A 60,948-nucleotide genomic window follows, 5' to 3' on the forward strand; every position below is an offset into this window, starting at 1 on the left:
AACCTGCCTTCTGTATCCCCTCCTCCTGACATTCAGAGATGCACTAGTACCATGGGCAATAGCTGACTAGTGGGCACCATGACAGGAAATCATGGCTACATATTTCACAGTAACAGCAACCAAACCATATGTACTTATTGAAAGAGAGAAAAGTGAGAGAAAAGTGAAACTCAGGGAAAACTGATGCCTTTGCCGAAGTTAAGAAACTTGGTCATGATGAGTTCTAGAACTGACCAGAGAAAATGGAGACCACACAGAGCAAAGCAGATGGCTCCTGGTCCTTAGATCTGTAGCTGGTGTTACTGTTTACTGTTTACTGGTGCAGACAAGCACGAGAAACTGCCAAAAGAGCACCCCAGATGCAGGTATCTCTGAGCTAGGTCTTGAGAACAGCCAGCTAGATACTCCTGCCGAAGAGCCTTAGAAGCTGGGCAGACACACACACACACACACACACACACAGAGAGAGAGAGAGAGAGAGAGAGAGAGCAAGGCTTGACAGTGAACTGCAGTGTCTGTGACAGCTCTTCCCCTTGTTTGGTATCATGATTGACAGGGGATCTGGAAGGTGCCTCTGGGAACTTGACAAGATGTCTTGTACGGATTAGCGAAATAAATGTCACAATACGTTGAAAGATCCCTCAGATTTTGAAGCCCGGAGATCGCAGTTATGTCTGAGGCCTTGTATTTCTGTGAGTCACTCATCTTGAAGGGTAGATGGCAAAAGTCCCTCCCGCCCCAGGATCTTGGAAAAAGCATCAAACCCAATATAAATTACAACAAGAACTCAACCTTCCTAGAAGAGAATTTCCAGGAAAGAAAACCACTTTTTATTCTTGACTGGTTTCATTTATGAAAGATCCCTGCTGGTATCACTTCATCCCTGATATTCCACAGAGATAACTGGCTTTCCAGCTCCCCGCTGCCCCAGAACTGGGGTATGTGTACATGTGAGTGAGTGTGCATATGTGTGTGTGTGTGTGTGTAGGGTTTTTGCACACATGGATGTCACAGCCAGTGTGTGGAGGTCAAAGAGTACAGGTAGGAGTAGGCTTTCTCTTTCCGTTGTGTGAGTCCTGGGAATTGAGTTCAGGTCGTCGGTCTTGGCTGCAGATGCTTTTACCCAAGGAGAAATCTTGTCAGTCTCCTATTTTTCTTGTAAGAGAGATAATCTTGATATGTGGCCCAAGCTGGCTTTAAATTTCTCAGTTCTCATGTCTCAGATTCTGAAGGAGCTGGGATCACAAATTGTTTCACAATACATTTGTCTGTCTTAAACAAAGAATGTGTGGGAATTAGAGCCAAATAACTGTTCCAGTTGTGGCTGCTGGGGCCTGCAATGCAGTAGTCTTGCAAGAATTGAGGAGAGAGAGAAAATTTAATCATGTCTCAATTGTACAGAAACCCCATATTTCTAAGGGAACACAAAAATAGGTTGAGCATAAATCAATACGTAAGCTTGCGTTAATAACTGGGGGTAAAAAGAGCTAAGGTGTAAGGGATTTACTGAAAGGAGACGTTTGTATGTCCTTGGTGATCAAGCGAGTATTTTAAAATGAGAGATGAGGTTAAGATGAGTGCGGTAGAGTGCTGGTGATTGACAGAGCCTACGGATGCAGTTCTGGGAAGCTATGGAAACAGCTTGTCCAGTGTTGGAGGCTGTGGAGGCTGCACAAACTGTCTTGTGGAGCTGTGGAGGCTGTTGGTAGCTTTGGGGAGTTAGGGAAGCTGCTTGTAGGATGCTGGGAGTTCCCAAGGTCGCTGATACTACTGAGTGTGTCCAGCCTGCCCTGGGCATGTTCTCCTCATGTGAGGAAACACTAAAAGTTCAATCCACCTGGTATAGTCCCAGGCAAGGTAAAGAGACCAAGAGCCATATATTGTACAGAAACCCTGCAAATCACGTGTAACTTATATTTCATCTCTAGTGTACAATCCTCAGATGGTTTTGGGAAGAAGAATGATGCATATGGGTTGAATTTTAAAATAACCTGGTTGTTTTCAAGAAATCAGCGGACAGTGTCGAGTGCTCAGGTAAATAACGCTTCATCAGTCACAAGGGAGACTTTGGAGTGAGAAGAATTAAATTTGCAAAAAAAAAAAATTAGACTATAGCTACCTGGATGACATAATCAGATGTCATGAATGGATGTCAAAATAATGTAAAGTCAAGGGTTTTATGGAAACTTTGTCCAGGAGACCGACAAAGGAGATGCAGCTGCTCTTAGAAAAGGCTTTGTTTCATCTTGGTGGTGCTGACGAAGAAGGGCCAGAGGAGGAGCGTTGGTTTAGTTTGAGACTCCAATTAGCAATCGGGTGGACAGACGGACAAGGTAAGTCACTACATGTCAATTCTATATTGCTGGCAACAGACTGGCTGCATCTTATAATATATACCCAAGATGGCTTTAGATGTTAAACAGCCGTGGGGCGAAAGAAGAGCAGGAAGAAACCTAAGGAGGCTGCCTCCCGTTCTGAGACTTGCTCCCTGACTTGCTCCCTGTTGCTCTCTGGGATTTACCTCGAGGTTTCGGAACTAGGGCGGTTTCTCGATCCGGACACTCTCCTGCAATCAATTTAACATCCCCACCATGCCTAGTCATTTTGCATGGCGAGTGCTGGCATTGTGACTATGTCAGAGTCGATAATTAAGCTTAAATATTAAATAAAGTAAGTTGTTGCACTAGGAAAGTGCCGAGAGCCTACTGTGTATAGTTTATTGCTACGAATACTTGATTCATAATTTGGGCTAGTATAGAAGTGTAATGAATTAATGCTTAATGTGATAAAGCGTGTCATAAGATTCAAGTATAAATGCAAATGGGGTCAATTCTTAATTTTCAACAATATTTGCTTTTAATTTTCTTCTTTTTAGAAAATAGGATTTTAAAAAGCCAGTGATAATAATAATAATTTTCAACATACCTGAGTTAATTAACTAGAATGCTTTTTAAAAATTATTCATAACACCAGTTTAATACAAATGATTGAAATAAACAATAAGCATTATTTTTATATTTTAATTTTAAAACAATTGCATAAAAATGCTTTCTGAGACATTATTTTGTATAGCTCTTTGAACCTCTGATTCTCTTGCTTCTGACTCTGAAGTACTGGGATTGCAGACTGTGTCACCACAGCCTGAACACTAATTCTACTTCAAATATCAAGTTATTTCTCTGTCAGAGCCAGGGCTTTGCCTACATTCTTTCTGTTGTATTAAATAGTTTAACATGAACTACAGACCACATTGCATATAAAAATTGGGTTAAATAACACTTTGAGGCATCTCAAAAACTCAGTAAGAACACACCAACTGTGAGAATTAAAACAGAGCCAGGCCTGGTGGCTCGTGTTTTTAATTCCAGTACTCTGGAGGCAGAGGCAGGTGGTTCTCTGTGAATTCAAGGCCTGGCTGTTCTACAGAGTGAGTTCCAGGACAGCAAATGCTACACAAAGTAACCTGTTTTGAGAAAACAAACATACAAGCCAAAAAAAATGATGAAAACAAAAAGTCTGTCAGGAAACTTTGTGTTTTCTTCACTAATCTGAAAGCGTAATGTGGACACACTCATCCTTCCTAGCTTTATTTTAATCATCTCTCAATACAGGCATATCAGAGCCACAAAGTGATAAGCTCTCAGGCCACTTTCCTTATAGAAATGCAAGCATTTGGTTTTCAAATTCACTGAAGTACCCAGACTACAGTACTCCAGGTTTGAGCAAGAAAAAAAAAAAAAAAGAAAAAAACTCCTTTGTAATCCTCTGGCAGTCTGTGATGACCCTGTGATGGCTGTTTGGTGGAACAATAGTGTACAAAGACAATGACTGGACTGTGTTCATCAACATGCAAGGACTGAAAAGATTCGTGACCTGCAATAAGCCCAGGACAAAGTATGTAACAAATTTGGGGGGAAAACCCAAATTTTTATTTAAAAAGGTATTTTCTTTCTCCAGTAAACCTATAGCTTAAGTTAAACTGAGAAGATTAAACCTGGTACTTTCTTTGGAGGAAGACCCTTTCCTTTTGTCTAATTTGATTTCCCCCACAGTGAGGTAGCAGTTTAGATTTAAAAAGACTAAACAACTCTGGGTAATAACACTCAATCCACTTAATTTCCTAGGATTTCTGGCTAGAGAACAATGTTGTTTCATAAACGCGCAGCCAGAGTTCACAGGATAACCTGAATCCGTGCTGCAGCTAAGCAGCAGAGTGGAAAAGCCAGGGCTCAGGCTCACCAAAGCCATGCTTGGATTTGGCTTCATCATGAATTTTGTGAGTATGAGCTTTTTTGTCCCAGTCTACTTATTGTTGGAGAGGAATGACTATATCAGCCAAGATTCTTTCAGAATGATCTAATAGCCATGCAACATAAAGCACATTAAGGACATTCAGAATTTAGTCTTGCACATAACTGAAAGCATCAGGGTTCTAATCCCTCTGGCTCAGGAGCTCACATTCTTGGGCTCTTCCACTCTCCATTCCTCAGTTCTCTCCTACCTGTAGAGATGGCCTTATTCAGTTCTGTTACTGCTTTCACTTTTCTGTGTGTACTTTGTTGTCACCAGGCCTTTCTCCACCCACTCCCCCCACTTTTTCATTTTTTCCTTTTAATTTTTTTTATTTACTACAATTTATTCACTTTGTATCCCATCTGTAGCCCCCTTCCTCATCCCTTCCCAATCCAGCCCTCCCTCCCTCTTCTCCCATGCCACTCCCCTAGAAAACTGATAAGGGAGGTCCTGCTCCCCTTCCCTCTGACCCTAGCCTATCAGGTCTCATCAGGACTGTCTGCATTGTCTTCCTCTGTGGTCTGGTAAGGCTGCCCCTTCCTCAGGGGGAGGTGATCAAAGAGCCAGCCTCTGAGGTCATGACAGAGACAGGTTCCCTGTTTCCCTTACTAGGGAACCCACTTGGAGACTGAGGTACCATGGGCTACATCTGTGCAGGGGTTCTAGGTTATCTCCATGCATGGTCCTTGATTGGAGTATCAGTCTCAGAAAAGACCCCTGGACTCACATTTTTTAGTTCTGTTGCTCTCCTTGTGGAGCTCCTGTTCCCTCCAGGTCTTTCTATCTCCCCCTTCTTTCATAAGATTCCCTGCATTTGCCCAAAGTTTGGCTATGAGTCTAGTTGAACAGCAACAAATCAAGTAATCTCATTAAAAAATAGCGTACAGAGTTAAACAGAGAATTCTCAATAGAGGAATATCAAATGGCAGAGAAACACTTTAAGAAATGTTCAACGTCCATAGTCATCAGAGAAATGCAAATCAAAACAACCCTGAGATTTCATCTTACACCCATCAGAATGGCTAAGATCAAAAACTCCAGCGAACACATGCTGGAGAGGTTGTTGTAAAAGGGGAACCCTCCTCCTTCGCTGGTTGGAATGTAAACTTGTACAACCACTTTGGAAATCAATCTGGTGCTTTCTCAGACAATTGGGAATAGTGCTACCACAAGATCCAGCTATACCACTCCTAGGCATGTATCCAAAAGATGCTCAAGTATACAACAAGGACATTTGCTCAACCATGTTTGTAGCATCTTTATTTGTAATAGCCAGAACCTGGAAACAACTCAGATGTCCCTTAATTGAGAAATGGATAGAAAAATTGTCGTACATTTACACAATGGAATACTACTCAGCAATTAAAAAGGAAATCATGAAATTTGCAGGCAAATGGTGGGACCTAGAAAAGATCATACTGAGTGAGGTATCCCAGAAACAGAAAGACAGACATGGTATATACTCACTTATAAGTGGATATTAGACACATAATGTAGGATAAACATACTAAAATCTGTACACCTAAAGAAGCTAAGCAAGAAGTAAGATGTTCAATCCTCATTCAGAAAAGCAAATGGGATGGACATCGGAAGAGGGAGAAAACAGGGAACAGGACAGGAGCCTACCACAGAGGGACTCTGAAAGACTCCACCAGCAGGGTATCAAAGCAGATGCTGAGACTCTAGCCCCCCCCCTTTTTTGATGATTTATTTATTTTATGTTATGTGCATTGGTATTCTGCCTGCATGTACGTCTGTGCAAGTGTGTCAGATCCCCTGGAATTGGAATTATAGATAGCTGTAATAGATGGATGCTGGGAATTGAACCTGGGTCCTTTGGAAGTGCAGCCAGTGCTCTTAAATGCTGAGCCATCTTCCAGCACTGGCTTTTCTCTTTTAATCCTGGAACCTCTTAGCACAGAAAGTTTCCTTCCCTAACACTTACATTAATAGTGTGGTTTCATTGGTTGAACTTTGTTATATGCTTATATTAACAGTTAGCATTCATTAGTGTATTACTAATCACTACTTTACAGAACTTGTTCTAGACCATATGTTACAATAGTAAATTAAAATGAAAGAACTGATGTCCCTTGTTTATAAAGTCTTCATTCTCATGGGACAGTCAGATATAGCCTTACATGTAATTAAAGGTACTATTTTTTATTATTTTCATATTATACAGATAAATGAAACAGGGGTGTGGAGTGGAGTATGCTGAGGAGCTATTTTATATGCTGTGCACAAGGCTTTGCTGATATACAATGTCTGTGATTCTCTTGGGAGAAAAGCAGCAGGTTTAGGATGCTTGTTTCTCAGGGTGGAGAACAGCTGATGTGGGATGATCTGGGAAGTTAAAAGGCCTAAGGATGGGAAGGTAAATACCGACAGATCTATTTTAACCCAGTTGGAAATCTGCAGGATTGTGATTAGCAGAGTGATGAAAGAATCATCTAAGTTAAATCTACAAACATTGCTCCTGTTGTTGCAAAGATTAAAGGTGGAGGATGGTAAGAGGAGAAAAGCTAAGATCAGTTGGGAAGTGGCTCTGGTCAGGAGTGTAATGATTCCACAGAACTGCCAAGGAGAAATGGTCAGATTCATAAGAAATTCTGAAGACGGAGTCAACAGTATCTGCTGATGGGTTAAAACTGTAAGATTATAATCACAGTGAAATAAAGTTGTAAAACTGTATGCTCATTCATAAAGGACACTGTTCCTCTGTATTGTACGGTTGCATTAATAAAGACTTCTGTAGTTCGCTAGGAAGAAGAGGTAGACTAATGCTCCTGCCTCAGGGTTGGGGGTGGGTGGTGGAGATACCATTCCAACCACAATCACAGAAGTGAAGTGGGTTAACCTCAGACAAACCACAGTGCTGCTATTGAAAAGAGAAGTAGCTACTAGACACATAAAATTGTGGAAGTTGTCTAGTAAAAACTTTCTGAAGGTTCCCTTCAGCTCTATAGAAGAACTGTTTTTCCCCTTTGAAATCAGTGAAACTACATAGGCTGGAATGGTGGTGCACACTGTAATCCCAAAATTTGGGGGATGGAGACAAGAAGATCAAGACCACTTTCAGGTACACAGCTAATTCAACCAAACCTGGATTATATGAGACCTTGTCTTAAAAATAAACCAAATAAATCCTGTCTATGTTATTCACTCAATATTTTACCCTCAGGCCTAGGAAGTCTATAAATGGGGTTCTCTGCAGGCCTAAGAATGAGCCTGATTCCCAGTCAAATGCTATTTTGGATTTCTGCCCCTAGTCACAGGGTTGGGGAAAGTATTAACAAGGGTGAAGGGAGAGTTGTGGGAAGGGGTAAGACTCTTCAGTTGTATTTTCCTTCCTTGAACTTTGTCTCAGTGACCAAATCTCTCTCATACTCTCTCTAGCCATCCACTCAGCTGGCGCGTGTGGTATTCCCTGCTTCTTTGTGTGCTCGGCAGCTTGTTCTGGCTGGAATTTCCTTCATGTATCAATTTCTGCATCTCCAAGTTTCTTTTCCTTTTCTTTTTAAAGCTTAGTTTTATTTTATTTAGATTGGTGTGATGCCTGCCTGTATGTCTATATTAGGGTGCCAGTTTTCCCAGAAATGGAGTTGCAGACAGTTGTTAGCCACTGTGAGGGTAATGGGAATTGAACCCCGGGTCCTCTGGAAGAGCGGCCAGTGCTCTTAACTGCTGAGCCATATCTCCAGCACCTCCACGTTTCTTAAGATATGAGTCTGGCACCAGAAACTCTTTAGATCTTTCTCTCAATAGTCCATATACAGCAGTTTCCTTGTGGGATTCACATGTGTTTGTCAAGGATCCAGCTTTTTAGACCTGTCTCCTCCTTTACAGCATGTTGAATGTCAGCATACATCAATGTTCACACATTTGTTTTGTTTGTTTGTTTAGTCTTTAAAAAATTAAAGGCTCAATTTTTAATTAGTCTTTGAGAATGTCACACAGTAGTATTTTGGTTACATCTTTTCCCCATAATTCCTTCCAGGCCTATCCCTACCTCCACCCCCACCAATTCCTACTTTATGTCTTCTTAAATTCTTTTTCTTTTAAACAACATCCAACTTTTGTTTTTCCTTTTAATTGCATCCAGTTTTGTTCTGCCTGTTTACTTCTGGGTATGGGGCCAACCACTAACCACAGTTGACCAGTTTCCTTAAAGGAAACTTTTTTTCCTTCAAAAATCATCCACTGCCCATAGCTTGTTAGTCAGGGGCAGGGGCCTGGGACCCCCCCTCCCATTCCATGCTGGAATTTTCACCAGCTTGATCATGTGCAGATCTCATGCAAGCAAACTATTCTAGGTATGCTTTCTATTGCTATGATGAAGCATCATCACCAAAAGCAACTTGGAGAGGATAAGCTTTATTTCTACAATATCCCTGAAGGAAGTCAGGACAGGAACTCAAACGGGGCAGGAATCTGGAGGCAGGAGCTGATGCAGAGTCCATGGAGGGGTGCTGCTTACTGGCTTGCTCCTCATGGATTACTCAGCCAGCTTTCTTATAGAACCTAGGCCCACCAGCCCATGGATGGCACCACAATAAGCTGGGGTCCTCACCATCAATCACTAATTAAGAAAATGCCCTACAAGCTTCCAATGTTATGGAGGCATTTTCTCAACTGAGACTCCTTTCTCTCAGGTGACTCTAGCTTATATCGCTTTGACATAAAGCTAGCTAACATACAACCAAAGAAGCCATCAGTCTATGAATACAGTCAACAGTCCTGCCATGACCAGAAAAAAAACTGTTTTGCTTCAGTCCTCCCTTAACTCTGCTCTTACAATTTTTCTTCCCACTGTTCTGTGATGGTCCCTGAGCCTTGAAGGAAATGGGTGTAATATAAATGTTCTGTTCATGGCTGATCATTCTACTGACACTTTTTCTTATTCTCTGCACTTTGATAAGCTGGGAGTTTCTGCATCATCTATCATCTGCTGCACAAAGAACCTTCTTTGATCAGGTCTGAGGGCTGCACTAATTCAGTTAAGAGATAGAAATTTAGAGGGCACTTTGATACTATGTACATTTAGAAGAATAATAATAGTAGATTCACCCTGGGATGATGATGAAATGATGATGATGATGATGATGATGATGATGATGATGATGATGATGATAACAGAATAATAATAGTCGCTTTCAAATCACTAGGATCTCGGCCAGATTTCCAGTACCAGGCAAATGTGGAGAGGATGTTAAATCTAATCATAAAGCATTTGTACTAATGCCATTTGTACTAATATTGTACCAATATCTCACCATCTGGATGAACACCTCTTGATACTATGAAAACTAGCCAGTAGCAAGTACAAACCTAATTTCTCCAACATAAGAAAGCACAATTTAGGAAAAAAGTAGAAATCAATAACACAGAGAAGTACTCAGTAAACTAAGATTTAGTTTCTTTAAGAGCAAAGTACTGAGTTTCCACATAGCTTTTTCATACCCCCTTTCTTGATTCGCTCCTATCCCCATCCATACCTAAACCTTTCAAACACCCAATTTCCCCTGTCTGCTTTCATATCATCTGTGTTATACAATCCCTTCTCCCTTAAGTTCCACTTCTGTGTATTCTACAGAACCTCCAAGTTAAACACATAAATCTATTAATTCAAACAAAATATACACACATGAAAAAGAATACGCGACATTTGTCTTTTTATGCCTCAGTTATCTCACTCAGTTTCATCTTTCCAGTGTCATCAATAGACGACTTACAAACTTTATGCATTTTATATATGGATAAAATTATATTGTGTGTCTGTGCTACATTTTCATTATCCATTCATCAGCTAATGGACATCTAGGGTGATTTCATGTCCTAACTGTTGTGAATATAGCAGTGACAAACATATATCTCTATAGTGGGATATAGAATGCTTTCAGTATGTACCCAGGAGCAATAGCACTGGATCATATGATAGCTCTATTTATAGCTTTCTAAAGAACTCCCAGACTTATTTCCATAGTGGCTGCACAAGTTTACACACCCACCAACGGTGGATAGATGCTCCTCTGTCTCCACATCCTCATAAGCATTTGTTATCATTTGATTTCTTGTTGATAGCCACTCTGACTGGGATGAGAGGGAAACTCAATGTAATTAAAATGTACATTTCTCTGATGGCTAAGGAGAGTGAACTTTTTATTTAAAAAATATTTTTAACCATTTTCTGTTTTGTAAACTCTATTCAGATCTATTGCCAATTTTCTTTTTTAAGATTGAGCTGTTTTCTTGATTTTGTTTTTGAGTTATTTGTATATTCTGGAAATTAACCTCTGTTGGGTAAATTGATAAAGACTTCTCTCCCATTCTGTAGGCTGCTTCTTCACCCTGTTGTCTCTTTTCCTTCACCAAACAGAACACTTTTAATTTCAAGAGGCTAATTGCTATATTTACTTCAAGAGCAATGAGAGTCCTATCTAAAATATGCTTCCCTATGCCTCCGTGTTGTAGATTATGCCTCCCACCCCCTACCCTGACTCCTGCCTTCTGCTCCAGCAACGTCATAGTTTCTGATTTTAAGTGGAGATCTTTGATGCATTTGGAGTTTATTTTTAATGTGAAATGAGAGATAACGATCTAGTTTCATTCTTCTACATATAGAAACTTAGTTTTTATATCGTTTCTTAAAGATGTCTCTTTTCTCCAGCATGTATTTTTGGAACCTTTAAAAAAATGTAGATAGCTATAGTGTGAGGATTTATATCTGAGTCTTATATCCCATTCATTGCTTTTACTTTTCTGTTCACATACATCCTACCCTCAATTTTAACCAGGAAAGCTTCGCTTTGTATGGTAGTGAGTCCAGAGTTCATGGCTTCTTAAGCTGTTGAGAGTGACAATTGAATGCTCACCCTTGCACAGGACATTTATTCCATTCACTCTGTGTGAAAGAGGGATTGGAAAGAATATGAGAGCTGGAAGATGGAAGAAGGATGCTGAAATGCTGTCATCTGGGCATGACACAGACATTGCAATCATGACCCCATAGAAGCTCCTGTTCCTTGCACTTAGATTGCTCAAGACTGGACCTGTCAACTGTCAGTCATGCATCAGGGAGGGACTCATGAAGCCCCCTCTCTCCATACTAACTTATTGGCTATTGCTGGGTTCTGAGAGAGGTGCAGTCATTGTCTTTAGTTGCAGACTCACTGATGAGCCTACTAAGCTCCAATGGATAGTTCCAACTTTATGAACACACAGACAACTCTGATTAGAAATTAAGTGGGTTACAAAACAAAACAAAAGAACATGAATGTAAGAAAGGAACTTGTAGAAGTGAGAAGGGAGGTAGAGAAGAGAAGATACAGGTTAAAGCGCTTAGAAAACATTTTATACATGCATGAAATTTCTAAACAACAAATTTAGTAAAAGTAGTTTAAAAAGAACAATTGTTAATAGATAATTTGTATCTATAAATATAAGAGAACATATAAGTATAAAATCTATAAAATACTTATCCAAAAGATTTTTATCTTATTTTATTTTTCTTTATTCATAGTCCAGATTTTATTCTTCTTTTACCCTTGTTTAGTTCATTCTAAGTTAAATAAAATCTTACTGTGTAGCCCAAGCTGGTCTCAAATTTATGGTTCTCCTTGCCTCCCTGTTCTATGTCCAAATGATAGGTTTATAGACATGTGACACCATTGCTTGCTTCTAGAATTGTCTACTTTTAACATATTTCTTCTTTGAAACACTATTCAAAATGCTTTTTATGTCTGAGCAGATTACAGCCAGAGTATTGTGCTTTCCCTTGCTTCCAAAGTTCAAGAATTACAGGTGAGCCTGTGACCTGATAAGTGTGATTAGAAGATGATGTAAACCTCATTTCAGCTGGACAATGGGAAGATGTGGCAGGGAGGGACATGGGGAAGATCTGTCTGCACTTCTGAGAAGCTGATGTGATGGAAAGAAAACATCTTCTCATCTGAGCCCATGGAGAATGGAATCAAATGGTAGCTACCATGAGAACATTGACATTGACTAAGACAAGGGAAGATGCTCCTAAAGATGTAGTAGAGTCTATTAAACAGATCCACTATGTTTCTAATGACTCCTGAGAAGTCACGTTAGTGTAAGAATCATTATTCCTGACATTTTCATTCATTTTATTTTTTTATGTATATGAGTGCTGCATTTGCATGCCAGAAGAGAGCATTGGATCACATTGTAGATGCCTGTGAGCCACCATGTGGTTGAACTCAGGACCTTTGGAAGAGCAGACAGTGCCCTTAACCACTGAGCCATTTCTCCAGCCTCATTCATTTGCTTTTAAAAATTATTTAGAATATCTATTGCTTCATACATTCATAATTATTTTTGTGGTGAAAAAATTCAGTATCTCTCTTCTTGCTATTTTGACGCACAGTACAAAATTGGCAACTTCCCTACCCTCTGGTATCTAGTCAACTTTTCTGCCAGATCAGCTCCTTTTACAGGTCACAAGTGACTGTGGTGCTTTGTAGAAACACAGACCTTGGAAGACAGGTTATTTGGTGAAATAATCCAGACACGGAAAGAAAACACTTTTCAAGGACAGAGTTGATAATGTTGCTATCAAAGGACCCACCGGACAAGCAGTGATTGTCATGTTTATTTGTTGGAATTGCTCCAGGAGACTCTGAACATACACAAATCCCAAGGACTCTTCATGCCTGCTCTGTCCATGAGTGGAGGTTTAGGTCTCCATCTGCTTCAACTCTATAACTTCTTTGTATTCTGAGTGTCTAGGTACTAATCATACTGCAGATGGGATGGGAAAAGCTTGGCTTTCCACCTGACATTTGAGTTCTAATCACTCTGTGCTTTGGTTGAAAGGTAGAGGAAAGGTACGTCTTGTGATAAAAAGGTAAATCTCAGATGCAATAGTGTGCTAAATCATGCTTACTCAAGAAGATACCCACAAACCAAAACCAAAACTAAACCAAAGCAACCAACCAAACAAAATTCCAGAAAATAGTCTGGTAATTTTTATAGTATAGAAAGATTTGCTGTTCTTAGTATTTAGCCCATCATTGTGTGTTTTCATATTCTTTTCATTTTAAAACCTAAAGTTATCTAACTTTTAATTGATAGCTAAGTACTAATAATTCCCACAAGTCAAAAGACTTCTTTCTTTTATTTTCTGATCCTTGTCTCAGTAAAGAACCAGCACATTTATGTTGGAAACATTTGCTAAATAGTCTTTAGACATTATTATTTGATTTTTATAAATTTGTGGGTTTTTTTTATTTCCTGAAATCATACTGTCTGAAAATGTGTTGCATATTGTGACAACAGGCGAACTCTCAATGCTGAGTTCACGTGTTATTCTGGAAGACAGACACTAAAGGATTATACCCAAAATTAGAGCAAGGGCTCTACCCAAAAACCTGAATTTGAGAAGTACGAAAAGTTTTGTTTCACAAAAAAAATATACCTGAGAAATGTAACCAATTATATGCTTGTGGCATTATTGGTTTACAAAGGGCATTCATATACATTATAGATCACTTAACTTTAATCAAAATTTGAGAATTAAAGTGGACACATATTATTGCTATTGGTGAGATGAATCAGTGAGGAAGTCATAATCTCACAGCTAGGGTGGCCAGCAGAGGCTGATGGGGTAGACAGCATTGCGGCTGTTTATTAAATGAAACATTCTAACTTTACCTTTGGCCAAGCATAACCAAGGAAACCATTATACCAAGGAAATATAAAAGTGAAATCCTGCTGAATATCTATTTTTAAAAGTAAATTTTATTACTTTTTCCATATCTGACATAAACAAAATTATATATGTGTATATACATATATACACAAATATATGTCAGTTTTAAAGAAAGGATCATTATGAAATGAATTCTTATAAACTCAGGGATTCTGGTGTTATCAATGACCCATTCTTATGTCTATAAGATTTATACATCTTTACCTTTCAGGGGTGACTGAATTTTACAGATCAGATCCCACATTCAGGAGATGTCACCCTAGACAGTACTGAATTTTACAATAGTCATTGTCCTGCCATTTCTTTTCAAAAGTTTCATTATATAGATATTCCAACAATGTTACTTAGTTAACAATACAATCTGTCATTCTTTTCTGAGTCCAGATTTATAAACTGTTATTATATTCAATGTGTCCTTCTGGGACTTTCTTTTTACTTTCTTATTTACGTCTCTGGAAGATATCATGTCTTATACATCTGTAATGATTTTATTTTCATCGTAAGATATTCTGTTGCATAAATAAACTGTTCCTTATCAATTCTCCAGTGAATATCTAAAGTGTTTCCAATTCTCTTGCCATAAAAACCGTTTTGTTGGGGCTGGAGCAATGGCTTAGCAGTTAAGCACAGTGGCAGCTCTTCCAGAGGACTCAGGATTGAGTCCATGTGTGAAACACAACATCTGTAATTCTAGTCCCAGGGGATCTAACATTCACTTCTGGTATCCTCAAACAGTTCATGTGTGCGGTACACAAATAAACAGGCAGAAAAAAAAAAAACACCCAAACACATAAAATTTAAAAAAATTTTAATTGCTTTGTCATTCTTATAAATGTTTCCTACTTGGATATAATGTTCTATAACAGACTTACCCTTTATCACATTTTTATATGACTTGGGTCTTTATGGTATAGTACAATTATGCCTTTAAAATTTTAGATCAATCGTGATACCATTATTCGTGTGTGTGTGTGTGTGGGTGTGTGTAGGCATGTCTGTAGGTGCATGCACATGTATGCATGAGAAAATGCATGTGGAAGCCAGTGATCGCTTCCTAGTGTCTTCCTTGATTGATCTCCATTTTGTTTTTTGAGACAAGCTGCCTCACTGCCCTGGAGCTAGCCGCTTCTGGTAGACTGGATGGCTAACAAGCTCAGCATGGGCACTGTATGTGCAGACCAACACACCCAGCTTCTTTACATAGGTGCTGGGGATCCAAATAAAGTCCTCATGCTTGGGCAGCAGCGTCCGCTGAAGCATCCTCCCAGCCCTGAGAGACCATTACCCTTAATTCACCCTCTGACAACGGTATCAGATATTAAAATTTTTATTAGTCTAGTGGCAATAGGACTCTGGTGAAAAATACATGACTTTTTATACTTTATGAATAAGGCAGAGCATATTTTCATGCTTTAGTGGCCTTGTATCACTTATTCTTTCCACAAATGTCTGGTTTTCATTGTTTTACTTTCTTACTGGGTTATACTTTTGTATTGATTTCTTGAGGTTCTATTTACGTTCTACATAACCAGCCTTTTCTCATTATATGCTCTGTGGAGATTTCCCTCACAATTTCCAAGAGCTTTTTTTTTCTATTCTTATTTCATTTTCCATAAACAGGAGTTGTTCTTATTTTTTCTTACATATTTCTATTTTTTTAAATTATTTTGTGCCTTATTTACTGCAAAAAAAAACCTTTATTGCACACTGAGGAACATATTCTTTTATAATGTGAAAGTTTTAAGGGTTTATTTGTTATTGCAGCTCTTCACCCACATAACATTGATTTTTGCAGATGATCTGTAGTTCAGTCCATTGTTATCCAACATAAATGCACAACTGCTCCATGGCTAACCTAGAGGGATCACTCATTTCCTAACTGACCTGTACACTGTCTTGTGCATGTTTTCTATGGGCTTGGGTCTATTTATTCTCTCTATTCTATTCCACTGTTTCACTCTATCCTCCTTGGAAGTTTCTGAGAAATTACTGCTATTTTGAAGTATGACTTATTACTCTGAGCTTTCTTCCTGCTTTTCTTCTTCAGTTGTATATATATAAAGGTAGAGAAGCCTTCAGAAAATAGTTACAAGGATGAAAGCCATGAACCAAGCCTGACAAAGTAAAAAGATGGAAGATGTCCAAGCTTTGATGTTATTATGACAGGCTGATTTCATCATCCCTGTATTACCTAGTCTGGGTGACCTGACAGGGCGAAAAAAACCAATGTCTATTTGGTCAATTCTGAACACTTTCATGTGATAGTCAGGAAATGAACAACTTACATTACTGTTCAGCTGAGGATCTGGACAGAGTTCTTACAGCTTTGCAGCTTGACTGCTGTTGCTGTAGCTTTCTAGATGAAGGCACATCCACTCAACAGTTGGGGTGCCGGGGCTTAGCCACTTCTGCCCGATGCATGACACTGTGGACAACCTTTACTCCAGAACTCCCTAGGTGGTCCCCAGGACTCACAACGCTGCTTAAAGGTCCTACACAAGTGTCCTTTTGTACAAATCTCTAACTAGGCCGTGTTGCATAATCAGAGCCTGTGGTCCAAACCTGAACGTCAACCAGTTTCAGTACAGTCTATAAACTAAGGATTCATTTTATATTTTAAATCAGTTGTTCTCAGCTCTTCCTGATGCTGTGACCCTTTAATACAGTTCCTTGTGTTGTAGTGACCCCCAACCATAAAATTATTTCTGTTGCTGCCTCATAATTAATTTTGCTACTGTTATAAATAATAATGCAAATATGTGTGCTTTAGGATTCTTTTAGGTGGCCCCTGTGAAGGGGTTGACTCCCAAAGGGGTTGCGACCCATAGTTTGAGAACCATTGTTTTAAAGGGTTATTAAAACAACAAAAAGAAAACAGTCTATAAAAACCAATGCATGGGGCCTATAAACCCTTCGCTATCACATTGTGGCCATTTACAGGAAATCAACCAACTGAGCAAACAAATAAACAGTCAAAAACCAGATAGGCTCTTACTCCCAACTTTGGCTTTCTTTCAGAGGCATTCACATCAGTCTTTATCAGTTCTGATTCAGTCTTGGGATCCCCAAAATCTTGATGGATAGACCTAGTTTCTGTCATATTTAATTATTAAAGTACAGTTTTTAAAAGGTAGAGCAAGTCCAATGCAGAATAAGGCCCACATCCATGGCAAGTTTATCTTTGAAATACCAGTGTCTTCAAGGAACTTCTTAAGAAGAAAAAATGGGAGAAAAAATTGGAAATAAAGAAAAGATAGATCCAATAATAGGAAACAGTTTATTCCTCTGCCTGTTGAGACTTTAACCTGGTGATAGATGTCTGTCAGTCTAAATGTCTCTAATTTGATGAATTCTATGAAGCTGATATTTGATTTCTGTTTTCTCCTAGAAACTTTGTCTTTTCTCGCTCTCTGAATTCCTGTTTCAGGCTTCATTACTTGGTTGTGCAGTATACATCACAAACTGACCATGCACAAAATTAATCTTCTGACTTTTTCTTCAAAACCCTATCCTCCACAGCCCTTCCTGTCATGGCAGCTGTCTTGTATCAATCACACAAGTGCCACATTTGAAAGTCGTTATTATATAATTCCATGACTCATATCCAGTAAATCAGCACAATCTCTTGGCTCTGCTTTAAAAATATTATCCAGATTTTATCCACTTCTTCTTTCTATCCATAACCACCCCAAGCTACCTTTCAATTGTAACCACCATCAGTCTGAGCTCAGAGATGCTGTCTTGACTCATTATTTTCTACAGGACACGAAAAATGGCTGTAACAATTGATGTATATTGTCTTGCATTTCCTCTGCTCAAAACCTAACAATGTATTTCCCTTTTAGTTGAAATGAAAGGTGAAGGATGTTTGCCATATCCTTGACATTTTATATTGCCTTTCTTTTTTTCCATCTTCATCTCCTCTTCCCGCTGGCTTAAATCATTTGAGCTGCCCTGGCCACCACTTTTTCTAGAGCAGTTTATACAGTGATTTTACTCAGGAACGTTCATGCATACTGTATTTAGAATGTTGTTTCTTATAAGACAGTGGCTTGGTTTCCTTCTTTGTCTTCTTTAAGAGGCTGCAGAGGTGGCTCATCTTGGAAAGCTGTGTGCTGCCAACCTGATGATCTGAATTTAATTCCGGAGCTCCAGTTCACCAACTCCTGCAAGGTCACTTTTTAATTTCATGTACAAACCATACTACGAATTCTCAAATAAATAAATAAAAAACATTTAAAAAGCCTTATTATAAGCCAGGTGTGGCGGAGGATGCCTTTAATCTCAGCACTGTGGAGATGGGCAGGGGAGGGCAGGTGGGCCTCTGTGATGAGTCTGAGGCCAGTTGTGGAGATTTTACTGATAATGAAATCAGGGAACATAATCGACAGACATCATGAAAAGGGGGACTCAGTGGGAGCCTCCTTACAATGAGACTAGGAGACAGAAACTGGTCAGACAGGGCAAGGATCCCAGCGCAACAGGAATGCCAGATGAAGGCTCTGGTTCATGGTTCCTTCTTATCTCTTCTCCTAAATGAGTACCCTGGCCTGGAGGTGATGCAGAGGATATGGTGACTCACCTCATGGGTAGTCCAACTGGAAAGACCACTTCCTGTGCCTGACCCTATTTTCTGCCCCCAGAGTACCAGGTCAGTGGCACCCATTTCCAGGGAACTGCTCCTGTCCACAGGAGCTCTGCCCCTTCACCTCCTCTGAGTTCCCACCTACAAACCTGTAATTCTTTCTGAAACTTAACCTCTCTTATCTGACTATTTACTTCTTCGAACTCAGAGACAATAACCGTGAGCCCATTGACTCAGTGGAAGTGTGTGACTGTGAGCACCTGTCACCGTAACTCCTGAGGGAAAGCCCAGATGAGGCAAGAGGAAAGGAAACCAATGAGCTCAAAGACATCCCACCTTTCTGTATTACTTGGAGTAATGTATGCTTGTAAGTCAGGTCATGTAAGAAATGATAGTTCAGTTTTCAAACTTTAACTTTCATCAATGTGTGTATGTGTGTGTGTGTGTGTGTGTGTGTGTGTGTGTTGTGAATGTGTGAAGCAATAGCTTACAGAAACGAAGAAATATATAAATTAAAACAGCAGAAATGTGATTCTCTTTAAAAGGAATGAAGCAAGGCTAAAGTTTAAGGGCTTCCTTGAAAAAATCACATAAAACAAGAATAACTCAGGCTCCATTTTTTTTTAAATGTAGCCAGTTATCCTTGAGTATACATTGTTGTTAAATAGAAAGTTGATCTTCAATGTGGTATTTGCTTTGTGTGAGTGATTGTGGGCATAAATTAAAAATAATTGGGAATGGCAAGGCAGGAGGCTGTGTACAAAGAAATACAGCAAATGTTTCCGTGGACCTCTAATCCTTTAATCTCCTACATCAAACACAAGCAAAGCCCAACACCAGAAAATTAGAAGATGATCTTAGAGAAAGAATGAAAGGCAGCAGTACAAACTACAAATCCCTACATATGTGTTTACATAGAATACTGGGCAGGACTGGACCAAAGATACTGGTCAGGGCTTCCTGTGGTAGGTGTTATGTAGGAAATCACCAGGCTAGTTCAAACAGGGAGCTTCTGGAATACTGATTGGATGTACACCCCTAGAATTAGAATTAGAAGGTTGGGCAGATGCTCTAAGATAATTCTAAATTGGTTTTTTTGTTTTTGTTTTTGTTTTGTTTTCTTTGAGGAAGAGCCACTCTGGGAACCTATGGAGCAGTGGGTCGGGATCTGGCACCCTCACATGGATGCCAGGAGTGGAATCAGAGCTGCATGTGATGTTCATGTCTCAGTAGACATCCTTCACACTGCTCATGTTCAAGACTGTGTCTAATTTACTTTGCACATTCTTTAGGCTGTTTGTATTTAATGGAACTGGCCCCATAGTAGGTGTTCAGTAAATACCACTTTAATGAATCTATATTTAGTTTCCAATTACCAGTATTGGTTACCTTGGAAAACTGTCAGTAGAAGGCAGATATACAGAATGCCATGATGTTTGTGGAGGTTTTGTCTCAACGTGTCCATATAACCCAGGAGTCTGAGAATGCCTTCTTTCAGTTTCTAATTAGCCAAAAAAGACAAGAGAAAGGAAAAAAGAAAAAGAAATTTTTGAAGGGTCAGGTATAAATGAAGTTGAGAATGATGGGAAAGCAGAAATCGTTCACATACAAATAAAAGGGGGAAATCCATAATGAGACCATAATAGGATACCAACACCAGGCCAAACAACATGGGAATTTCCCACTGGACGTGGGAGTATGCAGAAGTGCTAAATCAGGGGAGAGGAAGAAATAGCTGTGCCAGCCAAAGGCCCCTAGGCATAGATGATCTCCTGGAGGGAAGAGTCTACTTGGGATGATTTGCGACCTTGTTTTTCCTCAAGTTCTTGATATTTTATTTCTTTACTCATTCCTGTACCTCACCCTTTGGAACTTAAACTCTGTGCAAGTAGGGCATTGATGCTGCTGTGTCTGTTCAGTTTTGGGGGAATTCAAACTGACAGGCAGGGGTTTTCATCCCTTCCCCATCACGGGCCCATCACGTCCTTTTATGGATAAAAAGGAGGAATTACGTACCATCTCCATGTATTTATGTCATCATCCTAGAGAGGAGCCCCATTTGGGAGAGACATATCCCTTTGTGTATGTCTTCCTGAGTGGAGCAACACAAATGTATGAAAGACAGGCCAAGGTGAGTACTGATGAGACAAGAAATAGAAGCAGTTCTGGTAGTTTAGGGCAGAGACAATACAAGCAACAGTTTAATACTCGTTCTTGGTCAGAAGGTAGAAGTGATCTCTATTCTGTCTGGGTTGGCAGCCAGAGATGTCAGTGCATAGCCTTGGTTTCTGTGTTGTCCTCCTGTTATTGTTCTTCTCCTAAATGAGCTCCTCTTCCCGGGGCTACAAGAGAGGGTGTGGCTGAAACTACAGTCCAGACACGAGTTCCTTCTGGTGAACAGCTTTAGTACTGAATTTTAACTTACTCATAACCTAAATGTTTTTAGGGTTTCTATTCTTAATTGGGAGAGGCTATAATAGTCTTTGAATCCATTATGGATAGCTGTCATGGCTTTGCTGAAGTCCATTAAGGGAAAGTTAATTCCTCCTGGTCAAAAGACCAGAATTTGGCTCTGGCTCTGGGTGGAGACATGACATTCTGATCTGCTCCAAAGATTAGAACATTACAAACTATTGTCTCCTCCCTTAAAAGTTAATCCAGCTGGGCTTAGCATTCAACTTAGCAGTAGACCACCCCTCAGGAAAGATGATTCATCAAAAGGCATGCAGTAGAGATGGGAGGAATAATTATCCCTTCCATTATCTCGTGAGTTTATCCTCAGCAACTCCTCTCCTACTTAGTAGCTTGCAGAAACCCCATCATATAGCACAGATGTGCTCTGCCCACTTTTCTGAGTCATCCTAGGACACTTTGGGATTTGGCACTCTTTCCCTGTATCCCTCATTGTCTTCTACAGTTGAGGTACTTATCTGCCCTGTGGCTGCTTGTGACCTTCATCATTGACTTACCCTGTCAGCTTTCTAAAAGGCGCGTTTTTCACACTTCCTCTTCTCCATCTCCCTCTTCCTGGAAACTGCAAGGATTTGCAGTTTGTCTGGCTAATTGTTTTTTATTTTTCCCACAAACAAACAAATAAAATGTTCTCCAGTTTCTAAATTATTTTACTAATGAGACTAAGACCCCAAAGAGGGAACCCCAATTTCCCTGGTAACACATAATGATCATGATCCTATCTCATATATCACTCTCTTGTACACAAGAACAGTCTTGATATACATGATTAGAAAAAAAGCCATGAAGCATTTATTTTTAATTAAAAAACAACAATTTATTGAAAAAGAGTAATGCTTTATACAAATTCCCACCGCAGCCCCCAAATGTCAATTGTTCTGTTTCTATGTTTGGTAGTAGAATATAAAACTATCAAAACTGGGTAAGTTCTGACAAAATTTCTTTGGGATTATTTTGGAACATAGAACTTTGTGTAGTTTAGCAAATGTTATTTGTATGCATTTACATTACACATTAGGGAGCATAACTGTGGCAAAAAGATAGTTGCACAATTACTTTCACACGCACAAACACAGTAAAACTTACATAGTTCAAATCCATATAAAGCTCCATATAACTTCCTCCATGTGGGTTTACCATGAATTATAATTCTTAACTTTTGTCAGAACTGCTAGCTTCCATTTAACTTTGAAAATATCACTTAACAAAGAACATGTTATACACCTTCAGAATCTGCATTGTCACTTTTCTCCATTACATTCTCTTAGCCCCAGAAGTATCAGGCCAAAGTGATAACACTAAGGTGTAACAGTAGGATAGGGCTCATGCCTGTCATGTCAACAGTTGGGAGGCTGAGGCAGAAGGATCTTTGAGTAACACGGGAGTTCTTGGCCAGCTTGGGACACAGACTGAAACACTGACTCAAACAACAGAAAGCTTTGAAGACTTAAGGTCAGCTTAACTGAGTGAACTTTAGGACTCATCCTTTGAGAGACTTCTTAAGGAAAGAAACCCATTTGACATTTCTCTCTTTCCAATTGTCTGAAAAGTAACTGCAAAACCTATTAAGTTAAAACTCCTTAATTACTGTAGAGCAACATGTTTCCCCTCATAAAAGCATGTTTGCATGTGTCCCCTCTTGAGTCATGTGATGTAGGTATGACAGGAGTTAATGAACCCGTTGTATAGATGTGGCAATATATTTAGAAGAGCCAAGTGCCTTTGCCCAAGCTTAGTAATTAAGTGATAGCACCAAGATTCAAATCCAGGTCTCCAAATGTCAATGGCAACACCCTTCCTATTGCATCATCAGGCTCTGCTGAAGGGCCTTTTCTACAGACTAGAAGAGTAAGAGTACTTGTCAAAATGAAACAGCACCAACAACAGGCCAGGCACAGATGAAAGCCAAGAAATAAACTCATGAGAAAAGAAAGACACAGAGCAGTGGGAAGGTGTGTGTGTGTGTGTGTGTGTGTGTGTGTGTGTGTGTGTGTGCAGATTTTCTTCAGTGACTTCAAAACTGCTAATTGAGCAAGGAAAAAAAAAACACTACTTAGGCATATTTCATGTTCAAAGAATGAGAGTCATATCAACTAATTAATACTCGCATCACCTCTACCAGCTGGTTAAGTGTTATTATCCCAATTTGACAGATGGGAAAAGAGGTATAAAGATTGTAAATTGCCAACAGCTACAGAGAGAATATTTATCACTAGATTATCACTTCTGCAAGTCTAGCAGTTTGTATAGATAAACAGACCACACCTCTCTGAGAAGAGCTAAACCATAGGATAATTATATATGAGAAAACAAGGCAGCTGACGAGGGAAGAAGAAAAAAAGCAGTTTGCAGGATATGGAATGGTGAATAAGTACCTGAAAAATGCAATCAATAAAACTGCTTCAACAACAGGGTTAGCAGTACAGCACTCGGGGAAACAAATATTTTCAAAGCAAACAAGCCAGCTACAGACCAAAGTGCAAGGACAGTGGGGAAAGGTCGGCAGAAAAACATTATCTGTCCAGAAGAGTTGACCCCACAGCTCAGAAATCGAAGCAATAAGTGATTCTTACTGGTTTTAAGTCTCGAATGTGGACCTTAACATTCATTATGAGATTCAGAAGTTAGAAACGAACCTGAAAACAACAGTCTGAAAAAGCAATTGTTGTTAGAGTGGAAAAAAATTAAATATGTTGATGTAAAGAAGACAAGGGGGTGGTGGGAAGAAAAAAGTCAGATTTGGTAAGAAAGTTTTGTTCTTATGACAAAGATACTAAATGCTGATCAAAGGGGTGATACTCGACCGATCACATATGTTCATAGAGGAAAAGAATAATGTATCAGTAGGCTTATTTAATCAATATGGAGCTGTATATATTTTAGAGTGATTTTAAGTATGCTGGTACCAATATAAGGATAATAGAGGTTTTTAACTGTCTATTTTAATAGAAAATATGTATATATACATATCTATACACACTTAAGAAGCACCCTTACCCATTTGAGTATGATTACTCAGTGGGAAGCAGCAGTTCAAATGCAAAAAAAAAAGGCTTCCCTCCTGTACTCAGGAAAGATGGTAAGGCACAGCCAAGGCCCTCATAGCCATGGAGATGTATAAAAATATGCATCCTTTTGTTATGATACAGTTCAGAAACCCATAGTCAACAATCTAAGGCCTTAATGTCAATGCTAATTTCAAGGTTCATTTGGTATTCACTCCAGGAGGATCTCTTCCCATTTGCCTCTGTCACACGTAGTCTTTCCCACTAGAAGGTGTTGGCTTGGGATAAGGCCGTGGTGTTGGGTAAGAGGTTGTTTTCCGGGGACAGGAACAGGAAAGTAGGGCACCTCCCAGGAGGCAGAGGGAGGCAGCAGCCCAGCCGGTGAAGAGGGCCTGGCCAAATTCATACCTGAAAAATAAAGACAGCAAAAGGCTGCTATGAGGACCACTGGCGAGAGAAGAAAAGCAATGGAATATATATATAGATACATAGGAATAAAAATAACCAAACGATTCCCCCAGGAGCTGCTGCTGTTTGTAAGTCTGTCCCTGAGACAATGTCTACATTATAATTACTGATAATTTGTAACAGCACATCAGCAGTACAACATGCAATACACCAGTTTAATTACACAAATATTTCCAAAGACCTTTCCAAGCAAAGGAGGCTTGGAAAGGATGTTTAGACACTTGAGAAGTCGGCCATAGTCCTAGGCCACCACTTACTGAGTCTGCCACGCTCAAACAGTAATCATTTTTGTAGCAAAGATGATTAGAGATCCGTGAACCAAGTTAAAATAAAATATAAAACGTATATTGTGTAAGAAAGACATCTGAATATCATGTGGCTGAGTCCAGCCTAAAGAAGGCCAGGTAGATACATTAACCTGAATTCTTGGGGTGGGAGTCTGTGGTTGACTATGGACAGCAAGCAGAGAAAAAGGCTGGCTGTAGAAGTCACGGGGCTTGAGTCCACATGTAAGCCCAACGGCTGCAGTACTGGACTGGCAGCTTTCCCCTTCACCCATGGCTACTTCCCTTTGAAGCGGACTGCCCCACTTGCTTCCCTGGACGGTGTTCAGGCTGTTGTACCATCATACGATAACAAGGCCACAGGGCCCAACAATCTATCAAACACTTTTCAGGCCCTCCTAGTATTACTCCACTGAAAATGTGGCCCCTTTACCTCCAGCAGTTTCTGCCCCTGTATCATAAATCTTACAGGATGGGCTAGGCTCCAGGAACCACTTCAGCCTAGGTTGTTCCGCATGTGGATGACTGTTCAAAAAGACATTCACTTATCTCTGCAAACACTGAGTTTTGTTTTTTTTCTTTCACTCACCCTAACACCAACAAACAGTAATTACACCTTAATGTCGTAGTGTTGAATGTCGTTATTGGGCTTTAAAGATGGCAAGACAGTGAGACAATGAGCCTTGTCCCTGATCAAAGAGCCTTGTTACCAGAGAGCCACGACTCAGGTCCTCAACTTGCAAAACTTGAGCTATTAAAAGAAAGGCGACCTTTGTATAGTCAGTTTTGGAGTTGTGATGGAGCACAAAATTTCCAAGCAGCTTTTGCATGTCCTCGAAAGTACATCACGGTTGCATGTGGAAACCATTGGGAACGAAGCATTATCCATTAGCTGCTATGGCGGTACAATTTTTTCCCCCCCAATAAGTCATGAGCCTGGATATTAGTTACAAACAATCACATGTATTAGAGAGCTGAGCACACTTCAAGAAGAACATGTCCAGTACATTATTAGCATTTTGTTCACATTGGGGGAATAAATAAAAAAGATGTGATATATTGTTGGCTGGAATCCAGCTTAGGACATTTCTCCTTTGAAGTGCATTTTGTCATCAGGGCTGGCTGTTAAAGCAATTATCCAATTCATTTTAACATGAGTCACAGGTCATTTAAATTGTTTGCAAGTTTGACATGAATTTCCATACAGTTCTTGAAAGCAAATCTGAGAAACTAAGGCACTGGCAGGAGTCTGCCAGACACAGAAAGGGTTGTTTTCCAGAGAATGAACCATTTTATGCATGGCTAGCATTACCTGGCATTGACGGGGGTCATGGGGTCATAGAATTCTTGAACAATTCTATTTCCATACCATGCTGTGGCCACTAAAGTCGCCAGACCTACAGAAATTCAAAGCAAGGCCATTAATCACAATGGGACACTAAGCACAGAAACACAGACTATTTAATCTAATTGTATTCTATAAGAATTGAATCTCATCAAGAGTGCTGACATTTTATTTTATTATTATGGAAATCAATTTGACTTAGTTATGATTTATTCAAACTGTTCTGCAAAGAATTACAAAGACATTAGATTGAAGTTGGCCCTAGATTATGCTGTTTATAACATCTTATTTATTTATAGTTCAAGGCCACTGGCACAAATACTGTTCTTCAGGAAGAACTGGATGGATCTATCTTATTCAAAATCTCTGTCAAAGTTTCTGCAGTACTGTAGTTTAGTGTATGAAACTACTTTTGAATGAAAACATGTCTGTTCGTATTAGCAGGGAACTGCTTACAAAAGGCAAGGTGAGCATCCTCCTGCATGCTTCTTGACAAACTCAAAATGGATCTTTAAGTTCTGATACAGTAGCCATACCAGGGCTAGCTAGAACAGGGAGCAGACCCTCTCTCAAAATGGGCCATAGATCCAGATTCTTCCTGCCTTGGGTCTAAGGCAACATGTAACCCTGGAATCATCTGTTGAACTGACACATTGGGCTGATTTATGTAACCGAACTCAATCGCTCATGGTTATTTCTTATTCAGTAATAGAAGGTAACCCATTCGGCAATGTCACTCATTCCAGCATTCATACGATGTCTAAATTGTAATTTATTTTTATCCAAAGAGGTATTCATAAAAAGATTCAAACCTACAAGTAGAAAGTAAGAAACAGCTTGAGAGATTTTTTTTTCACAATATAGTAACAAAGGTGTCCTTAAAATTGCAAGAGTAGCCAGGCCATGGAGGCACACATTTTTTATTCCAACACTTAGGAGGCAGAATCAGGAGGATGTGTGAGAGTGAAACCAGCCTAGAGTACAGAGTGAGTTCCAGGAAAGCCAGGGCTACACAGAGAAACGTTGTCTTGAAGCTCCCCTCCCCCCACCTAAAAAAAAAGAAAAAGAAATGCAGAAAAAGAAAAAAATGCTAGAGAGTAGCTGTAAAGTCTTATTTCCATAGAAGCAATATCTATCTGAGGCCAAAAATATATTAAATAGCTTAATTTATTCACTGTAGAATATATATACTTCCAAATACCACTTAATTTATTAATTGTAGAATGTATATACACTCCAAAATACCTCCTTATTCATTGTAGAATGTATATACACTTCAAAATACCACAATTTATTTAATAAATGCACAGAAAACTGTCAAATCCAAACCAAATTTAAAAAGGAAACAAACAATTTCCTTCTGTAGTACTTGACGGTACATCAGATCATTCTGGCTGGCCGTGCAAATGGAATGAAGCACAGGCTCTTGAACTGGCCCCTTGGACTTCCGAGGCCATCCCAGGTTGAACTGGGAACCATGAGCATGGCGACGTAAACAATGTACTTTATTCCCCATGTCCATTCCCATGGGGCTGGGTGTAGCACAGTACAATATAGCCTTTGATGTAGTCTTTGTAATAAGGTGTTTTCTGTGGGACACATGGCCTGTTCTGTCAACAGTTTTCAAATCCTTTTCTGTACTGTTTCCTTCCTTTGCTCAGCTAACCCTGCGTCCTTCTTCGTCAGTATTCCACCTGTACTCCAACTGAGCTATCTTTTTTTCTGATCTACGGGTACATTGTGTTTACTGTGAAATTAGCTCTGCCCGTCTTTCTCCACTAGCTCCAATCCTATCTTTCTCAGTCCAGTACCATTCACATAGTATCCCTGTTTTCTCAGTCTCCCCTGGAAATACTGAAACACATTGTTAACGTTTTCTAAGCTTCTTTTTAATGTGGGGTGTGTGTGTGTGTGTGTGTGTGTGTGTGTGTGTTTATGTGTGTTTGAGGCAGCGTCATATGTGGCTGAGGCTGGTCTTGAACTCCAAATTTTCCTGCTCTCATCTTTCTCATGCTGGGATCACAGCCATGCACTACCACAGCCAAAATGCATTTTCTCAACCACATAAAATCGCTCCAAACTCTTTTGCTGAGTGTCAGATATCTTTGTGCATCAGAAGAGACTGGGCCTCAGAAACAAGCAGGCACCTGGGTCCTTCAGGGTTGTACCTGGCAGAAATACACAGGGGTCAAATTTGAATCACACTGAGAACACGAAAGTCAACTGACTGTAAGGCTCGTTTGTGTCTTCAGATGGTAGGATACTTTAAATAAAAGTTTTTCAAATACAGTAAATCGAACACACCGAAGAAACTAAAAATTAGAAAACGAGATCCAAACCCCACTTGGGAAAAGCAGATGAGGGTGAAGGAGGGGCTTCTGTTACCTGAAGTGAAGAATATTATGCCCCCAATGACAGCCATCCACATCTTTTGCACCTCATCGTCTTCCAAGCACTTCATGCACTTCATGCCAATGGTGGACACGAAAATGGCAATCAGCCCCAGCAGGATGCCAATCACCATCAAGGCTCGGGTCGCCTGCAAAGTACCTGGTGGGAAACATTTAAGACTTGTAAACACCGTGCCCAGAGCAGTGAGAGAAGAGTGGTGGGAGAGGAAATACATTTTACCTTTACCCTTTGGGGAAGGGTATAGGTAAACAAGATGTCCAAAGGGCAAAAGACTCGTGATATTCCTGCCGTAACCACAAGGACAGTTGCTAGGAAGACAAGCACAGGGGTTGGAGGATGGCTAATTATTAAATTCAAAACCCACTGTGAAATGAGTCAGTGCCACTGAGTTGAATATGTAATCATTGCTATCTGGGTATTTATACTCTGAACTAAAGTCAGACATATTACCCTTAATGTTCATCACTTGTAATTGAATAGCTGAATGTACGCATTTATACTAGTCACATATTTAGTCCTAGACGACAATCTTTCAGCTTCAGCGAAAAACAAGTGAATACGTACAGTTAATGAGCTATCCAGATATGACTATGGCCAGAGAAGCCGTATTTTATCCCTAGTTCCAAGAGTGAGTGGGGAAGGGTTCAACCTTCTAGAACGCTGATATTAAAGGCGAACATTAAGAAGGTAACCAGGAGCATAGCGGAAGATTCATAGAAAACGATACCACCAGTTTTTAAAACTACAAAATCATCGGGCAGTAATGTCAGAGACAATACTCCCAACTCGTCTTTCTCAGGTGTCTGAATATTTACTGAAGTCCCTGTTCTTATCTTGGCTGTGTTAAATTATCACAAGAGACAGGATTGGGCTTACAGTGTGTCTCCTAAAGAATGCATGCCGAAAGCCAGCATTATGATATAATAATACAGTGTGTAGGTATGAGGGAGGGCAGGAGAGCTGAGGAGAGCTTTACATTACAGATTTTCCTTTTTCAGCTGAACACTACCGTCTTACCTCTAGCCTTACTATGGGAGATGAAGTTCTTATATGGAGACGTTTGCATTGCAACAAATAAGGATATTGGGGAAACCTCCTAATAGTCTTTGAGACTACGTTTGTATTTTATAAAATATGGTAGATGGCAGCTCTATTCAAGGTGTTAGGACAGTTTGCTCTTTTGTGGTCTTCAGGGGTGACTCCGATGATGATCTCCCCAGTACCTAATGTAAATACAGGCTTAGTCTGGACACGTTCAAGACTGAGATGTTAGGCAACCAATCTTAATTCAAAGTGCCTCTGGAATGACACTCCATTTTAACTTACAGCCATTTCTATCCTTGCTATTCCAATCAATGAAAGATTCACACTAATCCCCTTCCTAAGCCTTATGAAATGTATTTTCACAGCATTACAGTGATACTTGGAAGCTATTTTTGCTCTTTCATCAAAATACTAAACAGTACACACTCTGCCTCTTCTGCCATATTCATCTGCTTGTAAGTGAGAATGAGCACATATGCACACCTCTCTTACAGTCATCACAGAGTTCCAGGGGAACAAAGAAACTCCTGGGTCAGAGGCATGTTCCATGGCCCATGGCTTTACTACGAATGATAGCTGCCCACATAACCATTAGGAAACTTTCCTTGGAATCGCACACCATGCTGTGATATAATGAGGAAAGTCCCGAGGACTCCCAGGAAAGGTGTTCACTTCCTTCTGATTTATCAGCGGTATTTGTGAGGGCAGCTGTTACTTACTAAGGGGAGGGGAAAAAAACCTAAATAATTATGTTCTCGTAAAACACAGATTTCAGAGTTTGCTCAGAATGAAAGCATTTGGGGAAGATGCTGCAGGCAACAAAGGGATCTATGTATCTGGAGGAGAGGGTGACCGCTCCTGTCAGTTTTCCAAGGGTACTCCATATTTTTAATGAAAAGTCCACCATCTTAAGAAGGTTGACAAATGGTAGGCAGTAAAATGAAGTTTATCAAGGTTGGTAGAAGTCATACACACACACACACACACACACACACACACACACACACACACACTCATACCCATACATATACATCAAAGCTTTGTAGGCAGGGTCAGGAGTTCACAATCTATTCCATAGGTAATGAGAAGTCATTGGAGGATACTAAGGCAGGGTGGCCTGACTTTTACCTTACTGAAGAAACGATATAATTGCAAAACACTAATGCTATGGTAGCCCTTCACTGATGTATACAGCTTCTTCTGTCTCGGATGACTCCTCTCTGTTTTGTTACGATTCATTTGTTTATCAGCTTGTCGTGAATGACTTCTGTTGTCGTCTTTGATCTCTCTGGAAGCTGTGCTTGCTATAAGCCTCCCACCCGGACTTAGTTTATACAATGGTCATTCCCATCCACTCATGCAGTCAAAGCCACTAGCCCCACTGGTCTGAGTGCTGGGCATCCTTCAGAAGCCTCCTGAACAGCAGGCGCATGAATCAGGTTTAACATACCTCTGATCTTCTAGTCAAGGCACACCCAACTATTGCCTGTAGATGTGCCAAATGCTTCTACTTACAGCCACCAAATATTTGTAAGACTTTCATCTTTAAATTGTTAAAAAGGCATCTGTGCTTCATGACATTCCTTTTTCATTTACTACTTTTGTAAAGTTAAGGAGAAATGGCAGCTAGTCTATCTATCCCATGCTTGCTAACAGCCCCATTATGCTTCATTTCCTTATAGAAAAATGTCATTTGTCTAACACAAATGGAGTCATGGAGTCAACGGACATATACCTTGTAACCACAAAACCATCCAGATGCGGGTCCTTATTTTCATTTAAAAACATGGTAATGGAATACAGAATAAGAGTGTTGTTTTGACAGGCACCATTTTCCATTTATCCTGGGAGCCACTGGGTTACAAATTATCTTCTGTTTTATATCAGACTGGCATCAAATGAATTCATTGGACAAATCCTAACCATAATGCCATGTGCAGCAAGTATAGAGAATAATGCAAGTTTTCCTGCATACCACAGACAACGGAGGAAAACTGTGACAGCATGAAAACTTACTGGCTGGGCCTATTTAGTGACTGATTACAAGTTGGACTAAGAAACTATTGTTCTAAGTTTGTGACGGTTTTGTGTGAAAATCCATTCTAAACCAGAGCTTTCATCTGGACTAGGTGAATTCTTTTCAATAAAAACCTCATAGAAGCCTTTCGAGTCAGAGCCCTAAACTATGTAAGTGTGAGCTGCTAGATGGCTGCACTTGGATGGTTTTCATCGAAAGCACTGTTCACACTTCCTGACCAAGCGTCATTCAATCTGGTCTCAGTTTTCCTGGACTAGAAGGGTGATTTTGTTTTTCAAAACCGGCAATAATGTGCTATAAAATGCACAAAGTTGTGCTTATCTACATCTGTGAAATAATACTTATCTGATAAACACCTCTTTTGAGGGCCTGGGGATGCTAAAGTTTTGCTATAAAAACTTCTGCTTAAATTGGGTGATAAAATGCTAGAAACTCAGCAGAAGGGAAAAACTGCACTTCTCCCTTAACTTGATACTAATTTTTAAAGTGCTTCATTCAGTGAACTCTTGTGATAGTGTTTTTCTCTCTCTTTCTCTCTCTCTCTCTCTCTCTCTCTCTCTCGGCAGAATGAAGAAGGGAGAGCATAGAATTTGATAGGGAAGTATGAATGCTACAAAATAATATTTGGAGCAGAGATACATCCGCAGTACTCTTGCAGTACTCCTAAGAGCACTCACATTTCCATCTTGGACCTTTAAATTCGTAGCTAGCTCTACAACATTATAACAAGAGTTGTGTGTGGGGAACCTGGTTAGCAACTATTGGGAAAGTTACACTATTGTTTCTGAGCATTATCCAGCAGTACACAGGAAGGCAGCCTTTTAATTACACTCAGCCAAATTGAAATTCTGCAGCTTAAAGACCCCCTAAGGAGTTCTCACCACTCTCAACCTGAAAGTATAATTAAAAAACATACTTACAAAGATCTCTACTTATAAGACAAGAAATGAGTTAGACACTAGCTTTCCACTTATTTAAGTCAAAGTTTGCAAAGGCAAGCAAAGACAGGCAGGAGATGCTTCCTCCCCAAACTTCAAAGACATGAGCTCCAAGTAGTAGAACCCGTATAAATGCCTGGCACTGCACATGCTCCATACAATAGTCCATTACTGTTCCTACCCTATGTTCTATATGTCATGAGCAAGTCAGACTTTAATGGTATTTCTGCCCTCACAGTCCTTTATTACAATATGTACTAACAAGTCTTGGCGGATAAAGTAACTGCCCGCTGTGTGGCTAGAGCAGAAAGGCCCTTTCAGAACTAAGGCAGCTTATTCAGATGACCGGAGAACGCTGCTGTTGAGTTTTCAGTTATCAAGGCTTTCTCTTTAGCCAGTGTTCAAAGTTTCACAATGCAAAACGGTGTTGCGTTTCCATTTTCCAGGAGCCTGAGCTGGTGGGCTAAGTGTGCCTCTGAGCCTAAGGCCAATAAGCAGTCCAAGGGCTCCTAGAGGATGTGGAATAGCACCTTTCAGGGAGCCCTGAGTTCTGCTACCTCGTTTTAGAAACATAATATTCATTTTTTAAGGGCTCATTATTAAATGTACATCCTTTATTGCCTTTCCATAACACTATTTTTATTAAAATACAATTACATCCTTTCTCCACTTCTCTTTCCTCCTCCAACCTCTCCCACTCACTCCCCACCTCAAATAACATTTTCCATGACACTTAATCATCACTCCCATCTAGAAAGCCTGTGCCATGCCACTTGCATTTTCTCCTATAGTCTCTAAAGTTAGCATTAAAAAACAAAACAACAAAAAACAAAAGCAAAAACTGAAACACAACAACAACAACAAAAAACCCACCAATTGTCACTGGCTAGAGGCTTAGAAATGACCTTTGCTGCATTCCTACCAGTGAGAATAGGGCCAGGCTCAGGCTCCCCGAGCAGATGAGTGGACTTTTGATTCATCCCTCCACTTCCTCCCACTCTGCCCTATTTTACAACTGGCGGATCCACCTTAGTCCGGGGAGATCAAGTGGTTCTCCCAGGATAGTGCAAACTGGGGCGAGAACTCAAGCCTCCGCTCTGGTTAATTTTTTTGTTCCACTCTGCACACCCGTGGCTTTTCTGAATGTTGTCTGTGTGGTAGCACGAAGGAGTCTGGAGAAGCCTGAGCAGCCGCCATCCTCTCTGCCTGCGCACACACACAGACACTCAAGTCGGTGATTTCGCTCCCCTGATTGAGCTTGACATCATGGTGAGAGTGCTGGGAAACCTCAGGACAACCAATACTCATTAAGCACACCTACACACATGTGGATTCATGCAGAGCGAGTTCTGCAGGCTGGGGTAGCTTATAAACAAATTACAGAAGTTCAGGGCTGGAGACTCAAAGAGAGTCTGGCCTAACCTCCCATTTGTCTGGTGCTTGGATCTTCACAACAGCACCTTAACAAAAATGCTTACTGCTTCTCTGCTTTGATACCTCCCAGCACGCAGCCTCCTAGGAAAACCCTGTCTCTGCACGGTGCTGGCTCTTAAAGGGAAGCAAGAAGAAAGCAATTAGCTAAGTACACGGAACAGCCAACTCACTTCTCACAATGCTGGGAATTCAATCAAACCCAAGAAAGATGTGTAAAGTAGACGAAGGGAAGTCTACCACAATTGTACTTGACCCTCTCCTTTGGTTGTCCAAATTTCAGCTCCAAGGGTCATCACTCTAGAAGTTTATCACATTCAGGGACACAGAACTGGTCTCTGCTGTTGTAGATCACAATTCACTCTGTAACAATTGTTTCTCCAAGAAATTTATCAGTTACATTTTCACAAACTGGCAAAAAACAAAAAAAATAAAAAAACAAAAATACGTATAATATGGCCTCTTCATGCTGCATACAGTAGTTCTACATGGAGCATAATAATACAGCACTCCCTGTACACGTTGTATAAAGGTCATGTGTTTATCACAGCTGATACCAGGTATGACAGAAGAAGAAGCCTTTAATGTCTGGTTACCAAACACTGACACACTCCTCAGTTTTGATACTTAGGTGGCAAGTGGGCTTTGCTGGCAAAGCCCAAAAGTACAACTTTAGGAATCCCAGAGCTGTGCTTGTCACCTCAAAGCATCCCATGAGAAGTAACCTTCACGAGGCACGCTACTCTCTCACACACAGATAAACCTTTTCATCTCTAGGCGTCATGGAACTCCACCAAAACCAGCCAGTGAATCACCAACCAGATCTCTTCATCAGGTGGGCGTGAGCACCACAGCTCAGGTGGAAAAACAGAGACCAGTTTTCTGGGCCTGATCCAAAGGTACCTAGTGAATCACTGCTCAGCTGGAAGAGAAGATGTGAGTCAAGGCTCACACTTGTGGGAATTGGTTTGAGGAGAGAGGCTCTGGGGCTCCATCTTGAATAAACTATTGGCTCTAGCCAGAACAGAAGACCAAAGCTGTCCTTGGCTAAAGCAAATCAACAAAGAAGCAGTTTCTGAAAATGCTTGTGAAGGAAGGATATTCACTGCATCTATCCCAGTTTCTAGAAATATAATAACTATATTCACAAGGAATAAATTCTAATAACACATTTAATACAGTATTCTGGATAGGGGTGATCTGAGTATTTGCTTCATAGACCATTATTCTACTCAGCCATTTGAGTTAATTTTATCAAATTAAACTCAAGAGAATGAAGAATTTGGATTAGAGGAACAAAAGGGAAACCCTTTCTGGACTTGCTCATAGCACATCTCGGCTGCCAGGTCCACACCGTGGTTCTGAAAATGGCTGGTATCATTTCCTTAAATGCATTTCACTTTCCACTGGGAAGTTCATTATTTCCTGTTGTTAACAGCCTAAGCGTATCCCAGGAGGGTAGTAAGAAACGCTGAACGTATAGATTGCTTTTGATATAGGAGTCCAGATGTGTAGACAAACCCACACTGGCTGACTACATCCTACAGGTACTCGGGATGCCAAGCTGGTTTGTGGCAGGTCTCATAACTGTAAAGTGAAGTGCTCTGGCTGGGATGGCTGAAAGTGCTTCACCCTGACAGGTCTGGGGCAACACCAGAACTGTTCACACCAGAATTCACAGAGGACTGTGGAAAAGCTCTGTTTAGGCAAGGGCTAAGCGGATTCTTCTTCCTATGGGTTAAAGGGAACTTGACAGACCCACAGAACGCAACCAGTGTGATTGCTCCAAGAAAAGAAAATGGCCATGAATGGTATCACCTAGATGGGAGTTAATGGCTTTCTGACAAAGCCTGATACTATGAAGGATTTGGATTAGATGAACAAAGCCTGAAAAAATGACTCAGAAAGTTTTAGCTAAAAGTGATGTCAAAGGCATTTTTTATCACGTCCCCTGAATCAGATATTTGTGCGTCTATACATTCCTTTCTAACTTCATATATGAAGGGCAATCCCATAATGCATGGACATTCCTTTGGGGAAGGGAAAACATGGGGAGACCTCTTCTTTTTCCTCTTTTTCCTCTCAGCCTTCTTTCCAGTTGGTCTCTACTTCTGACACTGCCGCCCCCACGACCCACCAATTGGCAGCCTCCTTTTCAAGCTGGAGAGGTTATTCAGAACCCTTCTCTTCAGATATCCTCTCCCCACATGTCCCCAGCCTTCGTCATCCTAAACTTAGACGGTACAAGCTGCCTTTTCTGCTCCAGGCTTGAGAGCCAACCTTTCGGGGATTCTCAAGAGGGTCTTCAAGGTGGAAACACCAAAAGACATAGACTTAACCTTAGCTGTGTGTAGGAAACTCCATAGTGCAAGACAGAAAGTTTCTTACTTGATATTTCAGAATCTTCTACTCAATTTTGAAGGCGTGAAGCCTACCCAAAGTACAGCATTTTCTTGTCCAAACCCTATTAAAATGTGCAGAAGTGGCCCAAGGGTCTCAAGTTCCACTGTGGTCTTCGTTCTCCCAATCCCCACCCACCCTGGAATTTGAGGCAAAAATCACACCTAGAAGGGCAGAAGCTGCCAAAGAGAGACTTAGAGGCAAATCTAGGGCTTTGACCTGAGGCCCAGGTTCTCTCTGCTTTCTCACAGCAGGGCACATGCTCAGAGGCCTTGACCAACTTAGAAAGGGTCACCCCTCTGGACAGCTCTGGGCTGAATGAAGCTACTACAGAGAACAGGGTCTCCGAGGCTGGGGAGTGGAGACAGGGAGGATGGGGGAGGAGTGGCGTGGGCCAAGGGGTAGGGTTGGAGGGCGGGCGGGGGGGCACTCACTGTTTAGATTCAGCAAGGAGTCGAAGACTTTGCACTGTATCTGCCCGGTGCTCTGCGAAACGCAGGACATCCACAGTCCCTCGAAGATGGCCTGGGCGGTCACAATGTTGTCCCCAGCATAAGAGTATATCTTCCACTGGGGCAGGGCAGTGCTGACAATGGAGCCGATCCATCCCAGGGAAGCCAGGATGAAACCCAAAAGCTGCAGCCCCGCGTTGGCCATGGTCCTTCCAGGGCTCGCGCGGGCTCAGTGGCAGGTGCGGAAGGAGGAGTTTGCGAGGTGCGCACCCGGGCTCCCCAAGGTGGCGGGGTCTCGGCGAACGAGTTTCTGTTGGGACCCCTGCTTCCTGCGTGGCCGCGGGCGAGCTCCTGGCTTCTGGTCCGGGTCGGCGGTGGAGTCTGGAAGGGAGAGGTAGCGAAGTTCTCTGAGACTCTGAACCGCCCGGCGCTGCGATTTAAAGCAGCTCCGCCCTCCCGGCACGCAGCGCCCCCTGGCGGTTTCATGGCCGAATCCCCACGGGGAGCGCGGGATCCTCACAGGTAACTCTGGACTTTCATATTCCCTGCCCCTCTCCCTCCCCCATGCACCCTTTCTCTTGTTTGATTAGCTTCCCTCTTTCTTTTTGGGGCTCTCTGTTCTCCTCTGCTCTTCAAGACCATTCCATTGGAATCCTTCCGTTTCTCCCAGGGGCCTCTGGGATTTTGAAGCTTTCTGAATTCGGGAAGTGCTATCTGGAGAGTGCCACAGGGCAGATTTCTAGCACACACAGCACTTAGTTCCCAGTTCTGCTCACTTCCCACTGCATTTTCACGTGAAATAATATGTCCTTCTGAGTGATCTTTCTTTTGAAAATGCAGCTCACTATCCCTACACCCAACATAGCCAACACACCCAACAGACACACACACACACCTACCTTTTCCTTAAAACAATTTGCTTAGCTTAGCAACTCCTTATCGGAGGAGCCTAGCCAGTGAGGAGTTATCAGATGGAATTCAGCAAATTCACCCACAGTCTCTCCCAGGTGAAAGAGGACACTTGGAGGAATCCTAGCAGAGCCTGGACTCTGGCTTTGGATCTGGCAAAAATGGCTATGCCTTCTCCTCAGGTTTTGATGTAGGCAACCTCTAACTTCTCTCTCTCTGGCTCCGTGGTAAAGCTTTCTTGTTTGCTGTTACTTAGAAGCCCAGGCTGTGGTTGAAAATAATTAAACTGTTTGCTCAGCTGTTACGTTGTATGTTGGTGTGACTGTGGTGGGAAGAGAAGATTCTATGGTTTTAGTAAAAACAATCTGAAGGCAGAAATAAAAAGGGATTGAAAACAGGGATGCCCATCTAGGCTGAGAAAACTATAAGCTTGCCACAAGGAAGAAACAGTAAGACAAGAAAAGAAACAAAACAAAACAAAAAACCCCACCACCCTTACTCCCCGTTGGCTGTTTTCATTTTAGACCAGCTTCAGTGCTTAGGAAGAAAGACCCTATGTGCTCAGGGACTTCCGGGAGGAGCAATGTCAAGGGAACTTCATTTGGATATAGCAAGATTAAGACAAGTGGGCATTGTCTTTCTCACAGCTTTCTCCAAACACACAGGCTCTCGAAATAAGATCAGCAGGTAGGCAAAGCTGTGTCCTCAGGCCCTGGGTCTGCTGGCAGAATTACTCTGTGGGTTCAGAATATTCCCCTGGTGTCTCTGTCTATCAGGGCCAATGAAATGTCAATCACACTTGCTACACGGGATTCCCTGAAGACCCGCACTGTCTGAGATCATTTGATCATATCCCTTTCTGCTGCAGTTTTTCAGAGTCACATTAAAAACTAAGATTAGAATTCTTTGAATGCATTTGTGCTTGAGTCCTTTGAGTCAGCCTTAGGACCCATTTCTATCAAGCTGCAATTGGCAGGGAATTATGGGCATGGGTTCTGTTTTGTTTTGCTTGTAATCCAGGTCTGTGCGAGACTGGTTATTTCCCTGCCCACACCTGTGTTTAGGAGGCTGCAGTGAGCTCCCCACTCTGCTTCTCTGCGCTCACCTCAACAGCCTAATCCCGTCTACTTTTCTGTCCCTGGCCTCAGAGCAGCAACAGATGAGATAATAGCTCAGCGTAAATCCATTAATTTGAGAAGAAAAACAACCCCCAGTCATCAGCTTTTCCTATATGAAGCATACATAATAAAGGCGATAGCACAACCCAGAAGATTCTAGAGAGGCTGCCAGTGGCGTGGTAAAACTCCTGGTGTAGTCATAGGAAAAGTTTGTCCGTGAACCTGCACCTAAATTCTTCCTTTTCTCTGCTTCGGTTTTGCAATCAATAAAAGTGGAGGTTGACGTGTCAGTCATCACCTGCCTACAGGGTACGCTTGTGAGCAATACAACCTTATCATGTACTTTGTTTGGTCTCTTCAGTGCCACCTTCCCTTTATGGGAAGGGAACAGAGTCAGAGGCCACACTGCTTACCCAAGGATCATGTTTGGTAACATGCAGTGTTGACACCCGACATGGCAACCCTGCTCTGGACCCCAGGTCTTGAACCACTGCCCAATAATATTTCTCCATAAGTAGCAAGCACACTGAGCATAGGTGGCTTTTTCCTCCACACCCTATTTTGTAGTTCTTGGTCCAGACAGTGAGAGTTGTTCTGCTTGATGATGGTTCCTTCCTAGTCTCTTTTGCTCCCCAATGGAGGCTCTTCTTGGAGTGTTCTGAGTCCCTGAGAGGAGGGTTGCTGCTTATATACCTGTTGAGGAGGGAGGTATATAAGCCAACAGAAGAGAGCCCTCTGGCTACTGCACATACTTAGATGACAGATGCTTGGGATCAAGGATGACCCTGAGGACCAGCAGAACACACACACACACACACACACACACACACACACACGCAAGAGAGCAAAGGTACAGAAGAAAATGTTGACAAAGTATGGCAGTCCCAAGTGCACTGTGAGATTTTCCGAAATGGTTCATGAAAGGAAAAAAGCCTTCGGGATCTAAAACATTCATTTAGGGATGCCACGTGTTCAGGCTCACTGCTCACTTTCGAATGGTCTGGGAAGTGGCGGTAGATGGATGGATAAACCACTGAACAATCTTTTACATAAATAGTGATCACAGTTCAAGTATGAAGACACAGCATGAATTCCAGTGTTCGGATGTGAAGGTTTCTAACATTACAAACCACTGGCCCATGTCTAACAACATCTTAATATAGCCTTTGGGACTGCTTGTGGCCCTTGAGATGGTAGTGAAAGGTTGGTAGTTAAAAAAAAGCAGCTGTTGGTACGCATGTAATTTGACCCCATGGTATTGAATAACCTATTGAAATAACCTACTTTAACCTATTGAATAACCTATTTTACTGGGGGAAAAAAAATCTCAGGATTCCTTAGTTGCCTATAGCTCTTTGTTTAGGGTTGGAGGCCCACGACCTTTCCCCATTCTATGTTAACATGTCGGTTGGTATCAGCCTTGTTGAGATAGCTGTTGTTTAGGCAGCCATGTTTGTGGGGACATCATGGCTGTAGCTTCCCTGGCATTTCTAGGAGATGAAATCTCACAGTAGACATCCCATTCCTCTGGCTCTTACAGTCTCTTTTCCTCTTCTTTTTGGGATGTTCCCTGAGCCTAAAGTTCAGAAGTTGTTTTGTAGCTGGAACAGCTGGGACTGGGCACCAGTGATCAAGTGTTTTCTGCCTTCTGCCTTCTGATCAGCTATAGTTTTCAGTAATTGTTATACATACCCTATTAAGGAATGAATGTGTGTGTGTGAGTGTGTGTGTGTGTGTGTGTGTGTGTAACAACAATAAAAGAAAGAGGCTAGAAGCCATGAATTTGAGGGGCACATGAGAGGGAGGGGGCTGGAGGCAGAGAGAAAAAGGAACAGTGATATAATTATATTTTAATTTCAAAAATGTTTTTAAAGCACCGACTTTGAGAACCCTGATACACTTACTAGTAGAGGAACTTGAGAAATTCACACAACATCCTTGACCTCTTTTAAATGAATTCAAGTCTAAGGTTGAGGTGGGTGTTGAAAAGGCTAATGGATGGGAGAGGCCTGGTTTATGACAAGCGAACATGAAGTGGCAGTTATTATTAGATCAGGTTCACTTCACTGTCTCATCGTGTCATTCCCAAATGACCCTCATGGCTGTTCAGAAAAAAATCCTGTCTTGCCTTGACTCTATGAAAGTCCCAATTAATGACACAGTCTTCATGATGAAAAAATATTCAGGTCTCAGGCCTGTGGACTGGCTCAGGATAAAGGTGTTTGCTGTCAAGTTTGATGATCTGAGCTTGATTCCCTAGACCCACAGGGCGGAAGAAGAGAACTGCCTTCAGCATGTTGTCCTCTGATACCCACGTGCTGGCCATGGCACAAGTGCACCTATATAAATATGCATGTTACACACTAGATAATTATGAGATAGATAGATAGGCAGACAGACAGATAGATAGATAGATAGATAGATAGATAGATAGATAGATAGATAGATAGATAGATAGATAGATAGACAAAAACAAATTTCGAAGTTCTATATCAGGAAGATATTATCCTATGTCCAGAAAAGGGCAACAGAGATGGGGATATGGAATTAAATGAGATTTCTAATCTCCATCAGGCCCTGCACTGTTTTCTTCTCTGTGTGCCATGTACTTCCCATGACTAGGGTAAGAATCTTAAGCTTTCTTCCTGAGAGTCTGGAAAGACTAAATTTGATATTTTAGAAAATCAAAGGGGAGGACTAAAGTGAGTTTCATGATCAAATATCTGTGTTATCATCCAAGCACTGAACTTTTCTTTAGGCTTTCCCCTCCACCTTTGACTAGAATATCTTTCCTGAGAAAAATAGAAAAGTTGGGATTCCAACTGTAAAATCTATTTCAATCATAAATCCACTGTTTGAAGCAAGTCGGTGGAGGTCTGCAATCTCTGTTCCTTGCTTGTGTTACCCAGGGAAAACGTGCTTTTAAGCATGGGATCAGCAACACTTAATTAATTTGATCCATGGAGTTAAAGTTATCTCTGTTACGATCTTTCACCTTGTGTCCCATAATGTAAGACTATCTGTATTTGTCATCGTGTGCTTTAGAAAAAACAAGCCACTGTGGTGTAGATATGTGTGGTGATTGTGTGTCTATGTGTATATTGAGGAGAGACAGTGAGGGAGGGAGCACACAGAGAGTGGTGGTGAGAGAGAGAGAGAGAAAGAGAGAGAGAGAGAGAGAGAGAGAGATTGAGGAAACCCTGGGATCAGTATTTATCTTGCAGTTCAGGAGAGAATCCTTTCCTTATTGGTTGGATGAGCCCCACCACATCAGCAAGGGTGATAAGCTTCAGTCTACTGACTTAAAAAAAAAAAGTTAACTATATGCAAATAAACCTTTGACAGCCATATCGAGTGTTAGTCAAACAAGTCACCACAGCCTGACCACGTGGAGACAAAAAGTTAATCATCACAGTACTTACTGTCTGGAGCTGTTAGAGTCTATGAATTTTGCTCAGTACACAAAAGAAAGCACTGATTTGGGGAGCTATCATCACCAATCCAGAGACTGCCGCCCAGGTAGGTAAAGTACTTTGTGTCAAGTGAACTGTTAGAGGGCAGAGCTGGCATCCTAACTCAACCGATGTGGCCCCCTAAGCACACATCAGTTCCCTCTACAACACCTAAGGCAGAAGCAAGCTTCTGATTATTCCACAGTTAGAAGCCGAGTCCCTAAGCTATGAGGCAGTTGTGTCAGAGTGGAGATTGGGGCTCTGTAAGTTTTGAGTAGCTGTGGTAATGTGTGACCAGAAGGATGGAAAAATATATGGGTTGTTGGTGGTTGGGTATTTTAATACTAATTACTGGACCTCAAAATCTGGTCCCTGGATGAGCATGTTATCATATATGCCCATCCTTATGCAAACCTTGCCTAACAAATTACTCCTGTTTGAGGAATAAAAAACCGGCACCTGGGCAGAGCAAAGGTGAGGTGAGTGGAGCTAAGATTCGTGGGCTCAGAGGACAGAGAGGATCTTGGGAAGGAGACAGCTGGGAAGAGGAAGGGAAGGAGTTAGCATGATGGGTTAACATGAAAAAGGAACCGCGTGGGCTGGGAGTGAGGACTTGAGAATGTCTCAGAAAAGGAGCAGCCAAAATAAAAAATACAAGGGAGTATCTTGGGATTTTGGATGGAAGGTAGCCCAGACAGGAATGGTTAAAGCAGAGGGCACGAGATGGGAGCCTGGTAGATCTGAGACAGTGTAGGCAGAATTATCTCCCCAGCCCAAGGTGTTATAAAGTAATTGTCCCTTATTGATTATAATAGCAAGTTAGATAATACTGCTGTAGAAATTACAAGGCTAATAATAAACATATTTATCCTGACACCTTTTCACTTCAACAATGCGTCTTTATTATGAGAATTCTGAAACAGTGGAAATGCATTCATTAATGAAAATAATTTCGACCCTCGAAGAGATTCCCGGTTTTTGTGGGGGGAAAATTTAAACATAAATCAAAATAACAATGTGAAGAGGATCATTAGTTTGAGTATCTTTGACTGTGCAATGAGCCAATCTAGGACGAAGTGTCGCTTTTTCACTGTGGTGAGTACATTAATCAGATTACATCACCTCTCTTTCCTAACCTGCTAAACAAGCTGAATACAGGTGATACACAGATCCGCTGAGATACTTAATGCTGCTTCAAGTTATTCTGAGCAATTCTGAGTCCTGTACCTTGAACGTGGAAAATCACCTGTGATTAATGCTCTATGCACATTGAGTGATCCTTCCTGTGTCTTATGTCGAGCTAAAGATGTTTGAAATGTCATCTAAGGGAGGAGGCACCCGTTGAGCTGAGGTTCAATCAAAGCAGTAAGGAGCCTATCAAACTTGCCTGAATATACTTACTGTTTTAAGCGTTCCCTGAAAATGTAGATTCTGTTTAGTCTGGAATAGTCGTTACAGTAGCAATGCTGTGTAGATTGAGATGGGTGCTCTGTGATTTCCCAGTTTTCCACAAGGTCTCCTACGCCTGCCTCTCTCAGTCTCATTACTTCTCTGAGCCCTGTAGGCATCTGGAGTCAGTGCAGGCACAGGTACGACGTGATACAGTGACTCTGTTAAGTAATAGGCAGAACAAAGTGGGTGATAGCAGAGTTTCAAAGGGACTTGAACACTTTTGTTTTGAGAAAGGGTTTCTCTGTGTAGACCTGTCTTTCCTGAAACTTGTTCAAATAGACCAGGTAGACTTTTAACTCACAGAGATGCTCCTGCCTCTGCCTCCTGAGTACAGGGATTAAAGGCGTTGTGCTACCATGCCTGCTAAATTGTTTATTTTAATTTTAGATTTATTTATTTTATGTGTATGTGTGTATTTTTCTCACATGTATGTCTGAGGTCATGCATATGCCATATGTGTACCTGGTGCCTGAGGAGGGGACCAGAAGCAGGCATTGTATCTCCTGGAGATAGAGTTATAGATGGTTCTTGTAAGCTTGGGTGGGGGTGCTGGGAATTGAACCTGGATCCTCTTAACTGCTGAGCCATCTCTCTGGCCTCCAGATTTTTCTTTTCTTTTCCCCCGCCCCCAGGTGGAAGGAGATAAAAGTTTGCTTAATGAGCATCTTGTGGAATCATGTAAGAGCACTCGGAGGATTTGAACAATATGGAAGGCGAGGACAGGACGCTGGAGATAGGAATGTGTGCAGGCCGAGACGGGTGAAGGTGAGTGCTCTATGCTTTGATATAACTTTGAGTGGCTATTCTGAGCTGCAAATGATCATTTTGAAAATTCTGGGTAATTTTGTGCACCCACATGAGGCATAAGCATCACGTGTGACCCCAGAATAGAGCATTGGAAGCAAACCACGGCTTTGGTTTCCTCTTTCAGCTGTAACATTTCAGAAATGGGCGCAAAGCAAAGCTGGAGCTTTCAGACTTGCACATCAGTCTCACCTAGGCTTCTTCCTCTGTGACTTTCGAAGAGAATTATATTCCGTATCGTTTTCTTCCTATTTACCATTATTTCACCCAACGACGTGAAACTGATGCCTTGTATTAGAAGGGACAAGAAGATGAGGCACAGAGAACTGATGAGGAACAATAGATTTCAGAGATTCTTTCCAGTGAACGGATTATGTGCAAGCGGCTGCTTGACCTGGGGTTATAGCACCTTTTTCTTTTTCTTTTTCTCTTTTTAGAAGTGACAGGGAACAAGCATAAGGGCTTCACCTGTGTCAGGGATATGGCTCAGGGGATAGGGTCCTGTCCATCAACCCTGACAACCTGGCACTGGGACTCATGGCGGAAGGAGAGAATCGATGCCACAACTTGTGCTCTGACCTCTACCTGCATGCTGTAGCATGTACTTGAACGCACCCTGGGACACACACACACACACACACACACACACATACACACATAGATAAATAACGTGTAATTAATAAAAAAAAACGTCTGTAGTAACAGCACAATCTCGTAAGATTTGCATTGCAACCTCATTGACTGGAAGGGTGGGAAATGGTCTAGGGAGGGGACTTGAGAAAAGCATGGGAGCGCATCCCTGCTAGGCTGCTAGTGGAGTCCAGGTGAGAGGTTGCGAAGGCCGGGATCAAATAATCCAAGCTGAAAGTCAAGCGAGGACCAAGCGTGGAAAGAGTATGATGGGATTACATCATCGGTAACTATTTTAATTAAGGACTAATGAACTGGAGTAGGAGTGATACCCCAGCCTTCACCCTGTTACACATATGGCCACAAGCAAGATTATGTGAAAATCAAGGAGCCCAAACTGTCAATGCTTTCTAACTTGAGAATACAGTATACTGCCCAGCCTTTATGAAATTCTAGTTTAAGCGATCTGTCTTGAGATTTTCAAGGCAGAAACATCTGTCCCTTCATTAAAAAAGAGTCTATTTAAAATTCTATTTTTTAGGATGTGGCTTCTAACGTTCGAAGAATAGGTTAACTACTTACTACATTTTTGAGTTAAAATAGCTCTGCTATTTTATCGTATAGGGACTAACTGTCCTGATTTTTGTTGTTGTTGTTGGTTTGTCAACTTGATGTAAGCTAGAGTCATTCAGGAAGGGAGAACCTCAACTGAGAAAATGCTTCCATCTCAATGGCCTGTACATTTTCTTGATTAATGATCAATGTGAACTGGCCCAGCCCATGTGAACAGTTCTGTTCCTGGGCAAGTGGTTCTAGGTTGTATACAGAAAGTAAACTGAGTGAGCCATAGGGAGCTGGCCAGTAAACAGCACTCCTCTACGATCTTGCTTCAGTTCCTGAGCTCATTTCCCTCAGTAATGGACAGTGACAATGAAGTGTAAGTCGGATAAGGTTTCCTCCCCAAGTTGCTTTTGGTCAGTGTTTAATCGCAGCAATAGAAAAAAAAGCAAAATGTAACACTAACCAATGGTCTGGTATCCATCCCATTAATGATAGTCACTGGAGTACGTCAGGGTGCAGAAAATGGTCAAGAACATTTGAGTCTTGGCTCTGCATGTTCCTAGCTATGTAATCTTGGTATATTACTTATATTCTGAATGCCTCCAGTTTCTCCATTAAAAGTTAATATAATGGTATTATTAGTGTTACTGGTGGTTGGGGTCTGGGCTGGGTGTTTTCAGGCTTTTGGTATCTTATGCAAAAATAAAAAAGTTCACATGGATGGGCAACAGTAGAAAGGAAACTTTATTTTAAGTAAAGCAACAAAAAAGATAAGACTCCACTGCATTGGAGCATCAGGCCCCATGACTGAGGGTATTCAAAAGCCCTGACTATTGATTGGGGTTTCCTTTTTATGAAGTACAAAAGAAAGAGGGGGTTGAGTTGCTAAAAGTCATGGTAAGTATAGTTTTATATTCACATATTGTATAGTCCCTTCCCAAAACGTATTTAATTTTAATCATATGCTCACCTGTGGTAGTTTGAATTAGAATCACTCCTATAGACCCAAATATTAAATGTTTGGTCCCCAGTTGGTAGGGATGTTTGGGAAGGATTATCAAAGGATAAAGAGTTGTGGCATTGATGGAGGAAGTATGCCACTGGGAGTGAGCTTTGAGATTTCAAAAGCCCATGCCATTTTCAGTTCTCTGTCTCTCTGTCTTTCTGGTTCTCTGTCTGTCTCTGTGTCTCTGTGTCTGTCTCTGTGTGATTGTCTCTCTCTTTCTCTGCATAGCGCATGTAGCTCAGAAGTAAGCTCCCGACCACTGCTCCAGCATCAAGTCTGTTTGCCTGCTCTTAGGCTCCCTACCATGATGGTTAGGAAGTCTAACCTTCTGGAAACAGGAGCCTAATGTATTCTTCCATAAGTTGCATTGGTCATGGTGCTTTGTCACAGCAGTCAAGGAGTAACTAAGACAACACCCAATTATGCACAGACACAGGGAAGTGAAAAGAAGTCTCCCTGAAAGTTTACCTCAGGACACAGGTTTGCCTTGCCCCAGACCAGCGTGTGTGTGTGTGTGTGTGTGTGTTCTCCCTACCCTGTAACAAGATGCATTGTCATAAGCTTGGGTAGAAATTATCAAGTTTGATGATTTCTAAAGGATGAGAAACTTATCCCATTGTTCAGAGACAGGTTCGTGTACAGTTTGATTCAGGTAAAGGCTCAAGGTTCCTAGGAGCATTGTGTAGAAGGGGTGTTACATGCGCATGTGCAGGTAAAGAAGTTATACTCTCAGTTATGTTATTAGACAATGAAGTGGTCTCAGGGGTGAGTCCCCACTTGCTTATCTAGTATGAAATGGTCAGTCTTGAAATCATATACATACCACATTCAGCAGGTTGTATTTTATAGTGTGTGTGTGTGTGTGTGTGTGTGTGTGTGTGTGTGTAAAACAATAGCAAGTAAAGAAAAAGAAGCCGCCAGGATTTGACAAGGTGAGGGGCTCATGGAAGAAATTAGGGGAAGGCAGGGGAACGGGAGGGAATGATTTAAATTGTAATTTTCATGATGATTTTTAAAAATGGACACAAATGGGGTGTGCGTAACCCAGTCTAGTTGGACTGAGCTATCACTGTGCTTGCTCACCTCACTTGTATCATGTGGTGGTTGATGGCGAGGCGCAGGTTATCGCGTGCTTCGTGGAGGCCTGGCACACTACTAACTGCTCTCTAATCTTACCTTTTATGATTGGTATAGGGGATCTGTGAGAATGTGAACCAGTGTGTAACCAAGAGGATGGAGAGTGGGCTAATGGCGAGAGATGTTGCAGTGGTGCAAATAACTCGAATTCTCCGGTCACCAGAAAAATCACCAAAAGTAACAGGACTCGAATGCCTAATGATAAATATGTACAGGTGTATTTTCAACTTCAAATTAAAACCTAAAGCCTCTGCAGGCATTGTCAGTAATCACAGCACTTGAGAGGTGGAGACAGGAAGGTGAGGAGTTCAAGGTTACCCCTAGCTACATAGAGTTTAAGATCCCCCCCCATCTCCCGATCAAAATCTAAACACTAAAAGTCTGCTACTGTTTCAGTCTTCTTCTTATTTTGCTTTTTTTTCCTTTCAATTTTTCTGTGAAAACAGAGGTTAAGTTAAATAAAATGAGAATCAAAAAGTAAATATGAGAGACAGAACAAGTGCAACTAGAGCATTAGAACATTGCAAAAGCCCCACAGTTGGGAGCGAACAGGTGGCTGCTTTTCTGTTTGTCTGACCTGTGATGACATCCATAGCTGGGGGCAGGGCCAGTCTCATTGAGGGCAGTTTGCAGGCTCAAATCGCCTGCACTTCCTGTCTCAGAGGCTGAGCAGACTGGGACTCAGCTGCAAGCCCTGATCTCCACGCCCCATCTTCACCAGCTTCCCTAAATATTCTTTGTTTTAATATTAGCTAATCAGAGTTCTAAAATGGATTTCAATAAATAGACTATCTTCACATTTTTGGAAACTTTCTGTTTTTGCCCCTAAATATAATGCCATTGGTGTTCTGTGACTACCATAACAACCAGTAATTTAGTAATTTAAAACAACACACATAGTATAATACATAAGAAATAAACAGTACATAATATTATAATACATTTATTGTTTTAAATGTGGTCCCCAAAATAAAGAAAAGTATCTCATTGGATTAGAATTATCAGCAGGTCCATGTGCTTTTCTGGAACTTTTTGTTTTTTGTTTTCTCTTTTTCCATACCAGATTCTAGAAGCTATGTGCCTATTTTGGTTCATGGCAACTTCTTGCCCCTTCAAAGCAAGCAGCTTGAAGTCAGTGCTTTTCAAGAAACTATTTCAAGTTCTTTAAATTTTCTTCACAAGTCTAGATTGTGTGTTGAGCCTATCCCCCGGCATCCCATTGGCCCTCTCTCTTACAAACACTCTTGTTATAGAGCATTGTAAACACGCTTGCTAAACAGCATTGAGTTTGCGCAGGTATCTGGAGGTTATTGATGAGAAACTCGCCACTTTTGCACATAGTATATATAGTTTATTTCCCAGGGTGAGGTTTTCAGACGTGAGCATCTCCAGGCAGGGCGGTTTATATTTTATATAACATGATGTGTCAATAGTTTACAAAGAACAATGGTCTGCTTTGAGACAGAAGAAGTTACATTAACACATTACAGATATTACAGATATTGCTCGTGTTTCTAATATAGTGCAATTCTGATTAGTAATAGTAAAATAATTTTAATTTTGGGGAAAAAAGATATCAATAACTTATCTTTAATGTGCCAGATGTCATAGGCTTGGACCATAATAAACATTTAGTTCCATGTATACAATCATAAATGAGTGAGAAAGACATTACCTGTGTCTGAAGTGACAGTTTGCAAAGAATGGACAAACAGGAAGAATCTTACCAGAAAAACAGAATCTTCTTCCTGGCACGGTAACTTAGTCATCTGTGGAATCTCAGATTTTAAGATTTTTATCTTCTCAGGAGACCAGATTAGATGTTCTCTATGGCTCTACTCATAAATATTTTCTTTCTGACTTAAGATAGCAGGAAAGATAAGATTGCAAAACTACAACATTGAGCAACCGAGAAGTATTCTATATTGCTTGAAAATAAAACAAGACACTATGTCCCAAAGACTAAAAAGAGACGACTTAAGATACCCTGTGGCTGAGCATGGTCAGGAATTTGAGTAAAAATAGATCAGGGTTCAGTTCCAATCACCCACATGGTGGACAGACCTGACTCCTGAGGTTTTCTCTTCTGAAACACACAGACACACACGTGCACACATACACACAAAGGAGTCTCAGCAGCACACATGCATATACATGAGCTAGCATGTGTATGTGCACATGCTGTGAGACACACACACACACACACACACACACACACACACACACACACACACAAATATGAAGGAACACTTGTGTTTCTGGCCGGGTTGGGATAATAATTATTAACTCTAAACATATTTAAACAGAGTTCGGTCTCCCTGCCCTGCTTTAGCTGGATGTTTTTAAGAAATCAGTTGTCATCACCAGTCTGTGAAAACCTACCCAATGGTAAAGCAAATACACCTTTGCACCTGATGAGACTTGTGAACAACTGAGTCTCCTGTGAGTGACACTAGCATGCAAGTTGTGAACTAGCTCTGAAGGGCATCCCACAGAGTACAGTAGAGGGTGCATTCTCTCCAAAACATTAGAAAAGAAGGGATTCAAATGAAAAAAATAAAATAAAATAAAAAGAGAACTTTGCGAAGGGCCATTGTTCAGATCTAGATGTACCCTGAAGGATATTTATTCAGAGAAACATATTCTCTCAGTCATTGGGCTAGGCCAGGTCTGGTAGCACATGCCTTTAATCCCAGCACTGGGGAGGCAGAAGTGGGTGGATCTCTGTGACACTCAGCCTAGCCAACGCAGCAAGTTCCAGGAAATAGCCCAATCCAAATCCAAAACTAAAGGAAATCTTTGGGCCTGTATTATTTTAAATGTTAACACATTAGCTATAATGAATCGCTTAAAATAACTTTAATGGCTACATCCTTACTTTAAAAAGAACTATGGGGGGCTAGAGAGATGGCTCAAAGGTTAAGAGCACTGGTTGTTCTTCTGAAGGTCCAGAGTTCAATTCCCAGCAACCACATGGTGGCTCATAACCATCTATAATGTTTTCTGGTGCCCTCTTCTAGCCTACAGGCACAAATGCAGGCAGAATACTATAAAAATAAATAAATCTTAAAAAAAAAGAACTGTGGGTATGATTATACTTATTGTCAGTGAGAAATTTTCACCTACAAGAATTAAAATGTAAACATCTATACAATTTGCTCTTATCTATCCATTGGTATGTTATTTGTCTTAGTAGGTGTTCTTTTTCTAGGAGGAAACACCATGGACAAGACAACTCTTATAAAGGAAAGTATTTAAGAGGGCCTGGCTTACAGTTTCAGAGGCTTAGTCCATTATTAGCATGGCAGTGTGTAGCCAGACATGGTGCTGAATAAAGAGCTGAGAGTTCTGGATCCTCAGGCAGCAAGAAGAGAGAAAACTGCTGGGCCTGACTTGGGCCCTTGAAACCTCAAAGCCCACTCCCAGTGACATATTTTCTTCAACAAGGACACCATATGTCCTAATCCTTTCAAATGTTGCCACTTGTTATGAGCCTATGGGGGCCACTTTCATTCAAACCTCAGATACTCTGCATAATACTGTCCAGCCCTAACATTGCACAGCATTTGTATTACACAGCCTTATTGAGAGCAGCACACTTTCTTGCAATCTCCTTATAATTTAGGAATCTCCTCATAACTTGAGGTTATTTTCTGATACCAGGAAAACAAAATAGTTTTGCATATATGTTATGGTTGTTGGCTTGGTGTTTTGGGGGCATGCCTGATTGAAATATTTATCTGTGTCCTTTTACCCAGCTAGACTACCTTTCTCTCAAGCTCCCCCAAGCTCATGAGGCTTCTTAGCTTTCTTTCCTAGAACACTGTTACCTGTGTCCTGTCAGCTGCTTCACTGTTGTTCCTGCAAGCTCCTAGAGAGAATCCCTCTCTTACCAGGAGTGCCTTCCAGGAAGGCTCTTCTAAGCCAAAAGAGCCAGTGAGCTTCTATTAAAGATCCAATTGCTATAAAGGCAGTCTCTGGCTCCTCCTCCATACCCTTGGTAGGCTGAACCATGTCACCTTCGTGGTGGGGGAGGTGGGGCTCTAAGCCAAGTCAGTAGGGGCTGAACCATGTGACCTTTATGGTAGGGTAGGGCAGCTCAAGGCCACCCAGCTGGCTTTGTAAAGACTACAAGACCACTCCCAAGCAAACAACTTAAAATGTGCAAGAACTTTTCATTCTTCAGCATTCTTAGAGGCTTTCAGAGGCACACCCAAACTGCATCTCATTAGGACACACCTAACTGCATCTGAGGTTGGTCTATTTTGCTAACAATTAGATTTTCTAAGTATCCTGCAACTTTGGGAGTAGGGATGTCTCTGACTCTTTTGCCTGTCCTTGGGACCCTTTTCCTCCTACTGGGTTGCCTCTCCCAGCCTTGATGTTTTTGTGCCTGATCTTATTGGATCTTCTTGTGATATGTTCAGTTAAAGTCTTTGGGAGACCTGCTCTTTTCTGCAAGGAGACAGGTGTGTATCTGGGGTTGGGGAGTTTGAGGGGAGAGGGGAAGTGGGGGGTTAGGAGTAGTAGAAGGAAAGCAAGCTGCTATTGGGCTGTATTGTTTGAGGGAAGAATAAATACTAAATTAAAAAAAAATAAATACAAAAGCAGGCTGAGCAAGCATGGGAAGCATATCGGTAAGCAGCACCCCTCCATGGTCTCTGCTCCAGGTTCTGCCTCCAGAGTCTGCCCTGACTTCTGGAAGAGTAAGATAAAATAATATCACCTTTTATCCCTAGGTTGCTTTTGATTATGGCACTCATCACAGCAATAGAACCCCTAACTGAGATGACATTCCCATTCTCCTTTCGTTGGGACAGTACATCATTTTCTAGATTCTACAAATGTTGGCTACTGTCAAAGTAACTTTTATTCTCCTTATGTAATTGTCATCTCAGAGGCTAACTGCTGAATAAGCTCATCCCTTCTAGTTTTTTTTTTTTTTTTTTTTTTTGTCTGAATTCTAGCTGGCTGGTTTTAAGCCCAGATCTTTTGGTTCAAACTCTTCTCCAAACTGACTGATTTGATCCGACTTCTTTCAGCTTGTCACTCAGTTACTCTGCTTGGTCTCAAACTAACTCGGGCAGTTTGTTCTCATCTTCTGGTTCCTTCTTATTCTCTGGCTTCAGCTGCCTCTGCTGACCTGCAATGAACTACAGGATCTCATGAATGAACTCAACTCCATTGCAATGCACTCACTGCACTGACTTCAACTCCACTCAACTGAACTGATCAACTCAACCTCAGTGCTCCTAACAACCTCCCTTTCCTGTCTGTTCTCTTAAGAGTTTGGGGTATCCTATCTTTGATTCATTCTGTCAAGTCTTTCTCTGATTCATCATTTTATCTGCCTCTCAATTAGATGTCACTTTCAAACATGGTTGCCTCCTTCTATAAACTAACTACTGTTTAACAGGTAAGCCCCTGTGGCCAGACAGTGTGACCCCAGGAAAGCTGACCCTGCAGGGCTTTCACAGCTTCACACTGAAACTGAATTTCCTTCTAATCTCACCTTTGTTTAGCCTCTAGCTATGATCTGTCTTGTTTTCATTTCTCCTTTAAAAGTTTATTTTGATAGCACAACTGAATTATATTAAACTTTGTTTCCAAAACAATTCAATTAATGGGAGTTGTCAGAAATGTACTATGAAACAGACTCTGAAATTTTGATTTTGTGTTCTGTGATATCCCAGCTTTGTGGCGATTATGACCCTGTCCCTGAGATAAGGGGATGGTAATAGCTATTTTTACGTTTTAGCCGCACAAATACTGTGGCAATGACAAGGTGATGGCTTTTGTAGTGGCAATGAGGAGGAAGAGTGAAATTTAGGGGTGTGGAGATGAGTAGCTGTTGGTGAGGGATTTTTTGGTTTATTCCTTAGAGACAATAACTAATTATTCATTAAAAACTGGGGTGGTAAAAGGTCCTCCATGGCAATCTTTGGAGTGATTCCTATCACTTGCATGTAGAGATCATATCAGCTGGTGAAAAGCTTCATCTAGGCTTAATTGTGAGACTGGCTGAACTTCAAAGAAGTTTAATTTAAAGCTTGGAAAGTAAAGCTGGATCTGAGGATAAGACATTCTTCAGAGAATGAGAGATATGCCTCACAGAGACAGTGTCTTAGGACATCTATGATGCTTGTGAGTATTCAGTGTCCTTGGTCACCAGGAGAAACCCTTCCAAATAAAGGGTAAAGGGATTGCATTTTGTACATATAACCATTAAAAAAGACATAGATTGCAGCAAATACCACATACAGAAATACAGGACTGAAGTTTTTAGCAAGTGATATAGAAAGCTTCCAAATTTCTGTAGGAGCCAGGGCATGTCAGGCTATATATGTGTGGTACACGAGGTCCTGCCATGTGGCTCAGAAGACCTCACACATTCTGTAGTGGCACAAGGATTATTTCCATAAAGTAAGGATGCCCTGTATAGTCTCTGGTAAACCCCATCAGAAGAGTCTGAATGCATTCATGACATCCACGTGCTTTGAAGAACCCTTAAAACATAGGGACGAGACAGATTCTAGCCATGGAGAGTAAGCAAGAGACACTGAGCTGACATGAGGAAAGCTGCTTACACTGACCTGGGGACAAGCTTATGCCTCAAATCATAAACTCGGCAGCCTGCCACGGTCATTACAAAACAAAGGGATATGTTTTACTTAACCATTAAGCAGGTCCAGCAGGATTAGGAAAAAAAAATAGATGATCAAGTATCTCAGACTCCCATCTCTCTAGCAAGTTCTCTCTAGATACCATTCATCTCAAACTCACTCGTTTGACATTCTAGCCTAGTAAGAGCTGTAGAGGAAGAAAAATAAATGTTAGTTGTGTTCACAGATTGTTTGGCTCAGTGTGCTGATATGAGTCCATAATGAACTGTTGTCACAATATCCTGCCGTCCAAGGCAAGCTTGTTAAAGAGTGGTGATGGGACATACAGAGTGGACCCAGCTTTGGATTCATTTTTAATATGGAAAAAATGGTTCAAAATAAATATATAATTCTCCTTAGCATACAGAAGCATATATAATGTACGCATTATGCACAAATTTAAAGGCTTTTTAGGTTGACTAAGAATTTATCAAGCACCTTAAATTAATACTTATAGTTTCAGGCATAAGGCAAACACAGTAAAGATTTTTTTTTTCTTTCTTCACAAATTTGTTCTAACCTCATGCTTTCAGCCAGGGCATGTGATTTTTATTTCCTCATAGAAATCTGTCAGCTTTTCACTTACTGGAAGAGCATTAGTGCTTCTCTTTGGCACATCCAAATGGCAGCGTCGTCACTGCTTTTATAATGTGAAGTCGTTATTACTTAGCATAAAAGTTACATGAATGCAAGCCCTGATACCTTTCCAGAAGGTATGATAGCCAACAATTACCAAGTTATATGTAGGTATGGCACGCAGCATTAGTGTGCTAAAAGAGAAGATTCCCATCCTGAACAAGCTACTGTGAGATTTTATCAAGGTAATTAGAATGGTGTTCAACTGTTTGCTGACATACAAAATATAAGTATTATTGATGGGAGAACATGTATATCTAAATCCAATTTAACAGGTTCCCTCCAATGTTGATTTTTTTTTTTTTTTTTTGTAGTGGAAACTTTCCTTTCTCCAGTTTTAGAAACAATAGATAATAATGACCTCTTGTGACTCTACAAGGCAACAGTGCCCCAGGACAGAAGGGCAGCCGACTTGATTGGTAATGATGAATTCTTGATTCTGCATGTTTACATTTGATCGCTTTGGATCCTAAACTGCCAGTGCTGTGGTATGACTCTGAAGTGATCTCTGTGCACTTGTGTTTGAATGTGTTTGCTTCCCACAGATGGGACTACTTTAAGAGGCTGTAAGAACCCTGGAGGATACAGCCCTCAGTGGGGGAAGTAGAACACTAAAAAAAGGCTTTAGATGGCTTTAACTTGGTGGTATTCAGGCATCACTGCCTCTCCCCGTCTACCATGATAGGAATGGTGGTCTTCTCTTAAAGGTCGTGTGCTGTTTTAATTTAGAGAGAGCAATATGAAATGAGAGCACTAGCCCTTAGGAAGCAGGACGCCCGTCCTAACACAAGGTCTGTAATATAGCGCTGGTTCCACAACAGATAGATTCACCAGTTCAGAAGTGAAAAAGATGGAGAAAACAGTGACTGTGTTTAAACACCACCTCGGCTTGATGTAGAAATTTAGCATTTTGTTACATTAGCTTTGATCCTGTGCATCCAGGAGAACCTGCTTCTCAGGGGACTCAGGGAATGCCAGTGTGCTTCACAGACTATGGTTAGTGTTTGACAGCTTGACACAATGAGAACCGCCTGGGAAGAGGGAACCTCAGTCCGTCTGACTGGCCTGTGGATATGCCTGTGAAGCTTTTTCTTGATTAATGGTTGTTGTGGGACTCCCTGCCCCTGTGCAGGTGGTCTTGGGTTGTATTAGGAAGCTGAGCCGGCATGGAAAACGAGCCTGTAAGTATCTTTCCTTTATGTCTTGCCTCTACTTCTGCTCAACTTCCTGCCCTGACAGCCCTCAACGATGGAGTGTGACAAGGACGTGTAAGAAAATGGTCCTTTCCTCCCCCAAGGAGCTGGTTTTAGTCAATGTTTTACCACAGCAACAGAGATGCAAGCTAGGAGATGCAAGAGTTTTGCTAAATACTAAAGCATGACTGATGCCTGACACTTCAATAGACTGGCAAACAGAAAAGAATTGTCATAATGGCAGTTCGGGTTATACTGACATTTTAATATGAACATTGTTATTTAGCCAGATTATCTAAGGTGATCTGGCTGCTGCTATTTAATAGGGGTCTGAAAGAATACTTTTGGTTTTCAGGTGAACCACAGGTATGTCTTGGTACTGCTGGACTTCAATTATAAATTAAAAAGTATAGTAATCATTGTCTGAGACAAACACGGTAACTAGGAAATAAAGCCTCTTGGGAATAAAGATCTGAGTTACCGCTCCAGACAAGCCACCTGGACCATCTGCAGGTAAGAGGAATCAAGAACTGTGGGTGAAAGAGAAGATGAGTATCATTTGCAAGCTTGAGGCTAATTGCAGCAGAGAGAGCTATAATTTTTACTGCTAATGCCTCTCTTACATACGTCTCCGGGAACTGAGACCAGCCCTGTTGCAAAGAAGCTGAGACTCTAGAAGCAAATGCATCTGAAAAGTAGAGATTGTCAGTGTAGCAGAAGTTACAGGGACCTCCTTCATCTCTGTGACTTGGGCAGTTCTGCCAATGTTCCCTCTGGGAACATTTTGTTTGACAGTTGCCTACACTGATCCCTTTTTCTGTAAGAAAATCGAAAGTATTCCACCAGAGATGCTGGAGAACTTAGATTCTTTCCTGCCCTAGTGGTTACTCTGCAGCCAGTGTTGGTTTCTCTTCTGTGAATATAAAATTGTCCGGGTACCGCCCGACCTCTATAGTTTTCTATGGTGTTCAATTAGGCAGCTCAGGACTCTTCTAAAGCCATACTTTCCCTCTGTCTGCTCTTTTTAATCTCTTTCAGATTTCTGGTAAGAACTTTCCCTCCATAAATCATTTGCACGACACTCCCTACTTCACGCTCTGCCGCTAGCTTCTTTCACCACGAGTCAATGGGGCACAGCCATGGCTGTTCACCTTCTCATTGGGAAGTGATTTTGTTTACCTCACATGGCAAACTTTACTAAAGGCTTCCTCCCACCTTCTGTAGTTTTCTTTTTTTTTTAATTATTATTTTGTTTTTTTGAGAAAGAGCTTTACTGTGTCATCCAGGTTGCATGGTTTCCCATGGTCTCATGCTCTGCCTCAGCCCCTTGAGTGGTGGTACTGTGAGCATGTACCATGAAGTTCAGCTCCTCCTTTCTCTCCTAAGAAGTAGTATAGCTTTCCTCTCAATAGTCCTGGGAGTATTCACATTCTTTTACTCTTGCTCCAATCTTGCAAAGGAACTCTTCATTTTCTAGTTCTCAGTTCTCCACATGCAGTGTTTGTCTTCCTATCATGATCCCGATGAGGAAAGCAAGGACAAGGAGGAGTAGAAATAGACTTACATTTAGAAGCTCAAACCAGCATCTCTGAGCAGAAAGACAAATCAAGCTACCCACCCCCACCCCAAATAACAGGTTTGGTAACAATCCAGAAAAGCATATAAGAGGCCATGCTAATAAGGCAGAAACTGGATGAAGCAAACCAAAAGCCAGGTATCCAAAAAGAGAGTATGTTGGGGTGAATTCTGAAAATTGGTAGGCAGTAAGCTGTGGAACCAAATGAGGGCTTAAGCTGTCTAGTTCCCTAGGAGGATTCAACGTAGGTGTTGCCTTATAATCGTTTTCTTCAAGATTAAGATATTTATTCCTGCCCCTGGTGAATGTATAGTCTAATAATGAAGCATAATTAATATGATCATTGTTTTAGAAGGTGCTGTCAATATGATTCTGCAAATATATATATATATATATATGAAAGCAAGAAAATAAGAGGCTGATATCTCAGGTGAACATCAGATAAATGTTAGTAGACAGAATACAATGATAGATCAAAAAAACCTGATACTTCAAATTTAACAGTCAGTACTCAGGCAGGGGACATTCAGGTCATTTTCAGTTCAGGGGTCTCTGGGTCCTGTTTCTGAAATGCAGGGTGTCTTCAGAAATGGGGATTTACCTTGAACCTATGGGGACAGGATAACCCAGGGCAATAGCAGTAGGTTCTATGTTTTAGGAGTCTCTTGACTGCCCTGGACAACAAAAAGAGGGCTTCTGTGTCTGATATTGGGTTGTTTGTTGGATGGACTTTGGCTTTTAGAAGGAACACCATCATCCCAAATAAGAAAAGCTCATAAAATTCTGTATTTGTGTTTATATACAAAATTATGTGTACCACAGGTATTTTTTTAGGTAAATAGTTGATAGATTGATTTCTTGTGGCAAAGTGGATGGGGAAAAGCCCACAAGGCTTCAAGCCATAGGCAAATGAGGGAAGCCAGGAGCAGGAGAGGTGGTCTTGGGGAAGACCACACTAGCTGGTTATCCAGTGCCAAAGGTCATCCCCAAAATCATATATGCGAGTAAAATTGTATAGGATGAACAGGTTATATTTAGGAATATATATATATAATTAAATAAATGCTTAAAATAACAATTACTGAAAACGAAGAGGCCAGAAATTTGAGGGAGAGCAGGGAAGCATTATATGGGAGTGTTTCTTTTACAGAAACACATTACTTCATTTAATATGTACTAATAAAAATAAGTTGGCTCTCTTCTCCTCTTTGTTCCAGAGACAGCCACATCTTTTCATGCAGTGCAGCCTTGTCCTTCAGACATGATGGTGACGGTCGGAGGGAACAAATTTGGCCGTATTGGATGCTGGGTTGCCAGTTCTGTCTTTAGCTCTAATAAAGTAAAGGTTGTGGCTATCAGTGACCCCTCACTGACCTCAGCTACATGGTCTACATGTTCTAGTATGACTCGACCCATGACAAGTTCAACAACACAGACGAGGCTGAGAATGGGAAGCTTGTTCCCAATGGGAAAGTCATCTTTATCTTCCAGGAGTGAGATCCTGCTAACATCAAATGGGGTGATGCTGGTGCTGAGTATGTTGTGTCTACTCGTGTCTTTACCACCATGGAGAAGGCCAGGGACCACTTGAAGTGTGGAGCCAAAGGGTTATCATCTTTGCCCCTTCTGGCCATACTCCCATGTTTGTGATGGGTATGAAGCATGAGAAGTTTGACAACTCCCTTAAGATTGTCAGCAATGGTTCCTGCACCACCAACTGCTTAGAACGCCTGGCCAAGGTCATCCATGACAACTGTGGCATCATGGAAGGACTCATGACCACAGTCTATGCCATCACTTCTATCCTGAAGACTGTAGGTGGTTCCTTTGGAATGCTCTGGTGTGACAGCTACAGGGCTGCCCAGAGCATTATCCCTGCATCCAGTGGTGCTGCCAAGGCTATGGGCAAGGTCATCCCAGAGCTGAATAAGAAGCTCACTGGCATGACCTTCCATGTTCCTATCCCCCCAAGGTATCTGTTGAAGATCTAACATGCCAACTGGAGAATCCTGCAAAGTATGATGACATCAAGAATGTGGTGAAGAAAACATCTAAGGGCCCACTAAAGGGCATCCTAGGCCACACTGAGGACCAGATTTTCTCCTGAGACTTTAACAGTGATGACCACTCTTCTACCTTTGATACTGGAGTGGGCATTACTCTTAATGACAACTTTGTAAATCTCATTTCCTGGAATAACAATGAATATGGCTACAGCAACAGGGTGGTGGATCTCAATGGCCTACATGATCTCCAAGGAGTAAGAAGCCCTGGACCACCCACCCCAGCGGGAACACGAGAGCAAGAGAGAGGCTCTTGCTGTTGAGGAGTCCCTGTCTGAATTCAGCATGTCCTTCACAGTTTCCATCCCAGACCCCCAAAATAACGGGAGGGACCCAGGAAGCCCTACTGTCTTGTATACCATCAATAAAGCACACTGCACTCCACCCATCCCCCCAAAAAGAAGTTAAGTAAAGGAGGGAAGATGTTATATGTAAATGATATAAATGTATAACCTTAGTTGCACTTATGTCTCTGTGTGTATTGTATATATGTATGCTGTATGTCTGTGTCTATCCATGTGCATGCGGAGGGCACAGGTTAGTACCAATTGTCATCCTCAAATGCACTCCATAGTAAGTTTTGAGATAACGTCTCTTACTGACCCTGGACCTCACCGGTTTGTTTGGATTGGCTGTGCAACCAGCCCACAGTCTCTTCTTTGCACTCACTCATCTCCAGTGCTGGTGTTACAAAAGCACACACATGCCCACAGAGTTTTTCATGAGGTTCGAATTCAGGTCTCCATGTCTGGGTAGCAAGCACTTTGTCCAGTGAGCTACCTCCTAAGGTCCCTAGACCCCCAGTTTTCATTTTGGAAAAATATTCTGAATTTTAAATCACTGTTT

At 41.3% G+C, this 60,948-nt stretch overlaps 1 protein-coding gene and 1 long non-coding RNA gene across 2 annotated transcripts; one reads left to right on the forward strand and one right to left on the reverse strand.

The window, feature by feature from the left end:
* Positions 1 to 21,877: 21,877 nt before the first annotated feature.
* Cldn1 (claudin 1) lies at positions 21,878 to 37,319 on the reverse strand. The gene is made up of 4 exons (XM_021661470.2): positions 36,886 to 37,319; positions 28,574 to 28,738; positions 26,156 to 26,240; positions 21,878 to 24,499 (listed from the first exon to the last, which is right to left on the reverse strand). Exons 1-4 carry the CDS (start codon positions 37,106 to 37,108, stop codon positions 24,337 to 24,339), a joined length of 636 nt encoding a protein of 211 aa, XP_021517145.1. The 5' UTR covers positions 37,109 to 37,319; the 3' UTR covers positions 21,878 to 24,336.
* A 4,999-nt stretch (positions 37,320 to 42,318) lies between these two features.
* Positions 42,319 to 60,565, forward strand: LOC110564163 (uncharacterized). The gene is made up of 5 exons (XR_002477319.2): positions 42,319 to 42,449; positions 44,467 to 44,599; positions 55,585 to 55,689; positions 56,819 to 56,976; positions 59,257 to 60,565. It is a non-coding gene; the product is annotated as an uncharacterized LOC110564163 (long non-coding RNA).
* The last annotated feature ends 383 nt before the right edge of the window (positions 60,566 to 60,948 follow it).

This window comes from Meriones unguiculatus, chromosome 17 (genome assembly GCF_030254825.1).
Source record: "Meriones unguiculatus strain TT.TT164.6M chromosome 17, Bangor_MerUng_6.1, whole genome shotgun sequence".
Classification (NCBI taxonomy): domain Eukaryota; kingdom Metazoa; phylum Chordata; class Mammalia; order Rodentia; family Muridae; genus Meriones; species Meriones unguiculatus.

Coding starts and splice junctions, on each gene's coding strand:
- Cldn1 (XM_021661470.2), bottom strand. CDS start 37,108: ATGGCCAACGCGGGGCTGCAGCTTTTGGGTTTCATCCTGGCTTCCCTG. Junction 28,739..36,885: donor CTCCTTGCTGAATCTAAACA/GTGAGTGCCCCC, acceptor GTTTCCCACCAG/GTACTTTGCAGGCGACCCGA. Junction 26,241..28,573: donor CATAATATTCTTCACTTCAG/GTAACAGAAGCC, acceptor GAATTTCTGTAG/GTCTGGCGACTTTAGTGGCC.